Genomic DNA, 72,089 nt, shown 5'->3' on the forward strand with positions numbered 1-72,089 from the left:
ACTTGATATTGTGGCCCGCCATAGTCTATTTTGCCTTGTTCATTTATTGTGTTTGCATCCCAAAAGTGAGAGAAGCTTTGCCGACTTGTGCAATCTCTTTCTTAGAACCACTTAACATTCCCTAATTATTCAAGTGCAGGCTTTAATTAAGTCTTTTTTAACTTAAACCTGTCAAGCAACTTCTGCGGGGTTCATCAGAAAGTTCAGCACAAGTGGATCATGTAAAGCCAGGCACGAACTAAAGCTGCAATTTTCGCTGTGGTAGACTACACAATATCAGTGGTGCAAAGTTTTCCACCATACCATATGAATCGGGCTCCACTGTAACAACAGTTAAATGCTTCCTTTGGAAACAAACAGTAGTCTCAACAAGTGTGCATGTACCACTCATAACAAATGAGGCTAATGAGAGCGTCCTGCGTGGCTAAATTCCAAATGCTGTCGCAACTCTAACAGCCCTCTCTGTCACTGTCACAGCTCGCTTGCCCTCTGTTCCAACACTTGGACCACATCGCAGCCACATTGTTCACACATTCAGCCACAACGGTGCAGCAGCGGACCTCAAGAACCCATCGAAAAGGGACTGCTGGCAGCATTTCCGAAACGTCCTCTTCAGGCAGCAGTTTCGTGTTTTTTTCTTTCCCAAGACAGATCCTCGCGCATTTTGGCACCAAACCGACAGTCTTGCACCAGAGCCACCGGAGTCCAGGAAAGCCCCACTACCTCCTTCATATGCATGGCAGTTTGCGTGGAGGTTCGTTTCTTTCTCGCTTCCCATTCAAAATTATTGCATTTGGCAAACTTTGGCAACAGTGTGTCTTCCCAACATCGGCGTAAACCAACTGTGTGAAGCAGTCTTTGCATAGATAACTAACAGCAACATCAGGTTCGTAAAAAGTGCAGCTAGTAAAGCTATACTTCTAAGCTGCTTGTCAAAACATATTCTAACACAACTTTTTATTCTCCCTTTCTCTTGCGCTCTACGTAGTCAGAGTTGGTCGTACTTCAGAAAATACCAGTAGCATCCCGTCTCTTTTTATGGCTTTGTGGCGATTCTGTGAAATGCGGCACTAAGTGGCAGTAATACCAACTGCATAAAATTGTAGCGCTGGTCGGTTAAGAGCAATCGTTCAAGGTCTGCTTCCTTTGCAAGAATGCAGCATAGAGAAATTGTTATTGCAGGATTTTCAGAAAAAACAACTACAGCTTTGGCTTTGTCTCTGGGCTTTACAAAATTGCAGGTTTGTTTGCTAAGGCTCTGTGACATTCGCTTGGGCAAGAAAACGTCGTACAACTACGTTTTTTATTCTGTAGCATCTCACTAACGTTACATATAAAAAAAAAAAAAAGAAAACTGTCTCATAAAACGTGAGCCTCACACAATTTGTAATAGCCATTCAATCGAACCTGTACAGATCAATGGCATAAAATCTTTAAAAGTGACCATGAACATACGTAAGTAGGCGTGCCGCTATATGAGACAGATCACGTCATTTTCGCAGACAATGATGAAATGAGGTATCGCTAGACCTGTACAAATGAACGCGAAGTTGTGCAGCACAATCAATTAAACAAGAACAAATTACAGATGAGGGTGGTACCCAAGTTTATGAAAGTCGAAAGTCGCACTACTAGCATTCGTGCTAGCAAAAACTGCTAAATACTCTCTCCGAACAGCACTTGAGTGAGGTCAGGGGAAAATCCCCTGTGGCATAGAAGATTAGCAAAGCTAAAGCTACTCCGCAAGTGGCTAGCAAGTGTAAGTGCTAACACTAATCGCTAGCGAATCTGAGTTGCTTTTGTTTGTTGGGAGCTCAAAAGGCCTGGGAAGCTTAAACCTTTGCATGGAGTGACAGGTGTGTTTTGACGCAAGGAAGACGAAACACTCCCTCGTCAGACGCTTACTAAACATTGCCCGCGCCAAAACGACATCTTCCCCCTTTCTCCTTGGCTCTGGTGCAGACACTGTTCACTTAACAAGACACACACGACACCAGCGGGAATTCACCGTCACAGCGTGTCGACAAAGTCATTCCTTGCGCACCCCACACACACGCAAAGCCAAATACACTCGGGGTGGTTGGGTGGGAAGGTGGAAGAAACAAGCCCAGACAATGAACATACCAAAATTACAGTTACAAAAAAAAAAAGAACACAGGCTGCAAAAAGCAGCATCAGCAGCAGCAGCAGACTCTCCACAAAACTTGCATTTTTCACAGCAGCCTACTACAGAGCAGCTTTGGGCTTTTGTCTTTTTTTCTTTTAACAAGCGCGTCGTTTTTAAGTGAGCAGACGAACAGCACCGAGACACTGGGTGGGGATGAAAAAAAAAAAAAAAAAAACGGCCGGGCGGCAGGCAACCTGCGCCGCCTGTCGGGTCGCTTTGCATACGGCGTAAAACTCTCGTCATTGTCAAAGGCACATCTAGACCTAGCATTTCAACAGCAGAAGAGAGAGCGCAAGAGCACACGCGCGCCACCCCTCGCCTAAGGCTATGGCGAGAAACGAACTTGGCACACACACACATGCAGTCGCAGGGGAAGGGTTGGAGGGCCCTCTGGATGTTTTGTACTAGCGCCCTCGGCAAGTTGAGGGGGATGTGGGACAGGGGGCAACAAGCGAAATGATGGCACTGCGCGCGGCCACGTACGACGGCCGCCCCTCGCAAAAAGGCACTGAAAAACTAACCAACTTGGCTGAAAAATGAACAAAGCAGCTCGAGCACTTGATGCCCCGCCACCTACGCGGCGGAGCGCTCCTTCGTGTATATATTATGTCGCTCTCTGGCTGTACACGTGGCCTTATATACAGACACAAGTGCGCAAATGTGTGCAGCTGGAGACGGAAAACAAAGAGTCCTCGCGAGTTGGCAAAAAAGAAAACAAAACGGATGATGCACCGGGCTTTTGTGAGCGCCGCTGGCTCTATGTACAGTGACGATGCATTGCCGAGCTAAATTATTGCCTCGGGAGAGAGAGTCGTGGGCAATCAATCAACCGCCCGCGAAAAGAAGGGAGAGCGTGTTTTCCTTTTTCGCTGCCTCCCACTTTGTTGCATAGATTTGTATAGCGAAGTTTTTTGTTTGTAGGCAAAGTTGTGACTCTGAAAAGACTGCGGCAACCGCTAGACTGGCTACGCATGTTCGGTGTGTGTTTGCGTGTCCATGCATGTGTATACATAGTATATGTATATATATATATGTATGTGTATATATGCTATAACGTTGTATATATATATATTTATATATAACTGTCTCTAGCTTGTAAAAAAGGCCCTTCTCGTTCCTTTCTGTCGAGAAAAATGAGCTACGGAGCATGTGTGTCTAAAAAGGGCGCACTATGGTACAACGGTCTCGAGTCTCTGCCTATCACAAGAGAAGTGTGTCTTGGCATTCGGGCGGGGAGCAATGGGGGGGCGGGGGACACCTTGAGCAAACGGCTCAGGACGGCTTCGACGCCTCGTCGGCTTCTCCACTGGCCACCGAGAAGAAACGTTCTGTGAAAGGAGAAAAAGACGACACAAGGACATCACGACTCTGAGCAGAGAAAACTTGAAGGCAAAAACAACAACATGTTGGGCAAAAATGCCTTCAGTACTTCCCGTCCCCTCGGTCAGTCAAAGACATTCTATGCCATGTTACACCAAGAAACATACAGGTGCAACAGGACCCACTGTGACAATGTCGAGAAATGGTGCGACCATGGACAAACATCATGTTTGTAAAGACAGAATGTGCACCCACAAAGTTTGTGCAAAAGATTAGGCAAAAAACGCAAAGTTGTCGAGCCGTGATGCAAATAAAAAATGCCTGCAGTCGCTCTTTTTGAAGTGAAACTTTACTATTCTCACTGATGCGTTGTATGCCAATATGCCCTGCAGGAAAGCCAACTTTCTCTGACGATGATGATGATGAGTGATAGTGGGTGAAGTGAAAGGGAAAAAAAACGCTTCCCAGCCGGAATCGAACCTGTGTACCTCGCGTTATGAAGCCGGCATCTATCTGATTGCTCCATTTTGACACGGTCGAAGCGAATGCCAAGCAGCAGGTTCCGATTCGTGCCATACAGCCCAAACCCAAACGTTAGGCCTATGGAGTGCACACCTGAGAGTTGCTGTGGGTTTTCTAGAAAAGTGGTGCCTGCCTCCAGAGTATATAGCGCATACTCACAGTGTGGGATTGCCGGTTAAGGAATCCATCACGAGAAAGCTTCCCGCTCAACCATCGTCGTCATTAGACGGAGGGGTATTTCTCCAAGGTGCATAGTAACGTGATAAAAAAAAGCAGTTTAACTCTTCTGCTACGGCGCCATAGGCTATCGGACATGGAGTTCTGATGACTTCAAACCTCCTGCGAAAGCTCAAAATGGCATCTTGCAGAAAACTATCACCATCTGGCGTATTCAACTCCTTTTTCAGTTTCCGTTTCGTTTGTTTGCATATCACAAACAGAGGCCTTATTGCGAGCAATATTTGCACCCAAAGTAACCTAGCTGCGAGTTGGGCGGAAGTGGCGTCCACTTTACGCCGCAAAGGCTGTCTATTGTCGCTGGGACTTGGGCAGCTGCTGGCTGCTGATTTTTCTGACCCCAGCAGCGGTGATGACACCAGCAACGACGAGGGATCGTCGGATTTTAGTTCCGATGAAGCACACGTACGACGAAGTGTCACACGGACACGCCCCCTTTGCACCCCTGGATCCTGTACAACACCAGCCGAAAAGGATGAAGAAGAGAACGAATTGAAAGATCTGCTTTGAAAAACAAAGGCACAAAGCAGAACGAACGTCTTTCGCTCCATTTGCAGTGTTTAATTACCTTTGCCCTGTGTTTAATTACCTTCGTCCATTCCACCCTGACACAATGCAGCATAATGTGCATAACACATCCAATCGTTCCTTCCTAACTAAATGCAGTCACCTTCTAAATGGACGCATCACAATGAAAACATTACAGCTTTACATATCGGATGAATCCAAATTTTTGTGCTGCACAGCAGAAAAAGGGTGGTACAGGTACAAAGTAAGCACCAAGTATGACGGTACAATTGTATCGTGACTGCCTGTCGTGCATATGCTTATTTCTGCCTATGCACAACAGCATCTAGCCTAAGCAGAACGGCATTTGGCATAAGAGTACACACCAAAGTGGAACCAGATTAGGCAAATGGCAAGCGGAACAACATCTGGCCTAAGCTGAACAGCATCTGGCCTAGGTAGAACCTTCTTTGGCAAATGGCATGCGTGCAGACAACATCTCGTCTATGTTGAACTGCATTGGCAAATGATGAGCAGAACAGCATGTGGCCCAAACGGAACTAGATTTGAAAAATGGCGAGTGGAATGGCGTATGGCCTAAGCAGAACACGTGGAACAGCGTCTGGCTTAAGGCCGAACAGTGCAAGTCAGCACACCAGCCACACTCACCGTCATCGGGAGGCGGGCCCATGAGCGAGTTGTCGGGCGGGGGCGGGGCACCCGTTGGGGGAAGCAGGCCGGCCATCATCTGGTAGTCCATGTTCTCGTCCAGGGCGATGAAAGGTGGGTTCCAGCGCGGAGGGGGAAGTGCCGAGGTCGTCGTGGTCGTCCGTGCGGTGGCCACCGACCTCGGCGACGCCAGGAGACCTCCGCCGGCGGAGCTGAGCACCGCAGACGACAGCGTGGGTCCGCCTCCCGCCGCTCCGGGGTAGGAGAAGAGCTGCGGGAAAAAGACACATCCTTGCGGAATACCGTAGCGGAAATTCCGGGGCAACAGGTTTGGGCAGCAAATGTAGCCTGCGTTCTGGGATTTGTTTCCATGGCAATATGGATGACAGACTTTACTGCCAATGCTGATGAACTTGAGAGTTTTGAGTCACTGGTTTTGTCTCCATTTTGGGCACCCTTCGAAGATCTTTCGTGTAAAGTGTACGTTTCTTTGTGCACCAACTTGTCAACCACATCCGGCTATTTTCCCATCCCCTTTGAATTAGAGGCATCCATCTGAATACACTTAAGGACACCACAGCATTGAGAGGTTTGCATAGCACTAAAGAAGGTTTGAGGCATGTGTCAATGCATGTTCAAATGTGGCTCGTGAAAACAACTCGTAACGTTGTTGCACACGTTGCAGCTTCATTGACGTTCCTTGGTGGGCTCTAAATGTTTGTCCCTTTGCTAGGCTGCCACTTTCTGCTACAATTCTGCCACTTTCTTCACAGATGTTTGGCTAACCAATTGGAAAGAAGCAACCTGCTTGGACCACTCATGGTCCGCAGTATGTACTAAAATAAAAATAAAATAAAATAAAAACCTTGCTTGCGAATAGGTTCCACATATGGGGAACATGCATTCTTGAATGGCACTGTGTCTAAGAAGTTCACATCATCGATGGAGTAACATTTTTGCACCCCCTTATTTTCACTAGGTGGTGCCACGGGTACTGCATTTGCAAGCTACGATGTCAGCATGATAAAGACTCTCACACAGCTCGCCACAGTCGCAATTGTTGTATGGGCACCCCTCAAGATAAAACCTACGCTGCAGCGGTACAGAAAAGAAAACTAAATGTACATTTCATCCTTACAGTATAAGTGATGCATTTAACGAGCGGTCCACACAACTGAGCCCCCAGGTGAAAATGCGGCTCATTAGAAAAGCGCGGAAGTCCACAAAACCATTGCTTCAACGCAAAATACGCACAGTTGAACCCAGGAACAATGCGATTTTCCATTATTGGAATACATTCGTAGAAACTGTGCTGTTTGAAAAGCTGAAATCATGTTTTTCTCCTGTTTTTTCCCCCAGATCATCCTGCCTCTAAATGTTCTCGGTGAAATACACAGTCACAACAGGCAACACACTCCCTTGATGAGCAACTGGGACGACTGTTGTGGTGCAACTCCGGAATAAAGTGAGTGAACAGCGTGTTGTTTGGCTAGTTGGTGCATCATTTCCTGGGTGAAAAAACTGCGCCCCGGAAAAGTGAGTGAAGACGTGCTTTGGGATGACACCATCATCACTCTGCACGATTTTCCATGCTTCTCATAACCAAGCCACAAAGGCCCATTGGCTACGATGCATTCAACAGCAGTGTAACGAAATAAAACACACAAAAAAGAGGAGTGCGCACTGCTAGGCAACGCCAGGGCGTGCAGAAAGCCAAGTGGGACAGCAGAGAGCACCATGGCGGCAGCCGCAGCAGCCGTAACAGTTCACTGCCGACGAAGTACGAGTCCATCGCAATGCAGCTAAATATGCTGCGCTACTAGGACGGGACCATGTCATGTGACACTTGTAGCGGTGGCATGGCAGAGCCCTACCTTGAATGCAGTGAAACAACAATCATTTGCCATGCTGCAGCGCTGATCTCAGTGCCAATTAATGCTTTGGCATTTACACATGATAGGAATTGCTTAGACGCCTTCAAAAGTATTTGTTGCGTCCTAGGTAGTCTTCCAAAGCTTGTCTTTTCCACTGTATAGGTATGGTGATGTTAAATGTTGCTTGTTCCTTGAGGTCACGGTTTTAGAAAAAACTGAGCCATCTCCACCAATGTGAAACCTGGGGAGGAGCGGAGCATGCAGTGCATAAGTGCATTCTTGGCGCCTTGGCGTTTTTGCCTACGGAGATGAAATCGTGGGGGGGTAGAGGTATGCAACTTTGCTGTAAAAGTCTCGTCTTTGAAGCACGAAGTAGTGTGAGGCATTGGAAAACGAGTGTCTTCATGTTTTAGTGTTGTGATTACATGAAACGACAACAACGACAGGAGATGCTGACAGCCCGAGCCCCTAGGCGCCCCTGAAAAAACTTTGCCTTATATTTGAACAAATGCGGTACTTGGCTGGTGGCAGCAGCCAGTGGCAGCGTGGGGCATGGGAACATCATAAACAACGTTTCAGGCAGGAAACATAAGAGGAAGGTGCGATATTTCTCCTAGCGTATCCCTTTGTCCCGAAGATGCACCACAAGGCAGGTTAGCCGTGTTGGAAACCGAATCGTTTGGATCCTGAACATGCATCTAGCTGCCACCTAACACGTGCAATCCTAACAACTCTTCCACAAACAGCTACTGCTTTTAACTGGCGAAAAACCATTCTTATTATTTATTCCACATGCATGCATGCACGCACGCGCACACACACACACCTCATTCTAAGGCTTCCGTAAGCATGTCAGAGATATGAAACCATGAATGTTGACACACGGTCCCTTTCCTCCTTACGATGATTTGCCTGTATTTTTACACTAGTGTAATGGCACCTTGGGTAATCTAAATCCTGGAATCGAGGTAGACTTCTTGTTTAGGTCAGCCACTGTACATGCCCCCAACACTGGTCATACACTGGTTGTGGATCAACACTGGTTGTGGATGACACCACAACAGGTGCTCAAAAGATGTGCGAAATGCCTGTTGGAACATCTTTCCTCCTGCAAAAAGTCCCCGGAGGACTTGAGCAGTGCAATCGCCATCAAAACCATCAATACAAACACACTAACTCCAGGCTGACAAAAATGAAAATGTGCAAGAACCGAGGAAAGAGGCCTGGACATGACACAACTGCATGACTGCCAAACCCCCCTTACATTTTCAACACCAGTAAAGTCCTTTTTCGGTTCTACACGCATGACAACACTTTAAGGTGACACGAAGTATGGAGGCAACTCAGGGATTCTCCAAAGTACCCACACCAGCTGAACATCAGACACCACTTGACAGTGCACTGCAATGTTGCAGTTCGATTTCACATTTTCTTCCATCTTCCAAGGAGGGTCAAAGGCAGGCATAAGATTGCTGACCATCAGGAATAAGAACGGCAGAAGCACAAAGGAAGTACAAAAATGAAAACTGCAAGGTAAGAGCACACAGTCTGCAGGAGACAAGAAAATAAAAGCCCATGCGATTTCTCTGAATGCAAGCCTCACTCACCTGCCCTTGGATGTGACTGAAGCTGTGTTCAGCTGAAGACCGGGCCAAGAAGGGGCTCGATGATGACCGGACCGGGTCACCGCTGCAGCCACCTGAAAATGGGAGACGGGATTCCACTCCATGTAGTGATAACAACCAACACTGTGGTTCTGAACATGTGGTATTTTGGCGCAATATTCTGGTCTGCGTGATACATTGCAATCCACATCATTCTCGTGGACATTTTCGTTGTGAATGCTGTCGTCAGTGGTCCCCCCCAATGACATCAATCGGCCGCACCAACTGTCAGCTCACAAAAAGTTCTCGGATAAAAGTCTGAACGACTACAACTTTGCTTGAGTGCCAACAAGGCCATCGAAAGCAGCACTGAGGGTCAACAAACAAACCCTTTCAAAAGTTCCCTCCACAGTTCTGTCAGAAGCCCTTTCTGTCTACCAGCTGAAGTGGTGCCTTTTTTGCAGCAATTCTGAATGGTTACTTTATTTACGACAGCAGGGCTGGGCACAGATGCAAGTTTCAGAACGTACAACTTCTTTTACTTCAGCCTGCAACATTTCTCGTCTCTAGACAATGAGTTTGAGCTAAAATATACATTTAAGAACACCAATCATAAGACTACCCAGAATTTTACGTCGAGAGTTGCAACAGCCAGAAGCCCAGAACTGCCCAGAATTGCATTTGCATGCAACATACAGCAATCATTCCACAAGTGCCACCACCGACTGATCATTCAACAGTTGTTTGGTATAAATAAAAAAATTTGTTAATATTTTCAAAACTACTTTCTATACACAGAAACTAACTTTGCATTAGATTTATTATTGGTAGTTACAGTTGAACCTGATTATAGCAAAGTCACACTGGCAGGGAGAATGGATTCGTTATACAGTGTAGACCATTTATAATGTAACTGTTTAGAGTGTGCGGCCGGATACAACGCGAGTTTCTGTGACCACCAGTTTGCCTCTTACCGAACTCTATGCATGAGCGTACTGCCATGAAGACAAAATACAAGTTGGGTTTATTAGAAAGACTGCTTAGTCCCGATAACAATGATACCAATATCATCGCAATCTTCGAACAAATAACGGAGATATTAAAGAAAACGTGTGAAGCAGTCGCGACCCCCTAGCCAATTTCCTGCAACTTTTCTATGACGTCACGGAACCCTGTTTGTGCGATTGGCGGCCGCCTAACTGACCTGTCGCGACGGCACATGACTGGACGTCTGTAATGGGGCCTCTAGTTCCATTTGACCGCATCAATTGAATGCTAAAGTGCAGTTAACGCACTGAAAATTATATTCTATTGTTGGCCCGTATGACGTCATTCTTGCTCGTAACACGTCACTGTGGCGCAAAATTTTGAATGTTTTTAAATACTTCTTGCTTTTTTTTTCGATAAAAAACACCTTTTGTGGCTGTAATGGAGCTGAGTGAGATACTGAATCCTAGTTCTTCCAAATTAAACAAAGTTGCATTTTCTCTTCGTGGCTCCTTTAAAACGCGGTTGGCTGAAGCCCAATATCATTTGTAGCGCGGTTTTTTGGTGGGTTAACTGATCGACCGGCACAGCTCGGGCCATCGTTTTAGGGTCGTAAGACAAGGGAGAGAAAAAAAAAAAAAAAGGACTCAGTTATTTGACGCAGAGCGTGCTTCCTGCTCTTCTCTAACCTTGTCAAACAGAAGAAAAAAATAGGCACCTTTTAGTTTGCAAGTTCCGTTTTGCACTCGCGTGATAAACACAACTATGCCCTTGCTTTTGGCGCACTTCGGAAGATAGCGAGCCCCCTTCCCCCTGCTAAGTTGTTTCTAGAATGTTGTGCAGACAAACGACCACCCTTAATTTCCCTTTTCGAACATCTGGAGATAGCAAGGTACAACGTGGGAGGCTTCCACTACGTGTGCATTGTGCTGATAAGCAACTGCCTCTGACATCGCGGTGGGGTGAAAAAAGAAAAAAAAAAAAAAAAACTGAACAAATTTCGTTTGCGTTCTTATCACGTTTTCCTACGGCATCCATTCATAGACGCTCAGCAACCGGCCGTGCTCCCTCAAAACACGAACACAAAGGAAGTTAAAGCTGCACTGGCGGTTCGTCAGACCCTGCAGGTGGTGTATGAAAAAAAAAAAGACGAAATAAAGACCGCGCCTGTGTTTTGTTCCATGTTTTGTTTATAGTGCGGTAATGTTTGTGGTGGAGCCGCGACATAAGTTATGAGCGGTCTACACTGCGTACCCGGCATTCTTGGTAAGAGTAGGAACCTAGATTGCTGGACGTAGAACAGGAGATTAGCCTAGCATTCAGCAGACACTTACCAGACACAGTAAAATGAAAGTAATGAGCGCTATTCTAAGACCTGTGCTGCCCCATAAATATATACCGCATTTTGGTACATACAACCTGCACAGCCTTGTTGCGCCTACAGAAAGAAAAAAAAAGTCCTCTCGGGTTCACCACTGCGTTGACTGCGTAATGCAACCTATCGATCAGGGGATGAGTCTTGGGAGAGGCTTTGACTCTGCACACTAACCTGAATACTACTTTTAGCCACAATATGTGCATAATTCACTCGTTAAAACATTTCATTATAAGCAGCACAAAAACCATTAAAAGCATGGCCAACTGAATTTCACATTTAGTTTGTTATATAATCGATATTTTGCTATATCAGTGCGCATTGCAATGAAGTTGGCTGCTGCATATCACTTCAGAACACCGTAAAAACCCGTGTATAGCCCGGGGTTTCTTTCTAAATTTTAGGATGCGAAATTTCGGCCCCGTACTATATGCGGATCCCAAAAATTTTCGGCCCGAATTCACACTTTTGGTTTCAGTTTCGGTATTGGACGGTGCTATTATCAACATCAGGTGTCTGCGCGCTTCTGCGTTAGGTAGCGTTAGTGGCGTTGGTGGCGTTAATCCTAGAGACCGACAGGTACAGGCGTGCAACAGTGGCCATTGCAATCACTTGGCGCACATCACGACGGCCACGATTTTACTCCTGTGGTTTTGCGCCATGTCAGGACCGTGCAGGCAATACTCGGCTGCCTCTGAAAGAAAAGTTATTCCTTCTGCCGAAACCATTGGCAACTGCGCTGAGGAGCGGCAATTCGGCATGAACGAGAGGAGCATTCGCGGTTGGAGGAAGCAGAAGGAAGCCCTTTTTGCATGCAGCAGCCAGAGAAAAAGTTTCCGGGAACCAAAAAATGGAGCGTTTCCCGACATGGAACAAGAACTGACGGACTTTGTTCAGGAGCAACGAGCTGCACATCTCGGTGTGAACATCGAGCTGCTGCAAGCAAAGGCAAGGGAGATCGCTCGAGACAAAGGCATTCAGCGGGCGGACTTCAAGGGAAGCCAGCATTGGGTGTCTCGCTTCATGCACCGCGCTGGGTTCTCCCTACGTTGGCGTACGTCGGTCTTGCGGAAGCTGCCAGAAAGCTACGAAGAGCTGCTTGTGGCCTTCAGGCCTTTTTCTGGCCTCCATCTCCAACGCGCTTGATGGCGCGTAGGATGAGGTGCTGTAGGAGGACATTTCCGACAAGGGAGCTTTGGAAGAGAGTGCGTCAGACGAGGACGACGAATAATCAAGTGTGGAAATAAATGCATTTTTCTGTTTTTCCTCTAACTATATTCGCGTGAAAACGTGTTTTTCTCGCGTTTGCTATCCCCGAGTTACACCTCGGACTATATGCGGGTCTGAACTATATACGGGTTTTTACAGTAATTGCCATTACAAAACATAATTAATTTTAAGACTGCAATTCCGTGACGAATCTGACAGTACTAGAACCCTGCCAAAACAAAAAAGGACTTAAAAAAAAAATCACAGACCAAACACAATAAGCAAACAGCCGGTACTTCACTGTAAATGCTGCTTATAAATGGACAGTGGCTTTTTCGAAGAAGCAGACGTTTATCCTCTTCAGTCCCAAGAATACGCAAATACAAAAATCTTTTGTAACACCCTTTTATTCGATTCATTATCCATAGAAATAAACGCAAAAAAATTACAATAGCAAAAAAGCAAACTAAAGTAATAGAATTTGATGGTATCCATTTGGGTACTCTGTGTTTCAGTGCGTGTGGAATGCAAGGACCAATATTTTCGAAATTCTACAATGCTTCAAAAATGCTACACAAATGTTACAATGCACTTTTATTTGGTCATTATCTATAGAAATAGGTGCAAAAAATTACAATAGCAAAAAAGCAAACGAAAGTTATGAATTTTGATGGTATTCATTTGGGTACTCTGGGTCTTCTTACCCCGTGGACGCATTCGAGCGCTCGCGCCGGTGAAAGCCATTATTGCCGCCTTGCTCTTCAGAGATGCCTGGACACATCGCGCCACCTAGAGGGGCTTAGTGAAAGCAAGGCCTGCTTTTTGCGGGGAGACAGACGCGCTAATTTCGAATGGGGGAAAGCTATTGCCTTTATGGTTGTGGTACCCATTTGGGTACCCCGAAAGAGCCGCCTTCTCCGCAACTCACCCCCAGGGCTGGCTGAATCCTCCTTGGGGGTGCCATCGTCGGGCCGGGCCCCTCCTTCCACGGAAGGTGGGCTACTCTGCGGTTGCGGCTGGCTACTCGGTCCTGGGAAGGCAGCAAAGGAGGAGGGCACCACTGTCATCCTGATGGTGCCACTCGAGGCACCAAAAAAAACACAGCTGGAGCATGCTCTAAAAAAATGAACAAGGAGGCCACAAATGAAAAAAATTAAAGCTCAGTCTTCAGAGATGTGCGAATTCTGATGTGTGAAGTGACTACGAGGTGGACAATGATTTTGTTTATTAAATAGTTGCGAATCAAAATGGATATTTATAGCACCTTACAATTTTTTTCGACGTAGAGTAAAATATTATGTTGTTTGCCTCGACATTTGAAAGTTTCAACTATTCGCTCACCCTGTTGCAGATATGTTACAAGTGCATATCCACAAAACTGTCCCCTTTGCCCGATGTGCCAACACAAGGAGTAACAGTTGCAACACCATGCTATTAATGAAAAATCCAAGGGCCTTCATACTCTGACATCACACTGCTTACAAGGCACCTGAAAAAGTGTATTTCCAGTGGTAAATTTGTGTATAGTAGTGAAGTCGACCGTGTAGGCGTTTGGTGCATACTGCTTCAAACGGGTAAATTCGTGTATAGTAGTGAAGTCGACCGTATAGGCGTTTGGTGTATACTGCTTCAAACAGGTACACAAGATATTTTATGGCGAAATTTATTAACTCTTTCATTACCGCGCCTATTCAAAATCGTTCAATTTGATCGATACTTTGGGAGCACCTTGTCATAGCGTTCCAGGCGTTGCTCGAACAAGTGAAGCTGTTTAAAGTTAGATCAGAAAATGGCCTTCCAAAATCAGTTTTGTTTTCATTTTTGCAACGGAAACATAATTTTTGACACGCGTTTGAATCACCTAAGTGTGGAAAAGGGGTGTGGTCATCGCGCGCCATTGCTACCAACGAAGAATGCGTGCTACTCGTAATTACTGCGCAGCGTTTGTTTTTTGTTATCAGGGTAAGAATGATGACCCAGTAAACGATTTTCAATCATCAGGTTGGCACTCTGACAGTAATAATCCCTGAAATCGGCTTAAAATGTCAAGCAGTGACTGTTTGCAAAGCTACTTTATGATTTTAGGCAGTTTTATTGCCTTTGCACACGTTGTTCTAAGTTGTGTGGTAGTTCTACTTACCCCAGGACCATTCGCAAACAGTTTACAACAGTGTCGGTTTCATTTCTGCATCGCGAAATTCATATGTAGCGCTACTACGCAGTTACCCAACTTCAAGGCTACCTGCAATGGCGCCTTGAGCATCCGCGACTGATTCTTGAACAAAGCATGCTGCTCCTGATTTCACTGAACCCTAACCTGATTTCTGCGATAAGAACTTCAGATGCAAGTCACACCCACCCAGTTGCCAGATCACACCCAGTTGCCAGATATCTGCTCCGACGAGGACAACGCTTCAAACTGGCCTTACACTCTGCCAGCTGTTCGCCTTCCAGTTTCGTTTCTATACGAGGGTATCTCTGAGGGTCTAGTGTTGCGGCTTAGTTGAACTATCTATTCGGACAGAGTCTCCGATAAATCTTTTGTACTGCTTCATTTCAAAATGTTAGGTGGCGCTGCAATAGAAGAGCCTCATTGTGCCAATCTTTTTTATCGCGCAACAGCTACTCGGCCAAAGTTTGCAGGGCACGATTCTAGTGCATCGCACCTCATTCCTGCAAGCAAGGCTACAATAGCAAGTCAGAAGATGATATAAAGCTCAACTTTACGTTTTTAGAGCTAACTGACCGTGAACGTCAACAGGCATCAACCACGGAGTTCCGTTTTCAACTTCATGCCGGTTTTTCCGCATCGTGCGCTTGTCCTAAATATTATGCTGGCTGTAAATGCAAATTCAGTCATTGACAAGATGTTTTTACGTTACGTGGGGGCAAATTGGTGCCTCTGATAATGTGAAACCACCAGATCTCTTCCATGTAACCACCTGAAATTGCACGTTTTTAATTGGAGGTTGGGCTTCACCGCATGACACGAGCACCGCACGTGCTAACATTTTTTTATATATCTCAGAAACTGTTCTGCGCACGTCGACATATTTTATAGGGCGTTTTTGAAATGTTTCGCTACAAAATGTATATTCTAATTTTTTTCTGCTACCGGTGGTTTGTTATACACGAGTCCTTTTTTATCTTTTGTTTCGACATTTTTCGCAACTATGATATATGAAAACATTTAAAAAACTGGTGTTATATTGGAAAGGCCGTTAAATAATCTGCATTTTGTAGTCCTGTAATTAGTGCCTAACCATTTTATTTAGCAGAAAAATTGTTTTCTTGGACCCCTAAAAATCGGTCAATTTCCCCGCGGTAACGAAACAGTTAGAAGGTTCTATGGGCTTCATACTACTATGCTGCTTCAGACTATTCCCACTGCCCTTGAAAAACCATCTTCCATGCAATGCATTTGCGTACAGTAACGAAAAGAAACTTCAAGGGGATTCGGTGCCTAGCACAGCGGATTACATTTATCCCACAATTCCAACTTGGAAGTTTCCCCACTTTTTAAAGACGATGGCCCCTTTTCCAGGGTTTGACGGAAGCCCGTCAAAGTTTTGCGCAGGGCACGTGGGGTCAATGGGTGCTTTCAATATCGGTTACTACCGCTAACCTTATAATGGAGGCAATAGAAGAAAAAAGTCCTGGAATCTTTCACACACACCCCGAAAGTTTTCTACCGTTACGTGGACGATTGCTTTTGTGTTCTTTGCAAGGATGACGACCCACGATTTTGGCAGTGCTTGAATTCCGTAGGAACCCAGTGTCCGGTTCCCTGTTGAACAGGAAGAAAACGGCTGCCTGCCCTTTCTTGACGTCCTCGTGAGGCACACAGATAATGGACTAGCCTTTTCTGTGTACAGGAAGGCAACCCACGCTGGCCAGCACGTTAACTTCCGCCTCCTGCCACCTCGTCAGCCACAAGACATCTGTTATTTTCTTCCTGGTAACCCGGGCTAAGCGCATCTGCACCAGTGAGGAACAACTAGCAAGAGAACTAAAAGTGGTACAAGAATTATTCCAGAATGGGTGCCCGAGGAACTTCACCAAGATAATTGAGCAGCGAATTTTGTCTCCCGCTGACACTGCACCGAGCCAAGCATTCCCCGGGCGGCTATACCTTACGTCGCTGGCATCAGCAAAGTGCTTTCCAGGGCGGTTTAACCACATGCCCTGGGCAAAACTTCGCGGCAAGCTATTGAACGGGAAGGACAAGCTCCCAAAAGAAAGATACCCTGGTGTCATCTACAAAATCCCGTGCAGCGACTGCGACTGCGTGTACGTCGGTGGAGCTGGAAAGTTCCCGAGACACCTCAAGGAACCCTGGCATGATGTAAACAAAAAGAATGTCACCGCGAATGCACTCGCCGAACACGCGGAAGCTCATAATCGCAACATTGACAGGGACGATGCCACAATCATCACAAAAGAAAGAAACGTGACAACTGGGCTTCTCGTTGAATCGCTTGTTATACAAATGACACAAGATACCGTCAACAGGACAGAGGGCAACATGCCCGGTATCTACGCACAATCTTAACATCACATTTTGAAAGCATGAAAACCGCGACATATTGCCCCACCTCATTGTGACCAAGGATTCCATATGGGATCCGAACTGTCAACCTTTTTTCAAGACTTGGTCAGTGACCGCAACTTTGTTATGATGGCCTGTTTTGGACTAATTAAACACAAAATTTTTTGACTGTCCGTCCTTTGATTCAGCTGCCTGGCCAAGAGTTAAAATAGTTTTTGAACCAGACGTTTATACAGGCAGTACATTTCCAAACTACTAAATACGGCAGCAATGTTTATACTCACCATTATCCATAAAAGTAAAACAGGCATATTTAAAGCAAAACATAAATACATAACTGATGCTCCGATAAATACATCTCATAAATACATATCTGATAAATAAGTCTGATAAATACCGTATTTACACGATTGTAGGTCGACCCTTTTTTTCAAATTTGACCATCCAATGTTGGGGGGTCGACTTAGAATCGAAGTCGAACCATCTACCGCTAGTAACGGCAAGAAAAACGAGAAATCGGGGGTGCTACGAGGTGGGGACAGCTTTGCACCCTCGTTCCCATGGTTATAACCGCATAAGGCGTTTTATGCTCGCGAAAATGCGCCGCGCTGACGCTGCCGCGAATACCACCCGCATGCTGCGCGCTGCGCGCTACGCGATCGGCGGAGGCAACATGACGGGTAGTTCCAGCGGCCGCTTTAAACAGCTCTTTAAGATGTCACTGAAGGCACACACGAAGACGTTTGTGGAGGAAAGGAGGTGATAATGTGGTCGAAAACGACACTATGAAGCATTATCCGTGCCGCTAGGGAAAGCGCCAATCAAATATCCCCCACCGTGGTAAGCCTAAACATTTCCGGCGGCGCCAGCCGGCTAGTCCCGGGCGCTATCAAACTGATCAAAGAGCGCGCCTCCCCATTGCCGCGCTCGTCGCGCGTCATACGGAGGTAAGAACGGTAGAACTGGTTTAACTTAAAAGCAGTAGAAGCTGCCGCGCGCGCGGAATCGTCGACGCGGGCGTGAAAAAGTCGCCCGCGCAACACCGACGCGCACGAATCGCGTGCAAAAACGCGTCAAGAAGCTTTTTATTCGTCTCTAAAAATAAAATGAGTATTAGCGAATCCTTTGATTCAATGCGCGGCGCTCACGTAGCCCAGATCGTATCACGTTGTTCAGTACACTTCCGAACGCGATGGTGGGAGGCCATGGTGGGAGGTTAGTCGCTTTCCGTCAGCCGCCATTTTGTTTGTTTTGGTATCGCGCGCCAGTGGCTGCTGCCGGTTGCTTCGATGGTTGTCATCACGCAGCGATTGTGTTCTTCCCGCTCAACCCACAGCGCATGGTTATTCCATGTGCTTATACAAAAGCTTTTCATTTTTAACATCTACCGCGCACACCGCGAGCGCACGGCTCTTGTGGGAGCATCGATCATTGATGGTAGAGCCGCCGTGTGGGTTGACGGAAGAGCTTCTCTTTGTGATACGGTTTTATAGGCGGCGCTCGCATTTTTCTTTTTTTGAGAGATGCAATTTCTGGGGGTCGACCTACATTCGAGTCGACTTACAATCGTGTAAATACGGTACATATCAGCACTGTTCTTTTAATCAAAAAAAAAAAAAACGTGGTCTTAATTTTAAACACAAAAACAAGTTGAGAACTGGCATAATTTAATCTGGAAACGCAAAAAGGGCTCACGCTCAAGCCTGAAGCTCCTGGCTCAAGTGGCGTGCCAAACAGTAACAAAAGGTCCCAACAGATGGCGCGCCAGCAGGGAGGACGCAAGAAAATTGACTCGAGGAAACCTCCGCTGTGTTTATCGTGCGAGGACCAAGGCAGGAGGGGAGCAGCGCGAGAAGTGGGAGGGGGACAGAGAGAGAGGAGAGGCATTTACACGGCAGGGGCAGCAGAAGAGTCATCTTTTGACGACAATTGCAGCAAAGCGAGCACATTTGTTTTTTTACACCCCTCAGAGGCCCACTGCAACAGGTTACCCCCAGGGGGTGTTCGTTCCAAAATTCTTTGAAGCTGAGGGGCAGGCGAGTGTACAGGTGAGGCACATCGGGGAAAACTTTGCTAAACATTTACTAAACAAAAAAAATTTTTAAAACAAAGCTTGCTCTTCACATTAGAAAGCAATAAATTAGGTAATGTCTGCTTCTGTTTCCACGGCATTTTTTGTGACTTACGGCAACAGCCAAAAGCACTTGAGTGCTGCTTCAACTTTTTGCCAGCAGATGGCAGGCCAGCCAACTTGCCCCTGTTCGCCCCAGCGCAGGGGTGTCAGACGTGGACCGGCTTTTGATACATGGGGGTATGGGGAGTTGCGCAACGGGGAGTTACGGAGTAATTCTAGTTTGTTGTTGGGCGTACCGGTGGAGCGTATGATGGCCACAGGTCGGGCCATGGGTGCCGGCGGAGGGGGCGGCAGCATGGAGCTCGAGTAGAACTGTGGCAGCTTGGACGGGCTTCCCCGCACACTGGCAGCGTCGGGGCTGGCCTGCATCATTGCATCAGGGCAGAGCACCGCTCGTGAGCGACATAACCAACCGCACTGGATGCCCTTCACTTCCACGGGCAGTTACCACAGAATTGTGGTCAGTGTCTTCAAAGTTTGTTACGTCTTAAAAAATGGAATGAGTTACACAGTGTAGGAACACAAGAGGAGGTCCCAAGGTTATTGGAAATTGAAGTTGGGACCTCCCCCGGTTTCCTCTGATTAGGCATAAGAAAACACTGACCGCATTTCCGTTCAGTTTGCTTGGGTACCTATCGAGACATCTATGATATAAACTGGGCTATAATAGATCAGACCACCACTTAGGCCAACACCTTAACTTCAAGGGCAAAAAAAGCTGACAAGAACTGTAAACAAGCTCGCAAGAAATGTTTCATTTATATCCACTCCTTGTTTGTCATTGGCTCTCCTGTCTGCTCAAATGCTCATCAGAGCTATTGGGACTTTTCTCAAAGAGGTGAAAGTCTCGCAATTTTTTCAATGGTGCGTCCATACCTAGAACTTTTAAATTCCTTTCGCAGTACTTGACTGCGAGCTCAATCACTGTGCATAATTTGGCCTACAATGTGACCAATGGCGATCTCGCACCCAAATCGAGAATGAAGTCCACCACCTCATTTTCGCACCAAACTCGATAATGAAGTTTACCACCGTATTTTCTAACTCAAGGTGCACTTCACAACATCTGCGAAATGATTTCCTCATGAGTAGCATGATGACAACTTCAACATCTAGTTTTGCCAGCATTCAACGCTTGTCTCATACACATCAAACTGGTGTCCCCTGCTTCAGCTAACTCTCATCATATGCCGTAATTACTCGCGTAATGAACCCACTCTTTTTGAGGAAATTCGACACAAATTCAGGGGGAAGGCTCATTATGCATGGAAAAAGTTGCAACAGATTTTTAAAAAATGAGATTTCACACAAGAGAAGCGCTGTCAAAACCTTACCTTTCCTGTAAAAACCCGAGGCTAATTAAGTAATCACATTTCTTTTTCATTCACAATATGCTACTGGCCCCCTACTCGCCATCGTCCCCCTAGTCGCCTTGAAGCTGTCCTCCTCGCTGAAGCCTCTTGTGACTTCACATTTGTAGTCGGCCTACAGCGCATTGTCTTCCATGCCGTCAAGGCCCCCCAAAACTTCTTTTTCCACACCTGGAAACTTCCCTTGTTCGAGCACATAAAACATATGGCGATTCTGTCCATCACCAAACGTCTTGTTTTCGCCAGTGGCGTACACACACTGAATCAACACTAAAGTGTCACCCAGCCACAGGGATTTCATCTGCTTTAACGCATGCTCCACCAACTTCAGTTTAAAACCAGCTGTGCAGCTGGTTTTAACTGCAGCTGTACCTGGTTTCAACTGTAGTTGGTTTTAGCTGGTAGCTGTAACTGGCCTATTGTACACCGCGCACCAGGAGCACAAAAAAAGTCGGAACACAAAAAAAGCTCGGAACACACGAAATTTCTAAAAGTAATTTCGTGGTGTGACAAATGGCAGATGCCTGTTAATTTTGCTAAAACAGTCTTTATGAGAATTACCCTTAAAAAAGACCCTCTTTTGTTCCAGTACTCCACCAACAATACAATTCTGTCAGAAGTAACTCAATACAAGTACCTTGGTCTCTGGATTACAAAAAATCTATCCTGGTCAAAACACATAGATTTTGTAGTAGCTAAATCTCTCCGTAAACTTTTTTTCCTAAGGCGTTCTTTAAGATCAACCACACCAACTATTCGTCTCCTCGCTTACAATGCCATTATCCGTCCTATACTGGAGTATGCTGTGGTCATATGGGACCCGTTCACTCAGACTGATATCCAAAAACTTGAAAGGGTGCAAAAAAAGGTTGTTAGGTTCATTTATAACTCGTACGGTCCTACTTCGATTACAAACCTTCTCTTGAAAAGCAAATTGCCAAACATTCCGGACCAAAATCGAATATTGCGCTTAAAATTTCTCTTCCAGTTGATAAAAGGTCACTATGCAGTTGACACATCACATATCGTTCACTTTTCATCGGGTTACGCGACAAGACAGAGACACAATCTTACTATCTCTCCATTGATGCAACGAACCAATTGTTTCAAATATTCTTTTTTTCCTAGGACAATCGTGGATTGGAATAATCTACATAATGATGTTGTTACCCTAAGTACATTGTCTGCTTTTGAAGATTCACTGCAGAAATGATTGTTATCTATGTTTGTACCTTGCTTTTTGTTGATTCTCTTGTCTCGAAGAATCACTGCAGCTATCAGTTACATAAGTTTGTACTTCATTTGTTTTTGATTGTTTGTTTGCCTGTTACCACTGATGTTCATGTTTTGTACCACCCCTGCTATGATCTTGTAAAAGATCGCAGTATCAATAAATAAATAAAAATAAATAACAACAAAACCATGGAGCGTAATGGCGAAGTCACGGAACAGCACAGAGCAAGGAAGGAGTCGGGTGCTTTGTTCGCATACCGCAGCACTTTCATGGTGCTATATGGAAGGAGGTTTGCTTTGGGTTCAGCAGCAAGCACACAATTTTTAAATTGTCAGCCACGGCATTCGCGCTTACGTCTCTGGCTACTGTTGAGATTTTTTTTGTGTTAGAATGCTTTTTTAGCGTTTCTGCCCATACTGTGGCATGATATCAAGTTACTTCGTGCGTCGATGACATCACCAACTATGCCGAAATAAAAACATATTGCACAGTACCTGTTCTATTCCCGCTGCATTTTTAAGCAAGGTAACAAGAAAGCAAATTCTCAAGAAGAAATGTGGGGGGAGGGGGTTCTATAAGTGAGTGGGTTTATTACGAGAGTAAATACAGTACGCCTTGAACACAGCTGTAAACTGCCGCCAAGCTCTAGCCATCCCGGAGAGTGTTGAACACAGCACAAAACATGAAACAAGAATTAAACACTCAAGAACCAAAAAATATTGACAGGGAGCAAGAGAAATTGGTGTGCTCTGTCATGAAGATGCAGGCGATGACATCACTCTCATGGTTTCCAGACTAAAATGTACATTCTGGCAACGATCTCTATGCAAAACAAGAAGCGCGTTTTGTTCGCATTTCTCTCCCCCTTCTTTAGAACAGAAATTACTTATATTGCGGTTTTACCTTTCTAAGTACAAATTGCCTTAATTGTCACAACTTGTAGCCTCGTCTGTTTTAGAGGCGCAGGTCAATTAGGGAGCCATAGACAGGATAGCCACAAGCCATTTTTGTTTCTGTGAAACAACAGCACTATGGGCCTTAGGAATTTGGCTAGCCTGCCATCAGAGGCCTTCGGCAGGGTCTTTTTTGTATGAAAGCCTCAGGCAGACAGCGCCCCAGTCAACTACCGCACCCTCCTCAGCACAGTGGCTCCTTCTGCTGCTGAAACATTATTCTAAAAATGGAATTCTTCTTTTATTAGCTATTTCTGGCATTGTTTTTTTCTTTGCACACTTGTTCATTTCCAAACAAGATTGGTTAAAAAAAAGTTTTTAGAACTGTAAAAAGCACTGCGCACGCTTCGCTTCAGATCATCTACTACTCACCGCAGAGTGCAGACGACCGCAGCTGAAAGCGGTGTGCAAGCAGACAACGCCGATACCTCCCTCTTAATTTGTACAAAAGCAATATACAGGCAAGAAAAATCAAACAAATAGACAATTTTAGAATAAGAAGTTACTAAAACAGCAATTTAGTTCTTAAATTATCAAAAATGGGAAACACGATTAGTGTGCTGAGAGGGCACTGCGGTTGACCGGTGAGCTGTTTTTCACGCGTTTTCACCACAGATTCCCTGCAGCGACACATGGTTGCAATGCGAAAGTGACCCCCTGACGGCAGACTAGCCAAATTTCCAAGCACCACATCCCAACGCCATTCTAATTCTCACTGCTTTCAGCGTCTCATTAGACTGCTTTCTAAGCTGTCCACCATAAAATAGGTGTGAATGGGAACAGAGTGAAACTTGCATGCACTTGGGGCCCCGTGTTGTGCGCTTCTTGGCAGACCAGGTTGACAAAGTCCGAGAAGGTGTCCCCGTTCTCCTGGTACTTGCCCGCCGGGTGCAGGTAGTACGAGGGCCCACCCAGGCTGGGGCCGCCACCCAGGGGACTGCCGGCACCGCCCGCCACCCCTGCGACGACAGTACACCGCAACACCCGACGTGAATGCCGAAGAAATACACCGAGCCCCTTTAAAGCTGTCTTCACTTACATTCACAAGTGCATTGCTGGAAAAACATTTTCCCAGAGGCAATATAGGCAAGCTGATATCGAAGTATGAAAACTCGAGGGTCTTTCTTTAATTACCTCTCTTGAAGTCCCACCTACCTTTACGAAGTGTAAAAATGACTGCCCCACTGTTATCCACAAATGCAATGCTGGGAAGAGATTTATCCAGGGGCAGTATAAGCGTCCTGTTGTTAAAGTACAAAGCCCCAATAGCCTTTTAATGAATACCACATTACAACCCCGTGTATCCGTACGGAGAGTGCAATGCACCGAGCCCCCTTCTAAAGAGAGTTCACCCCACAGCACATGTGCAGTGCAGAAAAGACACTTATTAGGGGCAATTAAAACTGCCTCACATAAAAATGGACGAAGGCCCTGGAGCTGACAAGCTGGCATTCACGCGCGGGTTTTGGCATAGACAAGCTGCAGCAAAGAATCAGCGAATAAACAAGAGCATTGGCGTATGTCCATCAACCCTCGGTCCTCCGAACCACACAGTGAACAGCCAACAAGAAGAAACCAGATTGCGCACGTCTTGCAGACACCCTCAGGTGAGCGAATAAGAGACACAAAAAACATTGGCTCCAGATCTGCTTGCCTCAAGCTTTGCACGAAAAAAACCTTCACCATTCCTTCCTAAAGGAAGTTGAGAGAAGTGCGAAAGCTTTCTCGCGTCACAACTGCGTCAAAGGTGTGTCAAAACCTTCGCTAAAAGTGCGCCCATTATTCACTGATAGAAAGCCAAATCGATCATCAAAACCTTCACAAAGACCCAAACTGTAATCGAAGAACAAACCCAAGCAGCAATTTTCCTTGCACTACAAAAACACATGTACGAATGATCTAAATGCATACCGATGCGTGGCTTATGAGGTAACGGTATGCTAATATTGTCTTCCTTGTTCATGATAGATGTGTGTATTGTCTTATCTAGAAGCGTTCCTTTTTCACGATTTTCAAGTGACCGTTTTGATGCAGTGGAAGCCCGGTTTCAAGAAAGCACCATGTTATCACAGCTTTTCGGTTGACCGAGCGGTCTCAGTCCCACTAAGACAGATTGCGCTTGAAGTCTCCTCCCACCCCTGCCACGTAAAATTCTCTCCTTTCTCCCCCTCTAAACCCGCATCCCCGCCCTCCTCTCGCGTTCAGGCCATGATGTTTGCTCAATTCAATCCAACTTCAATCCAAGCCAAACAGTTGAATCAGGTGACAATTAACAGAACAATATCCTCGCATTCGTAATTTTAGGACTTTGGAACGGCCTCGCCTACATCTATATTTATAAGTGAACTCTTTTCCAGCAGTTTTTCAGCCCAGCAGTTGAACCGAGTGATGGACGCGCAAACAGACCAGAACATTCACACTTTCGCGTTGGGGTAAAACCACACACTCAGGCCACGATGCACGCAACGGGGTGGCACACTCACGCTGGTGGGCCGTCTTGGGGTCAGCTCGGCTCAGGGGGAAGGCCTCCATCTTTACTTTGGCATGCGTGGACGAGACCAGGGGCCCTGCAGGTCGGCCCGCACGCACATGCAGCCGGAAACAACACTCACCATGGTGGCCGCCACCGGCAGACGACGAGACCACGGCGGGAGCCAGGCACGCATGCAAGCACACACTTCGGCTACTGCTAGAGTTCAAATCAATTTCTTCTTCCAAGTACTATTTTTTACTCTCTCCTATGCAGACCTCAGAGGTTATCCGACTCTAACATTAAATTTTCATCTCCAATGAGGAAAGAAAGAGAGGAAAAATAAAGAAACATTACATGATGGGAAAAAATCTCAAAACTCCTGCCACCGGGAAACAAGAGTTACCGGGGAACAGCCACAGACAACCATGCACCGGAATTCTGTTCTGACACACTCCCACGTGAGGCAAGCATTGCTGTTTCTAAGCAGCTTCTTCCAACCAGCCCTTGACACTTGAGTTAAAGGGACCCTGCAGCACTCCCCATCGACTACTGGGAATGTATTTAAGGGTGAAGTCTATTGTCACAACCATTTCCTCCTGCAAGAATTATGAAAATCTATTCACTACCACTGAAAGTACGTGCAATAAGAAATAATAATTGTTCCCTCTCAACTAGACCGTGGACAATGCAACAGAAGCAGCGCCCTCTCTCCCGGAGAAGGGGGCAGCTTGCGGCATTCTCTTTGGTGGCTTTCAATATAACCCAGGCTGGGGAGTTTTCTCCTTTCCTCTGCAATGTGAAAGGGTCTATTTCTGGTCTGGCGCCAAAAAAAAAGAAGGGGAGGGGGGGCATGGCTGCCTGCTCGCAAGCGCAACTCATGCTGGTAGGGCGTTTTTGAAGCAATAAACGTTTGTTGTCGAGTGGTCTCGTTGAAAGGGGAGTATTGAGTTGGTCACCCAAACTCCACGTGCACTCAAAACATAAAAGAAACGCCAAAACTGAGTGTACAGGTTCAGCCATAAAAGAGAGTTGGTACACAGCGCCGACGACGGCAGATCATCACAGGAAATGCAAGAAATAAGCCGCAAAGTTAACCAGCGACAGCCAATAGGGCAGCCACAGCCGCAATGACGTCGTTTTGGCCATGCCAGGGGTGCATGATGAGGAGAACTGAAGAGAACGCGGTTGGTTTTTCCACATCTTTCACAGCGATTTGCATGCTCACCGCTTCACACGCACATTTAACATTTGGATTAGGTATTCCTGGCAGTGCAATCTAAACGTAGCGCAGGTTTACTTGCACTGCTCAAAGAGTGTTGCAGGGTCCCTTTAAGTCAATGCGTTATCACCGCATTGTTTGGGAACTAATGTTAGATGTACACTCGCCTTGCACTAATTCACCAGCGCTCCGAATTCACTTCTTGACTCAAGTTGTTAAGCCGCAATAAAATTTATGCGAGCCCACCAGTATGATACACTGCGGTTGATAACAGCCCGCACACTCTCTAACTCTAGCAGGCAGCTGAAACAGTCCTGACAAACTAAAAATGCACAAAAATGAGAGTCAGAACTGGAGAAAATAGTACGTGGTAGAAAATACAGAGTGTATGAGCCATTCCGCAGCCTACATTTTACAACTTAAATAAAATTACAACTGGGCGAAAAAAAATAATAATAAAACCAGAGGAAAGGGCAAAAACAGTGTAACCTGCACCAACCTCGACATTCAGGCGTTAGAAAGGTTTTAATTAGGTAACAACGCTTTCCGCTCTAGAAGTGCCTACTTGTCAAAGGGCAAAAACAGTATAACCTGTACCACGGTGTAAGATATATTATTAGGTGAGGACACAGCTTACAAAACGAACGTGTGCTCTTCGTCTTGATAAAGTCGCCAAACTGGCGCCGCTGAGACCGTTGATTGCAGCGCCCTCCAGCGGCAGAGAAAAGAAGCTGCCCGAGCGCCGCCCACACGGAGGTGTTCGTATCCCTTCGGCTCCTTGTCGGGCCTTCTCGGCAGCTTCCGTAACCGATCGTCTGCTCGATTTCTGCTTGCCGCAGCTTGGCTGGTTCCACCGGCCGGGGGTGCAGACGATAATTTGAAGAAAGCCGTGCGAAAGCCTTTGCGCTCGCCCCAGTGTTTCAACATGTTCTAGGCAGGTGTTTTGAGTCCCAAAGCCCAAGAAAAAATGGGGTGCAAATGTTTTATTGAGTACGTACTGCAACGGATGGCAAGAAAACGTGACAGTAATTAACGTTACCTGCGATCGTAAACGAATGAATGCGTTCTCTGCAGCCATCCCCAGCAGAAAATGATGCTACTTGCGGTCAGCATTTTTTTGAGAATGCGGTTGCGCGAAAGAGTTCTTTTTGGTGCTTTGAGGGGATGTACTACTGAATGTCGAAGAGGTGCGCGCTCGCAAACAATGCAGTGCCGTCGACTTTACCGTTGGCTACAGCCCCCCAAGCTACTCCGTACAAGCAGCGGCAAAAGAAAGCGTCCGCTGCCGGAACAACTCCCCGACATACAAGGAAAGTAGGCAGTTTGTGAAATGGATTAAACTGGCGGCGAGTACGCTGATGTTTCTTCGTCGTAAATGAGGTTGCACAACTGGGGTAAGTCCATGCACGAAGCAGCGGAGACGAATCGATGTTGTCAAACTCACTGCCGGTGTCCAATGTTCTGAAGAGCTGCACGCGCGTCTTAATGAACTTAGGACGCCCGAAATCTTGCAGCTGTTTAAACAATGCAATAAATTACGCGTTAAGATAACGTTGTGTGAGCTCACATGGTGAGCTCAAACAATTGTTTTACACGCACGCCGCTGGTGCCTGCGAACCACCTGGCTTCGGACAGTCGTTGTTCAAGTCACTTGAAGCCTCGGTAGCTTCGAAGCTTAGTTAAGAGTTCTGCCACCAGATGTCCTTTCAATCAAAGGTCCACGCGCGGCGCCACGGCGCCACCAACTCTATTTGACAGATTTTTGGGCTGCTGTGTCCACACCTAAAAGTATATCTTACACCGTGACCTGTACCAACCTCAACATTCAGGCGTTTGAAAGGTTTTAATTAGGTAACAACGCTTTCCGCTCTAGAAAGTGCCTACTTGTCGGCTAGTTGGAGTGTTAAAACAACTGACACTGGCTATCACATCCAAGGTAACCATGCCTTTTAACCACCTTTTACGGGATAATCACTGTGTAAAGCTTACCTGTGAAGTGACGCCATCCATCACCATGCAGGAGAACTTCAGGTGCATTACATTATGTGGACACATTTTATACTCTGGAATTACCTGCATCCTTCTAACATCTAACCACAGAATGCTGGTAATCCCTTGCTGCCCATGATCAGTGCTGTCACATGCAGCCATGCAAAAACATTAGTTACTCTCTACTGAGACCAACTTACAGCGCATAATGCGTGCACATTAAGTTCTGTGAATATTAAGTAATTTGATCAACTTTATCTTGAGCTTGTATTTGACGCTGGTAGAAAATCGCACTTACATTTATAACTTCTGAAGTGCACTACCAAATGGCATCCAAACTTGTTTGTTCTTAACAGAAAGGTTCCGTGTCCTGATCTGACCAACTGCCTGTTGGTCAGTTCAGAACTGACCAACTGCACTGAACTGCTCAGTACGCTCAGTACAGTCTCAGCAAGCTCCAGGCCCGGCTTTGAAACGAAAAACACCAGCAAACGGGGGTGCACGCACCATGATCGACGTCCGGCCAAGAGCTGGTGGCGTAGAAGTGCGCCCCTCCGCCAGCAGTTGCGTCTTCTTCGGCCGACGGCAGCCTGCGCAGCCGCTTGCAGCGCGGGGGAGCTCCCCCTTCGCCGGGGCTGGCCGCGCGCAGCAGCCCTGCCCCCACTGAGCTGGGCTGCAGGGCCGCGTCCGGTGGAGAGGCGTAGCCGTAGTACGGCGGCTCCAACTTCACGGCCTGGCCCCCATTGGATGCCTGCAGGACGGACCCTGCACACAGGCGCACACATGGAATGGTGGGTCCACTGCTGGAGGAGGTCAGGCGCGAAATAGACAAGTGCAGCCACCAAATAAAGCCACTATTAAACAACCTTTGTTTTCCACCTCCCTGCTTCATCACCAGGGGGCGAGGCAGGTTCGGGTGGCTGGAGGTGATAGCCTATTCATTTAGGTGAACTCTTGTATTCTACTTCTCCACCTTGCCACTAGGGAGCAGAACGTGTTCAAGTGGCTGTAAGTGACATTTTTTATCTAAATTTTGTTTTCTGGTTTTTCACTTCGCCACCAGGGCGGCGAGACATGTTCAAGTGGGTGGAGCTGACTCCTAGTTTTTTTGTCACCACAAAACTTTTTAACGAGGATTGAAAGGAGTAAAAAGAAAATTTTGAAAGGATATAAAAGACGTTACATACAAATGTGCAATCATGCAAACTACCAACTAAGGCTTATTTGCGCCTTTTTGAATTTGCGCCCAAGGAAAAGTATAACAAGTTGCATATACAAAAAGATACACACCCATGAAACAAATGGACACCTATGACACTTTTCTGACTGTATAAAAATTGAGTGAACCGGACCAAACCTACAAAACTTTTATGGTCAGACACAACAAATTAAAAGCATTTTTTTTTTCCTTTTTTGTCATTTTAAGAACAATACGTATGATCTGACCAGACTGCAAGCATGTTCACACTGCCTAATCTGGCAGTTTTTCAAAATGTGTAAAATACCACCAGTAGGATATATGGAAACACGGCTACAGATGTCATTGTCAGGCCCATAAAGTGCAAAAGCTCACACGGCTAAAAGGATATTAAACTTCAAGGTTAAGAGATAGTGATACTGCTTCTGATGAATTTTCCTACGTAGCCGGTCAGACAGAACCTTGGAGACAAAACGCCATGCACACACCAAGGGTGGAAGCCAGTTGACCTCCTTAACCACATCGGTAGTGTGATGAAAAAGGCTGGGACCATTGTTTAAAGTCGGTCTTTCAATGCACTCGGAAACTACTGAAAGATGAGAGACCCGACGCATGTGCACATTCGAACACCACCCGCGACCGCTCCTTGCCAGACTTGCAACACCACAAGAACCATTCCCAGCACCATGCATGCCGAACTTGAATGCAGGACATTGCCACCACGGAAAGGAAACAAAACGAAAAAGAAGAAGACAACCGTGCTCTCGTAAAAAACCTTTCACCGGAAACAGGAAAAGAAATGAAGGTGATCACTCGAGTGAAATGATGTGGCAGTCCCAGTGCAACAACCACCACACCACTGACAGGGAAGGAGGAGGGGTAAGGGTGGCAGACGACCGGCAAGACCGCAAGGTACAAACTGAGAAGTCTGTGTGTGCGCGCGACCCTGAGGCAAATTACGAAGACAGGTGCGATCTACGTGCCCATGCGTAAAAACCATCGTGGGGTGAAAGAGGGGAGGGGGGTGAGACATGATACGCAGGGGGTTATGTGTCCAATGGGCCCTTACCACTGCTTCTGGAGCCATCAAAGACAAAGGCCATAGTTTGCCGCTCCAGGAAATCTTCCTTCATTTCAGAGAGACACCTCGCTGCAAAGAACACAATGAGGGGGGCCATTCATCATTGCCCCGGGGTCCTGCTCTGTCCAACAGAGTCCACGCCACCGGCCGTGCTTGGAGAGAGATAAACACTTCCGACGGAATGCCCCAACAAAACAAGCAATGATAAGGGGGGCGGAGCACAGCACTAAAGCAGGGTCGACATAGCTTTAACAGTTACCGTGTAAATGTCCTCCCGACGGTCTTGCAGGCACAGGGTGATCAGAAACTGTGCATGTCCCAAGACAACAAAAATCTAAATTTTTTTTAATTGGTCCGGTACACTTTTATGATATTTTCATCCTACTCCTGTAGCCAGACTTTGTGTCTGCCAAGAAGTTGGGGAGAAACGGTACCTACTCATAGCCAAAATGCCCGCAGTTTTCTGCCATGTTACGGGTCGCTACCAATACCATCGCAAGAATGACTACATAGTTACAATCACTCATATTTCGACTGCAATCACTAACAACACCGATAATGGCATACTGTGTGACGACACATTGTAAAGTAATGAGATCTCCGCATGGGTTTCTCCCTAGCTTTTTATGAGGACTTGATGGTTTAATACAAGAGGAGTGATTAGTGTACAAACACTTACATACAAGCTGTCTAATTAGCCAAAATGGACAGGGCTATTAGTAAACATGTTTTAAAACAAATTAATAATACTAGCACACATACTCGTACTGAAAGGCATGCAAGGTTCATGCACGCAACCTTCCTTCAGGCATTTTTGTGTAGATCAGAATGAGCTGTTGTTTTGCGAGAATATAGAGATGATACTTCTATCAATATTAATTTTATTTCTGTAGCCTTTTTGTATACTCTTAGATCAATTTCAAGGCACGACAAAATGAAATAAGAATGCAAATGTGCATTTCAATTGCGCTTATCATTATTTGGTATCCTACAAGTTGGAACAGTCATAAATTTTCGGCTGGAAATATGAGAAACATCAAGTTCATAATTTTTTTTTGCTACCAATGTATAGAGGTGGCCTCAATAAAACAAGCTGCCATGTTTGCAAATCTATATAAAAGATTTGCAAACATAGGTCCTGTGTTATTGTTGACAAAGCTAAAGCACCCACTACAACGAAGTCCACTTCAGCGAAATTTCTGCTTCAACAAAATATTTCCAATTCCCCATCAGCTAGCCATAGAAGTTAATGCCACAAAGTCCTCGGCACAACGAACCATTTGTCTGGCTTGCTTTCGCTTCAACAAAATTTTCAATGATTTGGGCTGGGTTTGAACAATTATTTTACAATAAAATAAGCATAGCGCCAGCTATCTGTAACTTCTTATACATTCAGGACGCTTAGTTTCACCGAAAACATGCGCGGTGCACCCACACTGCTACCCAAAACAAAAAAACAAACTCGTAGGTGGACGCCATTTTTTGATGGTGATAACGATGCGGCGGGCCATCCTATTTGAGGCGCAGGCCAGGTTCGCCAAGCCGGAGCTATAGCCAATCCATATCCAGTTGAAATCGCGCGAATTTCCTCTGTTGCTGGCGCAGTGCCGTCATGTATTTGTTGTGAGCAGCTGTCCTTACAGTTTTCCTTCTACAATTCTTCAAAGTCAAAAGCATAAATAATGCTTTTGTGTTTATTCTTGAACCCATGTCATCCTATCTTAGTCACGAGCGCGCGGTCGCGATAAATGCAAGCGCCCGCGGCTCGCCTGCCAAGGGCAGTTGCCTACCGTGCCTTGTCAGAGGATAAGATAACGGCGCAGTTCCTGCCACAAGCAAGAGGGGGGCTTCCAACCGCCTAGCAGCTATCTGCAAGTAATCAGCTCGGTGGAAACACCTTGTTGTACAGCAATACGCTTTGCGATTGCATTTCTTCATTTCTTCACCTCTCCCCTTCTCCTCAGTATCGCGCTCTTTGCGTGCTGGTAAAAAAACAGATAACCATTGGTATGTCTGTTATCTGAATAAACACGACGTTACTGCGTGTCACTCCTTTTTCTAAACATCGTATTATGCTGCCAATGATGCGGAAATATCCGGGGCTATTTTTCTCGCCCTTTCGTGCTGTGTTCGGGCAGATTTTGCCTCAATGAATTTTCGCCTGAACGAAATTTTTTGCCCATCCCGTCAATTTTGTTGTAGCGGGATTCGACTGTAGTGCAAAACACAAATTAACGGCAGGAAGTGATATTTCCCTCAAACCTATGCTTATTTGAAGTTTTAACGAAAAATAAGTATGATTATAAAGTTTTCAGTTCATGACGTGTCCATTACAACAGAGTTGCACTGAACCTGGTCTTTGTACCAAACACCCCGCATTTTTCACCCTCGAATTTCGAAGGGCCAACAAGTACTTTTCTAAGAGAGAGATAAAATATGTTCACAGTAAAAAGTAATCCAGTCAAGTACAAGTCTGGTACAAGCGACACTTAGATTAATAATAATTGTAAAAATAGCTTTCCCCAGTCGACAAAGCTGCCATCACCGACCCACTCCATGCCCCACCGAATGGGAACTGTTCCATTTACACTTCCTAACATCACCAGTGACGCAAAGGTACTCTTCTTCAGTCGAGAAACAATTTCAATTTCGTGCTGCATGAAACAGCCACCAGATGGTGCCACCTTCCTAAGGAGTCTGAAATTTGGCAAGGTGTGGCACTCTCTCCATTGCACTGTTGGCATTCAGATATGAACCAACATTTCGATATGAAGCAACGTTTCATTTAACCTTTGCTGTCTGGTAATAACTTTTGCACGTGTTTTGAAAGCACCAATTTTCAATCGTCCAGTCTCTTGTCCCCCTGAGAGAAACTTGGTCTGCCGTTGGTTGCAAAGCCCACTTCCTTCCTAGCAACCATTTTTTTTAGGGCAATGTAGCAGCACACAGAAAATATTACGACCAAAGCAGAGAGACAGACGAGGGAGTATTCTCAGATAGTATTGCATAAAGCAGCTTGTGGAGAGAAATAAAAAATCTCGCAGTTAGAAAGTCCCAGACTTTCTAACTGCGCAGGGTCTACAGGGCCTCTTATCGACGTCCTCAGCAGGGAATAAGTACAGTTTGGTCTTTTACGCTGAGGCTTTCCTGCTCCCAGACCAAAAAGCCGAAATGGTCGCTCAAGAGTTCGTAGAAAAAAATCACAGGGATCACAGGGAACCCTAGCAGCTGTTAACAAACCAGGGCACGAATTTTCTGTCATGCGTCATGCAGGAAGTGTACAACCTCTTAGGCATTATACGGTACAAACCACTGCTTATCAGGGCCACAAAGAGGCTGAACCAAACTCTGGTAACAATGCTATCTGACTACGTTGACTACGATCAGAGGGACTCGGATAAATGGCTGGCTTTTGCAGTGTTTGCTTACAATACCAGGGAACTAACGAGACTCCCTTCTTCCGCCTTTACGGTCGCGATGGATCAGTGCCGGATTTCATAGGCGCACCTCCTGCGACGCATTACGGCACTCTCGAATGTTACCACGCAGAGCTAGTTCGACGCCTCTCAGTTAGCCATCAGCTCACGGCTGAGGCACTTAATAAAGTGGCGGTAAGACGAAAGGAGTGTTTTGGCAAGAACAGCCAAGACGGGCCGTACAATATGGGAGACGGGGTGTACACATGAGTAGAACACCAGACCCCTGGCCTCGCGAGGAAACTAGCGCCAAAATGGAAGGGTCCTTTATGTGTCATCGAGAGGCTGTCAGATGCAACATGTAGAGTGAAAGGGAAACGACGTGCGGATGAAAAAATTGCCTCGTTGGTAAACTGAAAAGGATGACATCCCCGCATGATCCAGCTACGCAACACTCATAAAAGGTTAGGAATGAACGCTGCAACAACAGCCCGCCTCATGAGAGCGATAGCCCAGCGGCGAGCACAGTCGCAAATGCGCTTCCCGGAGCCCTCGTGGAGGAAATCATACACAATTCTTCCCCGCGGCCCAGGAGACAGTAGGCGGCTCCGTCTAGCCGACTCATGGCTACGCGCTCTATAGCAGGGGCACGCCGCCTACCCATCAGTTCCGAGCATCTGTCCACGAGCACGGTTGGGAATCCGATCTAACTGTGCCCAAGCCTGCCTAGAGATAATGGCTGCTATGAAGGGGTGAAGTGACCACGTTCGCTTGCGCCATGCACACGCGAGTTCACAGAGTATTTATTATGCCTAAACTTCACTGGTGCCAACGCGTCTCGCCGAGTGATACAACTGTATTTGGGGTGGTGTCGTGGTGTTGTGGTGCGGTGTTTCTCCTCATGCGTGGGATCCAGCTATGAACCCCAGGTCCACATTTGTGAACGAGACTTTCGCAGGGACAAAAGTCTTGGCGGGTGGATAGGCAGGTGTGACGTGTTTGGATATTGACACCGGCTGCTGACTGCATGCTACTGATTCATGGAAAAGCCGAAATCACTGATCTCCAGCAGAGTTGCTGGATGGCGCTTCGAGCTCTCCGGCACACGGCCGCCGGAAGTTCGAGCGCTCGTCCCGGAAGTCGGGCCGTTCCAGCATAGCGCATGCTACGCATGGGCTGGTTTCGCACGCATTTCGCCAAAAATGCCTGCTTGTTGCGCCGTAAACTGCACAAGCAGACCAGAGAAGTCGTCTGGGAAGACGTTCTACTTGGAAGTATTACAATATTCTGAACGATGTGCGTGATACGCTGCGAAACGCAAATGTCATATCAGTGTCGTTTTTAAGCTGGGGCTCTTGTTACGCAGATTCCCTCGCTCTAAGCCGGATTTATACCGGCGTTGGGTGGCAAACTTATACCCTAGTTACACGGTGAAAGTAACCGCAGTTGTTTAACCGTGGTTACTAAACTTTAACCGCAGTTATCGCCAACTGCGGTTTTGGATGTTGCACGCGAAATTGCAAGTTTGGTAACCGCACTTGATTATGAGCGCAACAAAAATAAATTACCACACTTCTAACTTCACGATAAAAAAAGAGAAGCAGTGTAGACAAAAAGAAATATCGTTAAAGCATTCGCTTCTGACACAAACGCAACGCACTCGTGCGCGGCGAGAAGAGGGGCTTCCCCAACAGCTCGCAACCGGCTTGGTTTGCTTAGGTCTGTTCGGTGTTGGGAACTTTCATCTTAGCATCGCGGTAGATATTTGACCACCGCTATCTCTACAACTGCGAATTACAATCCATAGCACAATTTTTCACCGCACTAACATTAATTTTCTCGAATGCGGAAGTTCTTTTCCGCGATCAGATTGATTTCGAAGAGCGGCGATGCGATAAGCTGTTGCTGCCGTGGTCTGGGATGGTTCGGGCCGCAAGCAGTGCCATGCGGGCAGGCGCGCCGGCGTGTTTACAGGCACGGCCGACGCGCGCGCCGATCGTTTCCGTGTGCTGAAAACGCTTCAAGATTGCCTGCTATATCCATTTCTGGCGGACGACGCGCGCGTTTGTCGTAGTTGATCGGGCGGATCGGGAAACGAGCCGCTGCTGACGGGCAGTCGCGCTGATTGCGAGAGCGATGCAAAGAACGTAAGCGCGTCTTGGGGACAGCTTTTGGGCGCCTGCTATTTGAGAACCTTTGTCTCTTCCGAACGCCAGGTGATTTTTTTTTTTTCGCCTCCGCTGATGCGCCGCCACTTGCGTCCGAACTGAATTGTGCGATTTTGAGCACTGCGGCTGCAGAAAGTGCGGTTAGCGTGACCGAACTGAGGTGCCAAGCTCAGTTTGCGCTAACCATGGTTAGCGACGTAACCGCAGTTTCGTCTGTCGTGTAACGCAGCAAACTGCGGGTTTTGTCTAACCGCGGTTTGCTTAACCGTGGTTAACTGTGCCCATGTGCTCTCCATCCCCAGGCAGCAGGCTCTGCAGTTACCACTTTACTGACAACTGTTATGACAGAACGGGCGCACGAACTCGGCTACAGCCTGTCGCCGTGCTCACGTTGTTTTCTTTCTAGCATAAATCCCTAGCATAAATTTCTAGCATAAATCCCGTTACAGCTGCGTCGTCTCTCAAACCAAGACCCAAGTGACATTTTCGTTCTCCTTTGCAATTAAATTCTGCTTCATATTAACGTCGCATATTTCGGTATAGCATATGTTGCGATCTGAACGCAATGTGTATAGCCAAAATGCAATAAAGTGAGAACAAAATGCCAAAATCCGCCAATCGGGACGCTTATCAGCGGTTGAAAAGCATAGCAGACGCCCGACTTCCGGGACGAGCCGTTGAACTTCCGGTGGCCGTGCGCGCGCCCGGCCGCGACAGCGGCGAAGCGCCATCCAGCAACTAAGTGGAGATCAGTGGCCGAAATGCATACCACCCCACAGGAGATGTCCCTATGCTGACCACAGCAACGACCAGCGTGCAACGACCAGCCAGCCGCAAGTTCCCAGAACCAGCACCCAGCTCTGCCTTCTCTCCACACACCGGCGGAGGTGATAAAAAGGCCCGCACGCCCCTCAATCACTCTCTCGCCACCCGCCGTTGTCAGAGACACCATAGGGGGCATCCAAAAGTGCTCCCAAATCCCGGCCGAGACTGAGACGACGATCGTCCCTCTCGTACCCATCTACGCAGACCAGCGAACCCGCAGCAGCACTCCGTGTTCGCCCCCCAGTGCCCTGCAACGCCCGTGGACATCACAGCGCCCCGGAACGAGAGTCCCGACCTTCCCGGGACAACAGAGCAAGCGCACCCCGGCCACAGAGCGAGAGGTCCAGTGCCAGCCGCCTTCCTGACCCACTCCTACGAGTGACATCATCTCACTGGGTGAGCGCGTCGGCACCGGCCCAACTTCGTTGCTAATTAAATTGTTTCTATAGCTAAACCTGTGCTGCCTCTTTTCCCCTCGACTCTGTGCGGACCCACCTAGTGGGTAGCGTGACGCTAACCCCCTATCGGGGATGTCACATTGAGCTGTGTGTGAAAAATGAGCACTATCAGCGGGATAAGAGCAGCTTAGTCGCTACTGCTGCTGTAGGGGACTCATGGCACAACGTGCATTGCCATGAAGCCACACCAAAGGAAATACCTCGCATATAATCTGCACCTCTACTTTACCGCTGAAATTTTTACAGTTTTGGTGCGGGACACGTGCGAAAATACGGTAGTGTATGTTGCGAGTAGAGGGTGACGTGAGCGTTGCTAAAATGATAATAAATGAAGCTCTTGAATGCAAAAATGGCTTGTCTTCTACAGAGAACTTTTCCACATTTTCTTTCTCTCAGTTGCAAAAATCAGGTGCGCATTAGAGTTGAGGGCATGTTCGATTCCAGTAAATGCAGTAGCATCCATTACACCATGCTTTGTGACACAGCTTCAAGAGTAATCAATTCCCGACTGCAAACAAACCATTCATCAAGTATGTGAAGAATGCGGTATCAGCCTGTTCAAAGGATTCCCAACCAACTGTGGAGGTTTGCAGCAGAAGTGGATGGCTAGGCAAAGAGATCATCTGCGCTCTTCTAAGAACAGAAGACCTTCAAACAGAACGTAGTGACCAAACTAACTGGACAAAACACACCACTTAGGATGGCCAAAGAGCTTCACGCCGGCCTTTGGAAACACCTGAAACCCCCAAAGCGGACTGTAAGCACAACACAGAGAGGCCAAGTCATGCTGTGAAGCAAACAAAAAGGAAGTGATGTTTTACAATCTGAAAACACCATTCACTACAGCTGTTCACAAAGCTCAAGTCGAAAATATATCCAGTCTCTCCCAAACATAGACCCCCAAACATAGACGTCGGGCTATGCCTATCACGAATGAAAACAACGGTATTGGAGGCTCACAACAAAACTACATATTTGGGGCATGCAAGCAGCAGATCTCTAAGTCAGGTGACAATGTCAGTATACAACGACACACTCAGCTGCCTTGCCACCTGAAAAAGTGTTGCGGACTGAAATGGGGACTGTGGAACTCTCAAGCACCAAGCTCGCTACAGAGGCCTCAAGCTAGCAAGCTTCCCAGTGCTCACGTCAAGACATGAGGCGACCCCAATAGCAGGCACAGCTATTCTAGGCCTGTACAATTAGCCCTGGTATATGCAGTAGCACTGGAAAGAGAATCTAGGCCAAACCAGCTTTGATCATTGAACCGAAACGGCAAAACTGTCCAAAGCCGGGAAATTTCTTTTGTACGCTAACACAGTGGTATTTTTTGAGGTGACCAAAACAGGATGGCAATTAAAGTCGAGAGTTGTGCTAGGAAATATGCGTGTGATGGGAATTTCAAAGAAGACAGATCATGACATCTTTCCAAATTCCTTTCCCCCCCCCCATCTCCTCCGAAGGATGTGGACATACGGCATTACCGTTTTCAGGACAGCATTCCACAACACAATTCCACTATAAAAAATTCATTCACTCCGAGATTTCTTTCCGTTATAGCCCTGATTTTAAACTTTTTCCCGATTTTGGGGGTTTAATGCACCGAAGCTATGCACCGCACCGTAGTGGAGGGCTGCGGATTAATTTTTAACTCCCGGGGATCTTTAACGTGCGCCAAAATGTCAACACATGGGCGGTCTTGCTTTTTGCCTCAATCTGAATAGCAGCCCCTCGAGCCGGATATCGAAGCCGCATCCTTAAGCTAAGCAGCAGCACCAACACCCTATCTAGTGAGCCACAATGGTGAGTTTTGGTTTTAAATCAAAGGTATATATAGTTTCTTCTTGATATTTTTCCACTTTCTTTTTGCTCCCAGATGTTCACCCAAGCCTCCCTTTTCAAAAATATTTGTGTTTCACTGCAAGATGGTAATGAATACATTATGATTATACATCAACAAGCCTCTTGTGTGGCACTTTGCATGGAAAAATTCAAACTATATTTCACACACACAGAGTGCTTTACTTACAGCTAAGACAAAGTTTCAAGGTTTTACTTGTTCAACTTGGCACCGTTATTAAGACAGCCTGAGCCAGAATTCTGCTGAATTTCAGGATGGTGGCCGGGCGCCTCAACAATCCAATATCTCCGACCTCCCCCTTGTACCACCAATAACATCGTTGCATGAAAGTGTGCTGAACAAAACTAGAAACAAAAACATAAAAAAAAACATAAGAAGCTTGCAGAAACTCTTAAGCGAGAATCATAGAATAGATGCGTAAACTGCTCTGCTATACGCCAAGCCCCTTTGAAGTCCGCCTCACCACTACACATGCATGCATTTCTGGGAAGGTATCTCTCCAGGTCCTATCTATGCACTCTGATATTAGAGTAGAAAGGCTCTAGGGTTTTTTATTCAGTACCTTAACCTACATGTTTACCTACAAAATGTATATTCTCAAGTTTTTCCACTACTGGTGGTTTATTATACACAACTCTCTATTTTTTATTTTCTATGACACCTGGACAAAAATTTTGAATTTGATCATTTTTTCGCAATCATTATTTATGAAAATATTATTAAAACTGGTGTCATTGGAAAGCGCGTGGAATGATCTGCATTTTATGCCACTGCAGTGTGTGCCTAACCAATATGCATAGCACAGAAAAAATGCTTTCTTAGACCCCTCCAAATTGGTCAATTTCCCGTGGTAACAAAAGAGTTAAAGGTTAAAATGCTTTAGCACCTTCCAATAATAGCATTTCCGTACGCAGCAGAAATGCGACTCGTCAAGCACTATCAACAAACAGATGCATGTTCTGGTTTAGTTCAGATAGAAATGCTTAATTAGCTAGTTAAATATATGGAGTCTGCATGCCTAAACCGGTGTAATATGAGCAGCAATGAACCAGGAAGGATGTTTGTGATTTGTGTGGTGCCCCTTTAGAGCCACCAAAACACTCATGACACTCTCAGCAATTTTGCTGCACTAACAATTTCCTGCACTAAGCAAAGGAGTCAGTAATGCAAGCCGGTCCCAAATGACCTTCAACAAGCGCCAACAAAGTGGATCAAGTGCTATCAAACTCTGCAAATGAGAAATACAAGAGTTTGGGCGTCCAGTTCAGCAGGCATTTTTTCACTTTCAGGGTTGGTTTAAGCCATCAGATTGTTGAAAGCCAATATTTGAAAAAAAAAAAGAAAAAAAAAAGTGTGATACACATTAAATACAGCTTTGGTGATGGCTAAATCAGCCAGAAACAACAACTGTATGAACATTGCTAGAAGCATAAATGCCCCCTTTTTTATTTTATTGTGTATCAATTCGGACTTTGTTGAAATTTCTGTCACTGCGGCAATCTCAATAGAAAATGTGTGGCTTATACAACGATGCAACTTGTCTACACAATTTTCCCCAAGAACAGCATTTAATAAACAAATGTGGCTTGTACAGTAGTGTGAGTTATAAACTGGATGATACGGTAGTGCGGTACCTCGCAACACTTCTAAAGTCTTACCACCTACATGGCTGGGTGTGCCTCACCCGGAAGCTTAGCTTATTCAGTGGGCTCCAGTAGCCTCTATAAGCAAAAACAGAGACGGAGGAGACTCACCTTTCGAGAGCCGGTAGAGTTCGGCCGACGTGAACACGCCCGTCGCTAAAATGCTGCTTGCATCTCCTGCACACCCAACAACACCCGCACCACCCATCAGCCTGGCGTGTCAGGCGTGGCTTCATTTTGCAACTGTAATTAGCCATCAATGAAATCAAACATTTCCCACTGCACCTATCGAGCGTGAACAGCCCCATACCAACAGAGTAAAATGCTCATTGTAGGGCTACAAGCGCTCATTTAAGCAAGGCCTGCCATTTTGGTATGCGGCTTTAAGACCACAGTATCATTTTCAATGTGGCCTTTGGTGGGTTTTTCTCGCGATACAGTAAAACCTCATAACAAGAGACACTTGGTTACAAGAGACATTTGAATGAAAACAGCTCGGTTGGTTTTCCTATGTTTGCTGTGTTAGCAACATTGCATACAAGAGACCTTGGTTGCAAGAAACATATTTCCTAGGTCCCTTGAGTGTCTCTTGTAATAAGGTTTTGCTGTATCAATTCAAAGTAGTGAACACGTAGAGATGTGGTTAAAAATAGCTCTGCATATCCTCACCACTCCCAGCAAACGTTTTGATAGTGCCAGCAGCAACGAGTAAGATTATGTCAACGCCAAAGTTCACTTCCAAAATGCACGATGCAAGCCTGAATCAAGTTACGCATTTCCCCTTGGCTCACACAAACACTGCGACCACTCCAAACAAGCTGCAGACATCACCTAAAGGAGGTGGAAGCCAGCATTTATTCAATTTCGCAATGCGTTGGAAACTGCTCTTGGCAACCTTGCTGTAAAACCAGCAAAGAACACAATTTTTGTGTGAAATCCTCAACGCGGGCGAGGAGAGAGCAGTTTGGAATGAAAAAAATTTTAAACAGCGAGTAATGAAGTCGCAACGTTCTGCAATCCTCTCCTAAGCACTGCCAAATATAACAACATTGCAACAGCTTTCATTAACCCCATATTTTTGTACAAGTGTAGTTCACCCTGCTGTCAGCAGTATATATAGGTTTCAGCCTAAGCACTGAGCACTTTTCACAGTCCTATCCTTGACTCTGCTGGTTAATACAGCCTTACACTGTACCTCATAGCAGCCATAGTGGTTTACTTAAAAGAAACGGGCTACTCTCCGACTGTGCTATGTGAACACACATGCGAGAGAATTTGGTGAATTTGCCGCCTTGGCTTCATGTGATTAATTGTAATGCAAGACATTTAGTAACGTGTGTCCAACTCACCCACAGCTATCTTACCCGGAAACTACGACACAGTTTTGCTTTTCACGGCGCGATTGAAAATTTCCGCCTCACTGAAAAGCTAGAACTATACAAAAATCAAAAGTGTACATCTCCTGCAACACGGCAGATGACACCAGAGGCTATAAAATGCCCACGGCAGTTCTAAAATCGTCATTTGAATGTATCGGTAGCTGGCTGCCGATGTTCAATGGGAGTCGAGAAACCAGTTCAGTAATCACCAAACTGTTTGATTCAATATTCCCTGTAGAACCATTTTGTGCTGATGCTTTTCAACTTTCCAAAAGAGTCGAGAATTGGGCTAGCTGCCGCAGATACATAGCAGTGCAACAATTTTTCCCCTACTTTCTAAAATCTCGTAACTGTTCATCATAGTTATCAGCTTTGCTTAGTGCCTGCCGCAGCTACAACATGACATTGATCACAAAGCCTCATTCTGCGACCCTGCACAAATTTATTTGGCTGCCTTACCAGCCCTTTTGTGAGCATATCCTATAAGTTCATGGATTCCCAGTGACAAAAATAAAAACCAGCCAGTTGCATTCTCTGGCATTCGTAGCACATGCAACAATGTTCACATTTCCAGCAGACGTTAGGGAAGACCTAAAATCTGAGAAGGGCAACACATTTAACGAAGTTAAGTACATGTCAACTAGACAAGAGCTGACTGCACACAGCACAGAAGGTACCAAGCAAGTACTGCTTAAAATGCTTCGTAACGGGCATTCGATTCCGGCGAGCAAAGTAAAAGAAATTCTAAAAAGCATAATATTCCTAGTATTATTGGTAAAAGCTTTTGCTCAAATGTCAGTAGTGCCTAGGTGCATTAAACTTCTTTTCCCATCAATTGTGTCACAATGCCAATACGCACACTTAAAGAAAGAAACCAGCTCAAAAGTGCCCAAACCTAGCCTGCCCTCGGAATGGCCTGGCCTTGTTTATGCAATGATGTTTTCAAATACACAAAAAAACAAGCGGCAGGACTACGATCCAAGGTTAGAGACGTTAACGTTGCAATGTTAATGAAAAACATGAACCAATGGTAGAAGCGATATTGGCGACTGCTACGTGTCAATGCTTATGTGGTACTTAGATGCACGTTCCTACAAAGTTGCACTAATTTAGAGCGGGAAAATGAAGAAACCCACCGGGATCGTCCTCCTTCTCGCTGTCACAGACGCTGTCGCGAAGGCCACTCAGGGCGTCTGCACAAGAGACCAAGGGGAAAAAAGCGTATCGGACCTATCCTCGATCACTTATAACAGAGCGCTGATTTTCCTCTTTAAGGGATTTTATGTGTCGTAGCTACCCCTGGGCTATGGAGGCACGCCATAATCGAGGGCTCCGAATTAATTTTCACCCCTTGGGGATTTTTTGCCGTGTGTCAAAATCTCGACACACAGGGGCGTTTTCACTCTTCACCTCCATCTAAACAGCAGCCACCATGGCTGGGATCAAGCTCACGTTTTAGGGCTTTGCAGCACCACTCCTTGGCCACTGAGCCACCACAGTGGGTATATAGCAGAGTGCTAGAAAACATGCTTCGTTACGCTACAACACACTCCGTGCTGCCAGAAGTTCAAGCGTTTAATGGTCATGGCACCAATCAGCATCTACTCAGAGGTTTGCCATACTTGCTGAGACACGCATTATTTTTTACAATCCTTTCACAGTCAACAAAATATGCTCCCCTTCACAACACTGCCCACTGGAACTTCAAATGAAAAAAAAAATAATCATAAAGACAGGCAGTTGCAAATTTACTTTAGAAATTCCCTTTGTTTACAGGTTTTTTCATACATATGTGAAAGTCTGTCCTAAATTCTGCGGTGAATAAGTGTATTTCAACGTGCAATCAGTGTACGACATATCGCTACCAGTCACACTGAAAGTCATCCACTGCAAAGCAATTAGCCTTATGTGTCAAAGACTGTGGAGGTAATTTAAAGGCTCTAGGTCTTGGGTGTGCAGCTCTATGAAGCACAAGGGTTTTGCCCTTAAACTAAAGTTCCGCAGCTGAGTGACTTGAACAGACAAAGGTGTCAATGACAGATGTGGACTGCACATAAGTAACATGACAATTGTGTTGTGCTTTTTCGTGTAGTTTTTTTTTTTCTCAGCTTTTTCACTTTAAAACGGTCAACCTATATCGAAGATCGACCTGCAGTTCAGTGTATACGGTAAATGCAAAGAAAAAAATTTTTTTTTGCTTGAGTAAGGCTAGAACAGCTCAAGTGCAAGAGGAGCACTAGGCTTCTAACAGCTACAGAACTCCAAGTAAGGCTAGAACAGCTCAAGTGCAAGAGGAGCACTAGGCTTCTAACAGCTACAGAACTCCAAGTAAGGCTAGAACAGCTCAAGTGCAAGAGGAGCACTAGGCTTCTAACAGCTACAGAACTCCAAGCGGGGAATTAACGGCAACGTGACACCCGCATAAAAAGAGAAACATTTGCTCGTGTAAGCCCAATCTCCGAAAACAAGAAACTATTGGAAGTTTTTTTTTTTTTTTTTTTAAGATTAGCAACTTTTGGATTGAAGCCAAGGAAACAAGGCGACCTCGGCTATTTTTGGATATCTTCAAGACCTTCAACATTTTTGCCCGAAATGCGCACTCCCGCACGTCAACAAAAAAATATATGAAATCAGCTTTGTCTATGCACCCCTGTAATATGTCAAGCAGCACGATTTTCACACATTTTGACAGCATATGTGCTAAACATTGCATCACGTTATACTCTAGAAGCACTAAGGAATGCCACTACCCTACAGTGCTAATTTTAGCTTTGTCAATGTAAAAATTACAACAACATCCAAAATGACATTCAAAGGGATATACCTTGTTCAGATCAACTATGCAATACTTTACACTGATTGTAGAAACAACTGACAGAGCTACGCAGTTCCACTGCCCCAGCCAATTAGAATAAGGTTTCGAATGCAGCACAAATTCGGTGTCTGTTGTTAGTGTAGCCAGAAATATTGTAGGCCACTGCTGACCACAAAGTTCTGAGGGAAAAAGAATGATTTTGCAAAGAACACAAGCAGAAGTGGCTGCCTATAGGAATTTACAGGACGAACGCTCAGCAAGCATCGAAGACAAACTCAAGTGCAAATATGCAAATATGCAATATTTTGCTCAAGTGCACTCAAGTGCAAATATGCAATATATTTTGCAAATATGCTCTTTACACCTCCAGATTGTAAATAAATATATTAGTAAGCAAAGTCGAGGTAAATTTGCATTCTGAAGACCAATATATTTAAATATAGATGATTTAGGTTCGAATGTTTAGGGGGAAAAGCGCAGCGATGGAGCCACAGTCAGTACCAGTTGCAGGATTTTCGTGACTGGTTTTCCCGAGAGATCTAGTATACCACATGATGAGCTTAAAGGAGCCATGAAGACAAAATACAAGTTGGGTTTATTAGAAAGACTGCTTAGTCCCGATAACAATGATACCAATATCATCGCAATCTTCTAACAAATAATGGAGATATGAAAGAAATTGGGTGAGGCAGTCGCGACCCCCTAGCCAATTTCCCGCAACTTTTCTATGATGTCACGGAACCTTGTTTCTGCGATTGGCGACCGCCTACCTGGCCTGTCGCGACGACGCATGACTGGACGTCTGTAATGGGGCCTCTAGTTCCATTTGACCACATCACCTGAATGCTAACGTGTAGTTAGCGCAGTGAAAATTACATTTTATTGTTGACCCGTATGACGTCACTCTTGCTCATAACACGTCACTGTGGCGCAAAATTTGAAAGTTTTTAAATACTTCTTGCTTTTCTTTTTCGTTAAAAAAACATCTTTTGTGGCTCTAATGGAGCTGAGTGAGATACCGAATCCTAGTTCTTTCAAATTACACGAAGTTGTATTTTCTCTTCATGGCTCCTTTAAAGAGCCGTTACCACATGGTGAACTTAAAGAGCCGTATCAACGGAACGAAGATCTCGGCTGCTCCGAGAAGAGTTGGCACTGACGGGGGATGGACTCACCGTGGCTGAGGATGAAGTTGGCGAGGTACAGGTCGAGCTCTCGGACGGAGACGTTGATGTGGAAGGGGTTGACGCAGAGCGCCGGGTGGTGGCAGTCGGGCGCCTTCTCCAGGCGCTCCCCGTCCGTGCTCTCCAGGGGAACCGCCTTGAACAGGATCACCATCACCAGGTCCAGCCGCCACACCTGGGCATCACCGGCACCAGAGCCTATCTAACTCCACCGTGGAACAATGGCGAGCGCTTTTGAAGCGAAAGCTTTCTTACTGGTGGGACCTTGAGCGCCCCGTCAAAAAACTATTGATGCATTTCCCATAGACGGGCTGGTCGACTGAAAAGCTTGGTAGGATCTCTGGACACACGGCGTGTGCGTGAAACTAAGCTTCCCCGACTGTGACAAAACGGTTACTTGAAAATGGCAAAAAAGGAACGCTTCTAGTTAAGACAATACGCGCATCGATCATGAAGGAGTACAATACTGGTATAGTACCTTTACCTCATAAACGACGTATCGGTATACATTTAGATCATCCATAGATGCACTTACTTACTGCGCAAAAAATCGTGTCGCATGGGTTCGTTCTTCGTTCGCGATTTGGGTTTCTGAAGGTTTGACGATAGATCGGACGAACTTTCAGCAAAGGTTGAAAGCATTTTTAACTTTCGCACTTCTCTCAAAATTTATTTAGGAAGAGATGGTAAATTCTTTTATGTCTATTGCACTGGCCACTACCTTAATACGCAGACAACCACAAACTGTAGTGTGCTGAAAGCCTGTCAATCATTATTGAACAGAAATTTCCAGCAAGGCGTGACACGAAATGCAGTGACAAGGCTCGTAATTGCTGCTAAACAAAACTTGTTGTAGCAGCTAATGTTGTTGTAACTACTGTTGTTGCAGCTCTGCAGGAATTTTCATTATTGTAAATTCTTCAAGAGGTGGATGCAGAAGTTTACATTATTTACTTGTGCAAAAGCCCATCATTTCGCGCAGGAATTTTCATTATTGTAAATTCCTCAAGACTGGATGCAAAAGTTTACATTATTTACTTGTGCAGAAGCCCGTCATTTCACACAGCAACACAAGTGCAGCAGTTGAAGGTTCTTTTGTTAAAAAAATTACTTGGCAAATATATTCCAGACTTACTTCCAGCTTTACCAAATGTGCTAAACTAAGCTATACAGGGTGGTGTGACGATAATTGGAACACTTTAAAAAATTTTCTTGAGCGAACCGCCGTTCTGTTCGCGCTCAAACTTCACACGAAGGTTGAAATTTGTGGTCTATTTTGTGTGACACTGGGAACAACGACAGTACTTGCCTGTGTATAGTTATAGTACCGTGACCCAGTTAACCGAATTTGTGCACGACATTGCTAGTAAACATGGACATTGGGAATCAAGTTGACGCACTATTCATTGACTTTTCGAAAGCATTCGACACTGTACTTCACTCTAAACTACTATGTCAATTAAACACCATATTGAACAACCCACAACTAGTTACTTGGATTTCTAATTTTCTTTCTGACCGCTCCCAATACGTTTCATATAACTCAGCTGACTCCAATGTTAGTGTTTGTTCGGGCGTTCCGCAAGGTTTCGTACTCAGACCGCTACTGTTTCTTCTATATATTAACGATTTGCCTAGTAACGTCAGTTTTAAAGTTCGCCTGTATGCTGATGAATGTGTCTAGTACGAACCCATTGACTCTCCTGAATCTCATCATCGTCTAATTATTCATTTAAAAAATTTTCTGAATGGTGTGTAACCTGGCAAATGAGTATTAACTTCAATAAATCTGTGCTTATGTCTTTCACTGATAGCGAGTCCCCTTTCTGCTTCACGTATTCCTTTAAAGGATCCACCCTAAAAAAAGTAACAGAATACAAATATCTTGGCGTTATCCTTTCTAGCAACCTATCTTGGTCTCCACACATTAACTTTATCTGCATGCAATCTTTAAAAAAATTAGGTTATTTAAGACGAACGCTGTCCCAATCCCCAAAAAGCACTAAATTACTAATGTATAAACTATTGATTCAGCCCGAGCTTGACTACGCATGCCCCGTACGGAACCCTCACAAGCAGGGCAATATCGATAAAATTGAGGCCATTAAAAAAAAAAAGCCATCAGATTCATTTGTAATCGTTATCACCGTTACTTCAAGCCTTCCCTTGCCCTTTCATCCCTAGAACATACCCCACTACGCACGCGCAGTCTCAATAATTCTATGAAACTGCTTCAATGTTTTATCCACTCAGCTTATCGCATGTCTGACGTTACCTACATTTCATTTGCCTCGCCGTCCACTACTAGAAGCAATCACCATCTTAAAGGAGCCATGAAGAGAAAACAAAAGTTTGTTTTATTCGAAAGATTAGGTGTTTCATAGTACCCCAAGCGCTTTCCCGGAAGAAAATGGTGCTTTATTCACTGAGAAATAAGGCAATTTAAGTTAAAATTTTAAATCTCGCACTAAAATTGCACATTTCATCACGTGAACAATGGCGTCATACGACCCGGTCCATGAAACAGATACTTAGTATGTCGACTCCATATAGCACCCACACGCGGGAGTCGACCGAGACGGCGGCTATTTTAAAAATACTAGTAAAACCTAGTGCACCCGCAGCCCTGGTCATGGAATCGCCTGATCTGGAGAACAAAACTCTCGCCGAGGAGCTCGGGCTTACATTTAACAACCTCACACCACTTGAACGCTCAATGCTTCTAAGTGCACGAGCGGCAAGAGTTGTGGGATACGCGGTGGACGGGAAAGCGACCATTCCGCGATAGCCACAACAGACAAACGCCCAGCCGTCGGCACCGCTGCCTCGTCAGCCCCGTCGCGACGGACGAATACAGACTGGTACGTATGTGCCGTATTTTCAATTTCAGTAGCAGTATCGCTTATGTCAGTTGGCCGGTGTCGTGTATGGAAAGCCGTTCGCTCGAGCTCTCTGCTCCAACGGGAAAGATTCGAGCGTCAATGCGCGGTGTGTATGGCAATTTTTTTCCCCAAGGTCAGAGCGCTTTGAAAGGCGATTTGACGAAGTCGGCGACGAGCGCCAGCATGTCCGGGTCCCTGCCGTAACCACTTCCTCGGAAATGAAGCGAGCACACTCGTACTTCCTTTAGCTCTCTTTCTCCTCCGTTTGCAAAGTTCACAAAACGTAGCCATTTGCTTCGCCGAGGTTCGTCGTTTTGCAGCACATGAAAGGAGATCTCACCGGCGGGGATGTCGCACTCCCTCGACGATTTGCCCGTACTACATGGGCATTTCAAAACACAGCAACGAAATTTCATTGTAAAGTACTCGAGCAAACTGAAGTTTTCAGTGGTTGTAAACTGTAAACGAGCTCGTAACGACAGCAGCAAGCCAACACGACCTCCATACCGAAACCTGTGCGACGTGGCACTATCTCGTTGCTGCTCTGTGTTCCTTACTCCCCTTGTTTCTATTTTTACCTTTGCTGGTTGGCGATATGACGGCCAACCTCCTGTGAAGGGATTACGATACCAAGCAAGGTCGCGGCTGTGCGTGCTGGGACGGTTCGTTGGCCCCGAAGAGCCTTGAACCCGAAAATTCGTCTGCGCGACGGTGGCGACGGCGAGATGTCGAGTTCGGCTTGGTGGTAGTTTCGTACGCATTGGCATACACGCTTGCGTGTTCGTTCGGAACTTCAACCGTTTACTCCACCGTTCTTTGTCATAAAAAGAATGTGCAGTATGTTTCACGGGCATTTAGCTCGCTACGCAAACTGTAAGCCCTGCCTAACATGCGTTTGCTTTTGCCGGCCTCCGCCAATCGCAGAGCATTCCCAAGTGACATCATAGGTTCTGTTGCGGAAAATGAGCTGGTGGGTCGCATGGTCATTTCCTTTTTTCCTAATTATGTAGCTTATTTGAGCGAAGTTTGCGTTATAAGTGGTGTCGTTATGGTTCTAACGAGGCAATCTTTCGAATGAGCCAAACTTGTGTTTTCTCTTCATGGCTCCTTTAACATCACACCTTACCACTGCAGAACTAACACATTGAAATTTAGTTTTTTCCCCTTTAACCGCCGAATACTGGAACCGATTGTCTGGTGACACCCGTTCCCTTCCGGTCGAGAAATTTATTGTTGCCACTTCTGACTCGTCGTGATTGTGCTTTTGTTATATTGTTCTGCCGCTCTGTTTAATTGCTGTTCGAACTTATTTTTTTTTTGTATGCTCACTCCTGCCATAGCCCCAAGTGGGGGTGCAGTATTTGCAAATAAATAAATAAATTCTATATCCTGTTACAATGCCTTCTATCGCAACATTGGACCCTATACTGGCCTTTGGCTACGGATACAAGGAGTTTCTTTTTAACTATCATGTTGGAACTGGAAATAAAGTGAAAATGAAAGTTGCCGACAGAAAAAAAAAAAAGAAAAAAGTGTTGCTGCACGCTGCTCACAAAGTTATCAGACACGTCTTCACCAAAACTGAAAACATTATGACAACCTGAGACATCGCAGCATAGTCACTAGGCTTGGCTTATTAAATAAGATTGCTCATCCTTTTCTTCCCCTGCGCGAGAATCCTTAAATATGAGCCAATAAAAGGCTTCCAAATATATTTTCATAGGCTCACATATGTGCATTGTTCCAACATGCGTATCATGATTATGTACTATGCGCACTTACGGTGCTGATGATTTTATCAGGTTCCCAACATTTTTATAGCCAGCTCAGTTCAGGCTACTTTCTCGGCACGCTATCCTTATATTCTAATGACTCGGAAAGGAGGCACCACAGCCTACATAAAGGGAAAAAAGGCTCCGCTCCCCACCTCGCGTTTCTTCACTTCCTCCATGGGATCCAGTTCAACTATGCCCCTCTTAGCCCATTTATCGCAGTCAGCTTACAAATGTACCCTCTGAGTTCACATTAAGTACAAATGTATGCTCCTGTTCAATGCATAGGGTTTCACACCAGTATAATACCAGATGAAAATCTGTAGCTGCAACAGTGTGCCATCATGGACGCTACCGTAGCTGCGAGCGACTTCCTCAGCCACTTGACTTGGATGACCACACAGCTTCTTTTTGCTCTTCCAGCCAAAATCAACAAATAATGGCAAGATTTTTTTTGTTATTGTTCATCTTGCATAAAACTGTTAAATACCCCTGACAAATAAATCTTTCGGGGCTCTGCTTTTCTATCAATAAAACGAATGATCACTTTCACTAATATTGTTGCTTTTAAACTGAAGCCAGAGGCACCTTTTCAGCCAGTCCACAAGCCGTGCCGAGGACAAGTGGAAGGTTCCCACCCGTTACAAGACGGCCAGCAACGTGAAGCACGACTCCTAGCCTACGCACTGGCGCCAGATCTCCCTCTATACTCGGTGACAGCTTAAGAACAGCACCGGAAGTTGCCGCTGTGCCTTATTACCGTAGCCGGATGTTTCTCCACGCGGCGCAAGTAGGGCGTTACTGGGAATATTTTGAACATGGTGTGAGCCGTTCCCGTGATTTTTTGGACTTAATATGCTTATAAACGAATCCAGTGATGACAAACAAACTGCGCGAGACAAGGCAGACGATATCACGCATTCATAGCACACCCCTTTCAAAACGCGCGCGCACTGATGTCACGGGTCCGGCGTTTTGGCGGAGTGATACACTACATGAGGTGGTGCCGTTCTTTAGTTGTAACCGAGCATAGTACCGAAAGTGTTGGTGGGGGGGCTTGCCTTGTCGGCCTGCCGGAGGCAGTCGATGCGGCGCATCTTGCCCTTCTGGTCGGGGTTGGAGAGCACGCAGGCGGCGCGCCGCTTGCCCGTGATGCCCAGCACAAAGTCCTCGCGGCACTCCTGCGTGATGTCCTTGCGCAGCTTGCCGAGCAGCCGCGAGGCCCATTTCTGCTTCACCTCTGGCCGCTCGCCCTGACACCACGAGGGAGGAACGCAGTCAGAAGACAGAGCCTGAGAGTATCCCGCCTCTGACAGACACGCAGTCCTGCCACAGTAGTCTGTTACATCGAGAACATCTGCCGCGTAGTCAGGATCGTCTGATAGGCATGCAGTCTGCCACAGGGAGCCAACATCGTCTGCTACATAGTTTGCTAGGCGTGCAGTCGTCTGCAGTGTAGTCAGAATCGTCTGATAGGCATGAAGTCGTCTGCTGCACAGCAAGGATCATCTAATATAGGCATGCAGTCTGCCACAGGGAGCCAACATCGTCTGCTACATAGTTTGCTAGGCGTGCAGTCGTCTGCAGCGTAGTCAGAATCGTCCGATAGGCATGAAGTCGTCTGCTGCACAGCAAGGATCATCTAATATAGGCATGCAGTCTGCCACAGGGAGCCAACATCGTCTGCTACATAGTTTGCTAGGCGTGCAGTCGTCTGCACCGTAGCCAAAATCGTCTGATAGGCATGAAGTCGTCTGCTGCACAGCAAGGATCATCTGATAGACATGCAGTCGTCTGCCCCGAGGCTGACATCGTCTGTTACGCACCGAGTCGTCTAATACATAGCTGGAGATAAAAAAAATCACAGCCGTCCTTGGGGGAGGCAATGCAGCTAAAAAATTCGATACAATTATTCCAGCAGTTATATGAAGCTGGGGTCGGAGTTTTAAACACAGTAACAGAAAAGGAAAAGACTGCCACATGCACATCCCCAGTTAGCAGCATATATAAATTACATCGCAAAAAAATCCTCGACGTCGTTACTGGTCACCTATTTCATGCAGCTGCGGCTGCCCTAGAGGAGTCAGCTCAGCTGGAAGCACAAAACAAAACAAAGCTGCCATGCGGTTGAAAAGACACTCCTTACCTATTGGCCTCTACATTTAATTCGTTTTTTTGCAAGTTAAATGGTGGGGAAGAATTAAATAACCATGCTGCAAATATTAAAAAATAATTTGTCGGAAAATCGCAATCTTCTAATGCCCTTTGGAAATTAAAATAATGAAAAGCAATGTGAAATTTGATTTTTGTCAATTTTAAATAAAGAAACCGATCACAAAAAAGACACCCCATATCTTAACATAGCCACCGAGAATGTCAGATGTTGCACATGCAATTCAAGGTCACCACAGCGGTAGCGTTTTCTATAATGTGAAAGAAAGATGCTTGTTAGTGACTTTCCCAAATGGTCCAAAATAATTTGTAACCATTTCCTGGGGCACACAGAGTCGTTTTGACAAATTGAACACAGCACTGAAATGTTGATGTGAGATGCGGAACAGAGCCCATGATGAAGAAAAAATGTTCCATTTCTTAGTTCCGCCGCTACAAAATCAATGCAGCACAGAGAACCCTGTTCACCCATGTCTGGCTCAAAGGGTGAAAATTTTTACCGAAATTGTTAGGATGATGTCTAATTTAAAACTAAACTAGTTTCGACTAACTAGTTCCAAAGCACAGATCTTCTTTACTAAGGACAACAACGTGGGTGAGTGAACTTTAGTGACGTGAATGCACAACAAGGGCTGCGGCAATCACATTACATAACTATGACGGCTTTGTGTTATCATCCGCACTGTTGTAGCACTGCTTATGCCAAAAACCTTATTCTGTGATACGGTCGCAAACTTTCTGGCTATCAGACGTTACTGCTAGGGATACATGATCATGCCGTTTAATTTTATACTTGCTCACCATTTATCTGAGCTTTTGACACATGCAATTGCATTAAATCTCGCTAAACTCTGATACTTCTGCATTCTAGACAGAAAACACCGGCCATCGACAATGCTGTTAGGAACTTGTATTTGTCACTGTATTGAAAAACAGTGTCGGATCACTGTCTGGAGCTGCAGCAAACAATTCGCGAAAACAGAAAAAAGTGAAAAAAAATGAACATATTCTATACGTACATCTCGGGCTTGATTTGCACCCGCATATATTTCCTTCAGTATCACCGCTTGTTGCAAAAAGAAAAGAACCTACTGAAAACGAACCAAAGGTTTCCACCTCCCAGCAGCAAATCTCAGAATTAGATTAATAAAGGTTGTTGACGTGCTCCCAATTAACAATCAGGTTATCAATTATCAATTGGAAATGTTAACTGTTATTTTTTAATGCTGATTTTTAATTGATGCGCATGACAGCTCCCTCCGCCAAGGTTGCCTACGGTCTCCTGCCCCTGCTTATAAAAGCAGCGAGCGTTCGCGGCGCCCCGAGCTACGGCCTTATGAGAGTACACAACACCGACGGCCGGCCGGCACTCACAGGGCGTGCGCGCGCGCGCGCCTATTTCTGGCGGGAATCCTCCCCCACTTTCCTCTTGGCAAGCTTTGGCTGTGTGCAAACATGCAAGTGGCCGTCGACAAGGCCCACTTGGCCGCACACCAGCGGCGTCGGGGACAGTGACCGACCAGGGTTCAAAACTCGCGCGCGCCCGCCCTCGTGCGCGCCAAGCGTCGGCTCAAGGCGAAGGTGCGGCGACTTCACGGCCGGAGCGCGCATTTTTGCCATTTGGCAGAACATGACCCGCGCCGAGGCTAACGCGCGGCCGCCTTGGCCTTCGCTGGAGCTCTTCCGGTGGCACAGTTTGGCCACGGCGGCTAGCGGGCTACGGGACCGCGCTCCAAGTGGCCGCGGATAACGAGCTCGGTTTGCAAATACGGCAAGGCGGGCACGAAATGCGGCAGCACGTTGGTGGCGACTGAGATTGCGCGCGCGCGCGCGTGTGAGGAGGGGGTCCTTGGCGGCGGCTGCCCGGCGGCTGTGTGTCAAGGCCTCCCCCCGAGTCCGCACCTGAAGCTCTTCCTTGCAGCGGCGCTCTTCGTCGAGGCTCATGCGTTTCTCGTGCTTCTTGAAGTACTTGCGCTTGGCCGCCTGGAGGTTGAACCAGGTGTAGGAAAAGGCTTTCACATGAGGCAGGAGGGCCTCAATGAATGGATGGAATTCATCCTGCGAGGAGAAGACGCGGAAGAAAAACACGTTAGGCGCCGCGGCCAAGGTAAGCGGCCCTGACGTAACGGCGGCGTCACGGGCGGCCAACCTTGGGCCGCAGAGCACCGGAAGCGAGCGCGCGCTTCTGCTGCCGCAGCCGCAGGCCTTGGGCGCCAGTACCCACCAGAGGCATGCAGTCCCGTGAGAGCTGGGAAAGGCTACAGCTGGCCGGTATTCCGCACGCCACCATCGGCTGCAGGCCGCTGGGCAGGCAGTACCACGACGAGGCAGCGGCTCCGCTGCGACGCCTGCGACCACAACACCGGCGAAGATTACGGCCGCCGCCAAGGCCGACACGATAACGCGCCCCAAGGACCCCCCCGGCGCTGGCCGGCCGCGGGTCGCTCCCCGGGGTCCCAGCGGTGGGTGTCCGGCCGAATGTCAAGGGCGGCGGGGGGCCAGCCGCGGGTTCGCACCACCGGCGCGCGTCGTTTCAAGGTTGCTCTCGCGGCGGCGCACCGGACCCGCGCGACGCGCGCGCGCCTATTTCGAGGGGGCCGGGAAGCGCCGCTAATTCGGGCCGGACTGGAAATAAACCCCGCGCGCTTACCTCATGGCTTGGAGTCCCCGAGGCGGTCCGCATGGGAGCTCCTCCGCAGCGGAAGCGGCGGCGGCAGCAGCGCGCGAGGGCCTCGGCGAAACTGCGCCTCCAAGGATGCCACATTACACAAGGACAGTGCGGCAAACTGGCCGGCCTTGATCGAGCCCGTTCCCTTTTGGGAGCGCGCCCTCGGGACACGGTCGCCCATGACGAGGCTCGCCTTGGCGCTTCCAAGGCGTGCAAGGTCGGCCCCGTTCAAGGCTCGGCTGACATAACTGCCGCCGCCGCCGAACACATGCACGCGCACGCGGCACGCAGCAGACGAAAAAGCCCGCGCCGCCGACGTCGCTGCGGTCGCGGGGCAAACCCCCGGCGCTTTTCGAAACTCGACACTGCTCGGACCCGACGGCCCCCGGCGCCGCACATCGCGCGCGCCGCGTGCTCAGCTTTCACGGAGGCCCATAACGGGCCATCCGAAACCGGCGCCGCGAGGAGGCCCAAGGGCACGCGGCTTAAGCCTCGCGATCGCGGCGCCCGAGTCCCTAGGCTTAGCTCCCCGTCGCCGCCGGTCACGCCCGCGGCTGGCGAGCAGCGGGAGAACGCGAGCCAGCGCGGCGCCGCTGACCTGGCTTGGGCCCAGCGCGTGGGGTCAGCCTTCCAGGGGGACCGCGGGGCACTGCGCGGTAGGCGCGCGGCGGCCGCGGCCGCAGGAGCAGCAACACCACTCACCATGCTCTAGCAGAATCCTACGGGCGACACCACGCGCGGCGGCGGCGGCATCCTTTCCGGGCACAACACTCGGCGGGCGGCTCCAGTGGTCGGGAGTGTTATCACAGAAAATACGCACGCTCCTTCCGGGTTTTCCTCGACGCCACGGCGATAGACACACGGCAGAGAACCGCCGGAAGAGCGGGCCGCGGCGGGAGGCGAGAGCCGCAACCTCTATTGATTCCGCGGATCCCGGGACGACCAGATGATGGCGGAGGATGAAGAGCAACTCGCCGGGCCAAGCAAACAAAAACCTGCGCCAAAATCAATGCGGATTTCGACTGTGGCGTAGTAGGGCCAAATAATCGCCGCTGCTGCAGTGGGTCGCTGGGCGTGCGACGCGGGGAGGAGCGATAACCGGCCCGAGCCGTCACTCGCGGCTGCGCGCAGCCAATGGAGGCGCGCCGGGGGCATGACGTCACGGCGCGTCACTCCGAGGCGGGGCTGCGTTCCACGTGAGGCCGCATCACCGCGGCGGCTCGCGCGTCGGACGAGGTCGCCGGGCGTCCAAAGAGCGAATAAAGAAAGCGAGCCCATTCTTCGCCCGGATAACGCAAACCGATCGTCCCTGGGGCGATAACTATTGCGAACAACAGCGAGGTCCTTTGCTGCAGCAAAGTTCGCCCGGAGAGGCTTGTATTGGGCCCCTCTAGCAGACGGCCCGCGAGAGAGCGCTCGGCGCGCGCGGACGTCCTGCGAGCGGCGGAGGAGCGTTTTTGCTTTGCTTTTTTCTCCGTTTCTGGAGCCCGGTCGTTCGCCTGACGCTGGAACTCTGAAAATAGCGCCGTGACTTGGATCCCCGGCGTTCACTCGACGACGCGAACGGCGCGGTGTCGCTAGGCGGCCGTTTTTTTGCGAAGCCGCGGCCCGCGGTCATCTCGGGGGATCTTATATAACCGACTTCCGATTAGCCAGGGTCATTCCGCCGCCGCGCTGCGACGCTCCGCGCGTGCTGTACACTCCTCTGCTGCTGCGCGGCCCGTAAAAGCGGCGGCGGCCGCGCGCCCTGCGGCTTTCCCAAGCCATTCATCATGTTATCCGAGACAGGTGAATGGAAAAACGGCTCGTTACGATCTCCGGCCGAGACGACGGCAGCCGATTGTCCTCGGCGATCGCGCGTCCTCCTGCAGACTACACGACCCCCAACAGACAGCCGCGGCTGGGCGAAGATGCATCCTGTTCGGTTACCGGCCGCCAGCCGTACCGCGCAGCGCTCAGAAACGCGCGGCACTAACATTGCACGCTAATAACATCGGCGAACGGCTTGACGCGACTCATTTGAGAGCTGCTAGCGGCTCGCAAATTCTTCAGCGTAAACCAGACTACTACCGTCCGAATGGGAATACTTGCGGGGTTCACAGATTTCTGCTCTAGTATACGCAACAGTGTACGCGACTTTTTCACTGCGTATCGCACGTCTTTGCAACTTGACGTGACGCTGGCATTCTTTATGAAGAACAAACGCAATTTTTGCAGTGTTTCCTGGGAGGCGCGGGACGCAAACAGAGTCGCGAATGAGCGAGTCACCCATGCAATGTCCACCGCTTTCGAGGGAACAAATTGGACGAATATGTGCATATGATTTACTTGACTCAAAAAGAGTTCGCTCTCACACGTTGAATACAAAACACATTTCTTTCGTGGAAACATATCACAACGCAGGCTGGTCCTCTGTGTTGGACCGCTTCTCCCAGGACCTGGTGGGACCTGCGGTGAAGCCGACCTACCGAATAGAAGAGCAGCGTAGAAACCACTTGTCACGACGAAATCCAGTGACCAATATCGCTACTACCGAGGGGGCAATTGAGCAGCGAGGTTGGACGGGGAAAATGTTATTCGCGCGCACGCAACGCCAAAACATATCGCACTGCGCATGGCGTAGCGTGTTGCTACCTTTATTCTTGCTCAATCGTGTACGGAGGCTCGGCTCATTGGCCCACTTCGCTTATTTTAATCGAAGCGATTGGCGCATCCAGCTGTGTTGCGGGGAGGCAGGCAGGCTGATGTTTTGAAAGAGCGCAAAGCAAGGCGGCCCTAGCAGCGCACGACAGAACGGTTGCGTGTTATTGGGAGGGCTGGGCTTCGATTAAAAATTTCAATGCGATTAATCGGAAGGTGCTAATCGATTAATTGATCGATCAGTCAACCGGTTGCGTGGGTTTGTGAAGGAAAATGAAAGAGATATTTGAATGAAATTAATAATAATATTAGAATAAAGTATGCTTCTAGGCTTGCATGTTCACGAACAATCTGGGTGAGGTAAGCAGATCGTCGTTTTGGCGCCGATGTGGCCGGGACGCTTATGACCACGTTCGTCATTAGCCATATTTATTGAATCAGGATCGCCAGTGCTCGCTGTAAATGAACTTACGCTAGAGTCACTCTGTGCAACGGTAATGCGGTGTGAGTGCCCGTTAGCAGTATTTTTCTTTAAATTTTGTGTCATGCGTATTTGTATTAGGAAAAGACATATTTCCGTCTGTCTTAGGGCTATCACCTTGCGGTTTTTATCACTGTAATTTCTGAGCATACTTGTATCGTTTCTGCTGTAATGTAAGGTAGGTTATTTGAACACGAGTGTGAGAGTCGAGTTGCGCAGAATTTCAACATGGCACTCCTGGTTCATGCCGCAAACACTTAATCGATTAACCGGTTTAAAAAATTAATCGCGACTAAAAGCATTAATTGATTAATCGGAAAGTTAATTGAAATTAAAAAAAATATAAAAAAATACAAATTTTGGTGGTTCAACGGGCCGAAGCAACGCCCGGGCAACGAGGCGCGCCGTAGTGGAGAGGGAGCTCCGGATTGAGTTCCACCACCTGGGATCTTTAACGCGCGCCCAAATCACGCCTCGTAGGCGTTTTCGTTTATCGCCTCCATTTGAAAAGCACCTACTCGCGGACGGAATCGAAGCCCCGTCCTTGGGCCCAGCAACACACCGTGTAAGCAACTCGATTGATCGATTGATTGATTGATTGATCGATTGATTGATTGATCGATTGATTGATTGATTTATTGATTGATTTATTGATTGATTTATTGATTGATTGATTGATTGATTGATTGATTGATTGATTGATTGATTGATTGATTGATTGATTGATTGATTGATTGATTGATTGATTGATTGATTGATTGATTGATTGATTGATTGTAAGGTTTGCTTGGGCTCAGCAGCACAATGCCTTAGCCATCGTGGCGGATGCCTTAGCAACTCAACAATTGTAAACTGTTGCACCCGCAAGCCTACACTCAGGCGCTACTGACACGCCTGGCCATTGCGGACGGTTCACGCGCCAGCACACCGGACAGCAGCGCTCACGCAATATTGTAATCCCGAGGCGCAATTCTCAGTTTTGTCCATTTAACGTCTGTTCCAAGGCGTCCATTCCGAGCGATGCCTCCTGATTGGCTGAAAGCACACCACCCAAATGTGACTCAGCATATAAGCAAGGCGGGGCGGGGCTTCGGTTTATGATTTTAATTGACGCGAAATGGGCATTGCTAAAACGGACACAGCTCGGAATTACTTCAGCCCCTGTTTTCCTCTGTGCCCGCGCTTCACAGAAGAATTGAAGACATTTTTCTAACTCATTTTGTGTGTGTGCGTGGGCTTTTTGTCTTTTAAAGTTAAAAATTCCCCGCATTTCCCCGAGGGGAAGAATGTGAAAGTGCGAATGCACGAGTTGAATTTGCGCGGTTCGGTAATGTTCGCGAAAGAGAGATCACACACGCACACACAACTACAAAGAAAGAAAGATGCGCATTTATTCCCAGACACCTATTTGTGTTGTCGTTGTACTTGATTGCTAGAGCGGATCTCAGCTTTGAAATTTCGTGTCAGTACTCCTTTAAGCAGGTGCATTAGCCCTTCTCACGCCCGATTCCTGGCCAATCCCCCACGTGGGTATGTGCCATGTCAGCGGCCAGGCAGCGCGCGCCCATCTCCCCCCGTTGCCAAGGAAGACGAGGAGATTCCTGGCCAATCCCCCACGTGGGTATGTGCCATGTCAGCGGCCAGGCTGCGCGCGCCCATCTCCACGTGCGCGGACATCGCCGGTGGACGCAGGTTCAGGGTCGCTTAAGAAGTGCATTGCACTTAATAAAGTTCTCCCATCGTCATAAAGTTCTCACGGCAATATATGTTTGTTTATCTATTTTATTTATTTAGTACATGCTGCAGGCCCAGTTTGGGCCCAGGCAGTTTACCCTTCCCATTGAAAGCGTGGCACACGCATGAGTCTTCCGCCTAATGCAAGAACGTATTTTTTTAAGCTGCATACATCAACACTCACAGGGAAAACATGGTTGCGTGAAAAAGGAATGCGTATTCCTTGGTATGTAATCATCCTGAAACGAATAATCATTGCTCTGTTTTGTGCCGATATGCGGTGTTTTTCTGGGGTGTTTTGCAAAGAACTGTTAAAAAGGACATGGACATTACCCCTTAATTCAGTTTTTGCCTTTTCGAGGTGCTGCCCTCGGATATATTTATTGTGAAGGTATTGTATAGCTTGTGGAAGTGCCGCATGACTAACAGGCATGCCGGACCTCCTCACCCAACGACGTCCATTTTTCGGGAGCAGGCTGCGTTGGTGCGGGGCATTTATGCGGCGCAAAGTGACCCACCAGAATGGCTGCGTCTGTTGGACGCGTGTATCTGCTTGCCGGAGTTTTGACGGACCACTTACTTTAACCGCAGTGATGTGTATCTTCTTGGATAGCCGATAACTTTTGTAGTTCGTAATTAATTTCAGTTTGCCATGCAGTAAAGAAAAGAAATGGCTGCGGCTCAACTCAGCTAACCTTGGATATGCAAAGCAAAAGCTTGGCTTAGTCTGGTTGAGTCTTGGCTTCGCTTGGTTAACCTTTGATGTATTGCCGACGACGGCTCAAAGTCGTTCGGTCCCGTGCAACGCTCAAAGACGACCCAGCGGCGCATGCGTGGGAGGCTGCGAGTTTGGTCCGCTGCTGAGCGGCCGCCCCCGTTGCGGCCGCCGCCGCTAGCTGAGCAGAACGACTGAAAACGGGGCCTGGTGCGCAGCGCCGACAGTGGGCCCGGCGAATACGCGATGCGCTTCAAGGGGTGTGTCGCAGGGGTGTGTCTGCAATAAAAAGGTGAACTTGCGCATCCTCGGCAACACAGCTGGACGAAAGTAGCAAAGCTTTGCGTTAAAATTGTCGAAGTATGGCAATCGGATAGTCGCCGGATTCATAACGCTGGACCCAGGTTCGATTCCTGCCGCGGGAAGCGTTTTTTTTTTTTTTTTTTCATTTCATCCACGATCATTCATCCTCATCGGCAGAGGAAGTTGGCTTTCCTGCAGGACTTTTCGAGTTACAGACACCATGAGTTAGAACACTGAAGCTTCGCTTTGAAGCACTGGCCGAAACGTCCCATCAGTAGGAGCGCTTCAAGAATGAAGCACAAAACACTAGTTCTTGAGTGGGAGAAATTTCCGTTCTACGCCGACGTGATTGATTGATTTTAGCGTTTAACGCGCCGACGCAACGCAGGCGATGCGGCGCGCCGTAGTGGATGGCTCCGGATTAATTTTGACCGCCTGGGGATCTTTAACGTGCGCCGAAATCTCGTACACACGAGCGTTTTTGTTTTTCGCCTCCCTCAGAAAAGCTGCCGCTGCGGCCGGGAATCGAACCCGTGACCTTGTGCTCAGCAGCGCAACGCCTTACCCACTGAGTCACCGCGGCAGGTACCTACGCCGACCTATCCACGCACATGTGAAAATCGACGCATATGCAGTTCAGATGTAAAAAAAAAACCAGAATGAAGAGAAGCGGGGTAAAAATGCTTACTCGTTAGTAGCCAACTGTGCACTTAAAAAAATGGTCTAAGGCAGGCTCCAAGGCGACTTTTGCAAAATAAATTGCGATATGCTTGCCCGAGAATGCAAACCGCTACCAACATTTAAAGCACTAGACAACTTATTGAGTATGCTAAATTCTAACTTGAGGGTATCATGGACAAAAGATCGAGTTTTGAAGCGCAAAAAAACTACTCCGGATTACTATGTTATTACTATAAGGTATTATTACTGTATATGGTATGCTATTACTGTATGGTATTACTCATAAGGCCACCTACTACTGAAGCTTGTCTCATGGGGTCCGGCAAAACTGTCAACCGTCCTACAAATTTGCAAATACAAGTCGCACAGAATGGCGGATTGACTTGAAGGAAAAAAGAGGTAAAATAAATGCTACCATTAGTTTCGGCAAGAACCAAAAGATCGAATCGCAACACGAATTTATAGAAAAAATCTGACTCCAATCCGCGCTGTGAAGGTGGTTGGAAAGCAAAGAAAGCAAAGAAGGCGGTTGAAAGCAAAGAAAACGACACCAAAAAAAAAAAATGCCCATGAGACGTCAGGTGATTTCACACACGTGGCTCTACAAATAGTGAAACGAGAGATTCTACCAGCCGTTACCTGAAATTCACAGGGCGGCATCCCGAACGCAGCAGCAGCGTCGGCCACGGCCGGGCTAGAGCGACGGACGCCGCCGCTGTAGCCCTGCCGTGAGTCAGGGGAAAGAAAACGGAGAGGAGCGTCTTTCGAAGGGTGAGACAGCGGAACCTATAGTCATCCTGATGTGCTAGCTTGGGGCTGCACCACCGCGCGACACAAGCGCAGACACCGAAACAATTCGGCAGGTGAGCTTTGTGATTCCCATTTATACCGATTTAAACAAAGTTTGAGAATTGCGAGAAAGCTGAGGGATCTTTTACAATCGCTATCTATCAGAACCAGTTGCGCCTTTCGCCTTTTGTAATACTTGTTAGAGCACAACCGAATTGGTATTCACCAATTTAGAAAACGGAGTCCCATTCGTGGCTAGCAGTGCGTTTCTCTAGCGGCCAGATGTCTGCATGTGGTCTCTATATTTTGTTTTCCCTCCCTGGAAACCAATCCTTAACGTATCTTTGCCGTGAGACCATATAATTCCGTCGGGTCCGGGTTACCCAGGAGCTGCTGTCGAACAAGTTAATCAAGCCATGTGAAGTAATCATGCAATGGACGCAAAGCTGCGCCAAAATAGGACCAAAACAACCGTCGCTAAAGCAGACGACGAAGCCGACGGAATGGTTCCGCCGACGTGACCGCCGAGTTCGGCAGTTGAGCCACGGCCGCTGGATGAAAGGCGTAGCGTGTTTAATGGCATTGTCGTGCCTGCGAAAATGAAACAACCCAAATCTCTATGCGCGGCAAGACATGATCGAGCCAGTATAAGAGTACCAAAAAACACGCATAGCAAAAATGTCTAGTCTTTTCAAATCCTTTTTCAACCCTCCTATCGCGTGTCCTCGTTTTATGAGGTGCGCATTCCGCCCGGCCAACATTTTTTTTCCGAAGAAGTGTCTTTAAGGCAATCTTTAATCCATCGCCGGCAAATATTCGTCGCTCTCCCGTGTGTCAACACCGCGTTTCTCGAGAAAAGGTGACATTTTTGAAATTCCGGACGAATATATTCCCACCATATACCTGCCGCTTGATCTGTAACTAATCAACTTGCGGCTTTAAACTGTACAACGCGGTTTACGTGCTGTGTGTGAGACGTTTTCAGACAAAGCTAACCCGTTGTTAATATCTTTTTGTTGAACATTATCTTTTTTTAACAATGTTGTTGAATATGGGGCATCTTTTAAAATTTGTTAGATTGAAAATGTATTGCCTATATCTCATTCAAGAATTATTTTAACTTCTGGCTGCTTCAGTCACGGCCGGGCGGTTGGATCGAGTGACAGACTGGCAGACATACATACGGACAGAGAGTTTTCGCGGTTGAGTAGCCCAGGAATGACAACAACATCTTTTAAAACCCGTGCACTGGCTGTCTCTCAGTCGGCGCAAGCGCCTACGGGGACCACCCCGCTCCGTCCCGAAACCAGTCCCCGAACGCTAGTGCCACAAGGGAGTCAAGCGGCGGCAAACGTAAACACCGCCACTCACGCCCTCGCCCGTTGAAATCCGGGCGACGCGGCAGGCCGCACCTTGCGTGCGCTCTCATCCAGCGGCCGTGGTTGAGCCAGCTCCGGCGCGCGGGGAACGCTGGGTAAATTCGCCGCGCTATCTACAGTGTGCTCCGTGAGTGAAACCCTCCGCCTTACCCCCCTTCCCGCCGTCGCCTCCGCCGCGTTGGGAGTTCGTTGTCCCGCACGCCACGAAAGAACCGTTGGCTGGTAGAGCTACAAAGCTTTGCTTTAGAATTGCACAGTTTTACAATCCATTAAATATTCGTTTGTGCCAAAATGCAGTTTGGACACGACCGTTTTCGCGTGCTTTGCACTAGTTTGAATGCGATCACCATTCAGTAAAGACAGAGTGAAAACGCTGTTTTTCCGTGTGGATTTATCCGCAGTAAAAGGCAACACGCTTCCACTTCGTTTAATTCAGTAATATAGGCAGGCGCTTACCAGTCTCCGTCATAAAACGAATGTTGAGAAGCGACGGCCATGCCTCCGCAGCCGTTTGGGCAGTCGGGTGTGGTTCGGGAAAACGTCTGGAAAACGAGACGTCATTTCCGGCGCTCTACTAAAACTATTGCCGGATTGGTGGTGGTGGCAGAATATATGGCTCATACCCACTCAGGGGGATTGGCCAGGAAAGGGGCGCTCACCGAGAGAAAGTATATATAGTCAGTAATTTAAAAAAAAAACACGTTTAAGGAATGGAATTAAAATAGGCGTTTAGGGGGAAATATAAACAGGGAAAAAATGCCCAAACATGAGACGTAGCACCAGGAAGTGCTGAAACCGAAATAAAATCAAAACTTAAAAAAATTAAAGAAAAAAACATGAAAAGTATGTAGAGAAATAAAACAAGAAGGGAAGTTGGTGAAAGAGAGGCAGTGGGCGGGGAGGCACTGATAGCAGTGATCATACACGCTGGGATCTTTTTGAGGGAAGCTCACCGTGCTCAACCGATAGAACAGTCTACCATTCACTGTAGAGACTATCTTAGGTCAGTGGTTCTCAAGTGGGGGTCCGCGGACTCCAGGGGGTCCGCGAGAACATTTGAGGGGTCCGCCAAGCCTCGCTCAAAGCTACCCGCCCCCCCCCCTCCCGCCATATTTTTCTCGATTTTGCTAACTAGCCCTTTCTTGCAGTGCAAAAAGGTGGCTTCGCCACATCACGTGTACGCTTAGTTTCTCCGCGTAGCACGTATTTTAACATCTGCTTTTTGCACAGCACGCGAGCTATGAGAAGAAAAGAAACAGACACAGAAAAGGCAGACTTACAGATTCAAGAGCAAATTGTTCAGCATTCTGACGCGCATCGTCATTAACGTCAAGCAGAAAAGGCGGGAATCGGATAAGTGTGTGGGCGACGTAAGCTGCAAGTACAAATTGTTTGACATTACGACACCGATCAACATATGCTCCATCGTGGGGTCCCCCGTCACGTTCGCAAGCCCCAGAGGGGTCCCCGGGGCAGTAATGGTTGAGAACCACTGTCTTAGGTCATCAATGTGTGCACCATCGACCTCGCAGAAGTCGACAAAAGGCCTTCTACGTTCCCTGATAGATACGAATTTACACGAACGACTGGAGTGCCTGAAACGGCACTAGAGTGCGCGCCTTTCCTTTCCTATTCCTTCCTCTTCCTTTGCGCTCTTCTTCATTCCCCTGAACCACACTCCCCCAGTGCAGTGTAGCAAACCGGGCTCTACAGCTAATTGCCATATTTATTCTATTATAAGGCAGTCACGATTATAAGGCGAGCGTGCAGTTTGGAGAGTAAAAAATATCTCCATGTATATATATATGTATATATGCGGAGCTTCGAATAAGGCGGAGTATGACTTTGAGACTACAAATTTTGGGGAAAAAACCTCGCCTTATATTCTAATAAACACGGTAACCTCCCGGCCTTTCCATCCCCTTTTCTCCTCCTTCTCCTCCACCTCCACCTCCTGGAAGAAAACTACAAACCTAGTTAGACCAAACAACCACCTCACAAAGGCTGAATCACGATTTGAAAACAGCCACGACTGAGCGCCCCGCAGCACCTCCCTGCGTTGTGCACTAGCTAGTCACACGATATATATATATATATATATATATATATATATATATATATATATATAGAGAGAGAGAGAGAGAGAGAGAGAGTTTTATTTTAAAAGTAAAGCGAAGAGGGACGACGCTGTCGGAGAGCTTCATGACGGCATCCCTCTGGCGGCTAACGGTATACCTGCCAGAGAGACTCCACGAATGAGATGCGCGGACTTTCTACTCTCCGCCGCTTCGAAACCGGAGATGATCACTACCGGCCCGATAATCGGTTGTTGATTCGCTACATAGAAGCGACTGTTGCGGCACGCACGACACGGCTATACTGATGCTGCTTTATCCGGGGCGAAAAACGAGTGGTGTCATGTCTCCTTTATTCGCCTGTGTAGAGCAGTCCTGAGTAGTTCCTGGGCAGTTCAAAACTGCTATGTCTATAGGAATATTATGAACAGAAAAAATACAGGAGCTGCACTGGAGCAGTTCCGGGAAGTCAAAATAGAACACGCCTGAGATTTTCTAAGTGTGGGAGGTCACCAACTCTGCTTCTATACCGAGAGTGGTACCAAATTCACATTTTCGGAAGGGGAGCAATAGGCGCAGTTAAACAACTCCATGTTGTGAGTTGTTGGACTCGCTCATTTTGTGTCCCCACACTATAGTGTTTGTCGGGATTGCCAAGCTTGTTTGTTGTTTCATACTTGTCGATAAAATGGACGCTTTTATTTGGCCGCACTATTAACAACGTCCAGACTTTGTTTCGGGTGGCACTATTTGTGAATCACTGTCCTTACCTTTCTCCCCTTCTTTTTTTGTTTTCTTTTTTTTTAGATGCGAAGCATCTCTTGCTCGGGGGGATGTCCCGCGACCGTGCCCCGTCCGCAGCGCCTCTGATGATGATTGCGGCAGGAACCAAAGAATTCATCACGAGTTAGCTTCGCGTTCAACCACCGTCGTCATCTTCCCGTAGGGGAACCGCTGAAGAAGAATAAGGAGAAGAGAAAGCTGCGAAGACGAGAGCGTGCACGATGCTCTCAGCCGGTGCACCAATGTCAACAACTTTTACCTCACCAACGCTGACGGAGACTACCGATTCTACTACAGAGACGACAACATCGACAAGAACATGATGAACGAGTTTCGGCGCCTCGAGAACCACCGCCTACTCACCGTAACACAACAGCACTTGCGTGCCTTTGCCACCGGTGTGGACCCGGACGCGGAATTCCCTCTGGCGCTACTAAACACCAGACCCCTCAACATAACGGCAACACAATGGAACCACGCGGAACCGCCACGATGCTTCGCATCCTCATCAGGATTCCCCATGGGACGATGGTGTAATTTTTTTCCCATCCCTCCCCCTTTCCCACGTGCATAGCAAACAATCATAGCCGTGTTAAGATTTATGCCTTTCCTTTGCCTTTTTTTCTTTCCTTCTTGAATATCGCAAGATAATTGGGAACAAAAATAAGACGGTTCTTCCTTTGCCCGCATAGCTAAAATTTCAGTCTCGGAAGACCGCCTTTCCTCAAAGATACAAAAATTCTGAGAATTGTGGGCTAATGCGTAAGCACACTTGCGCCACTTTTTCGCTTCACCCACTTTAGGTTTGCTCGGTGGCATTGAAGGTAAACGTTAACCCAGACAGAATATTTTTCATTTTTGCTTTGTTTAGTTAATCAAGCGGACCAGCGCCGACTGGTGGAACGGGCCCGGACGGCCAGCCAGCTCCAAGGCATCTTGGAATAAGGATGCCTCTCACTGGGTGGAGGCCCTAAGAACATCCTCCTGCTCACCAGTATAATAAATGTTTGTCTCTCTCTCTCTCTCTCTTCAGTTTTTATCTTTGTTTGTTTTTAGCACTTGCGCAATATAGCCATTATATAGGCCTTTGCGATTTCGGGATTTACATTTCAAGTTTGTTTTTGTACTTTTTAAACTTTGTGAGTTATTCGCGTGGCAGTGCTGGATTACGTATATTGGGGTGATTTTGCTACTTCATTTCGTGTATTTTTCTATTTCTTACACCCATATTTGTCTATCAATAGTCAAATGAGGCGTTGTTTCGTTTTGCAGAGAAGCTGTTAGCATTCTGATCGGAAAATTTTGTGTCATGAACAAAAAAACAAAAGCCGAAGAGGACCCAGCAGTTCTCGCCCAAGACGCGTGCAGCATAACGTGCAGCATAACGTGCAGCATAACGTGCAGCATAACGGTCAGTATTCGTGTAAAGAAAAAAAAAAACACAAAACAAGCATCGAAACCGCATGATGGATGATTATGGCGCCGGTGAACAATGGAACCCCCCCCCCCCCCTCCATGTGTTCTGGGGCGGTATTCTCGAGTTTTGTCCCTTTTGCGTCCCTTTCAAAAGTGTCCCTTTTGGCGAGCCCTGATTGGCTAAAAGCAAACAACCGGATGTGACGTAACGCAAGCGCAACAAACCTACTGCCAACGCCAACTGCCTAACCGGAAGTACGTCACGATGAAAGGGACTCAAAAGGGACGTTTTCAAAAGGGACAGTTACGAGAATACCGCCCCTGGTAAGGATTAGGTTTTCAGCTGCTTTTGAAGGGGGAGGGAAGCTGACGTCGTTAGAACGCTAGCGCATGCGTCAGGCTAGACAGAACCCAGCAGTTATCGCCCAAGACGCCGAGCGCATGCATCAGGACTTATCATTTGCCGCCATAGAAGCCGAGTGCAAGCGGCAAGCCCGCCGAGACAACGAGGAACACGTCATACCCGCCCCCATCAGCATGTGTAACGGCTTACAACAGTAGAGTGTACTAGAAGTATCTTCTAGTTGATTGTAGGGCTTAACGCGCCGACTCAACGCAGGCGATGAGGCGCGCCCTAGTGGAGGGCTCCGGACTAATTTTGACCACCTGGGGATCTTTAACGCGCGCCGAAATCTCGAACACACTAGCGTATTTGCTTTTCGCCTCCATCAGAAAAACGGCCGCCGCGGCCGGGTGTCGAACCCGCGACCTCGCGCTCAGTAGCACAACGCCTTAGCCACTGAGCCACCGCGGCGGGGGAGTATCTTCTAGTATACACTCTAACAGCAGCTTCGCTGGACATCCACTTTCGCGGGGCTGGATGGCGTCCATTTTTTTATATATTTTGTAATTTTTTTTCTTACGATAATATCTATTTAGACTATTCTAAAGATTAAATGTCATTACATTCGCCAACTGCACATTCCAATACACATACAAGACATTGAATGTGTGCCTCGGCAAAGATTGCTTGCGCAACAAGAAATATTTCTTTAGAGTGTAGTCTTACGTTTGTAGTCTGCATTAAGGGGGGAGAGCGGCAAATTTAGAAAAAAAATCTGTGCCTTTCCACTCTGTGAAGATTAAGGATGACCAGGAAAGCTGTGGTGCTGAGCCTCAACGTGAGCGAAAATATGTTTTGACCGGGTCGTAGCCCAAGGGGCGCACGAAGCAAAGCACGTTTGTTTGTAATTTGCGACTTAGCGTACCTCATATTTAGTTAGCTTAATGAAACTTGAACAGACTATACTCGGTGACAACTTAAGAACGGCACCGGAAGTTGCCGCTGTGCCTTATCACCGTAACCGGATGTTTCTCCGCGCGCCCCAAGTAGGGCGTTACTGGAAATATTGTGAACATTGCGTGAGCCGTTCCCGTGATTTTTTGGACTGAATACGCTTATAAACGACTCCAGTGACGACAAACAAACTGCGTGAGACAAGGCAGACGATATCACGCATTCATAGCAAACCCCTTTCAAAACGCGCGCGCACTGACGTCACGGGTCGGGCGCTTTGGCGGAGTGATACACTACATGAGGTGGTCCCGTTCTTGAGTTGCAACCGAGTATAGAGTTTTATTCCAGTGGACAAGCATGGGGCTGTCCGTTTCCCTTCCGTAGGAGCCCATGTACAGTATTGACAGCAGACGAGAATTACACAATGTTTACAACTTACAACTGTGTAATTTTATTACAACTGTGTAATTTCGAAAAGTAAATAAAACTCGGCGTAATGTTAGATTCGTCTTAGCGCCTTATTGTAATTTAATATCTATGATGATAGCTTCGATCAGATAAGAGTTGGAGCAGCCATTTTCTGTGATGACGCTCCCTCCGAAGATGGACGTGCTTCACTGCGCAACAGCTCAATGTGGGAAAGCCATCTTACAAAGCGCAAGCTTAGAACGATCCCCTTATAGTCGGCGTCACCTCTAAACACAAATTCCCGGCTGGTCAGGCGTACTTACAGAGAAGATATAAGCCGTCATATTAAATACGAAGGCTCTAAAACTTGTATTTTTTTGTTTTTCCACACGATTTTGTTTTCGGGGCGCACTGTTTTAAGATCTCGGGGATTTGAGTGGGCACCGCCTCGTGGCGCTTCGCTCGCGTGAGATTCTTGTCTACATCGCTCTGTTGCCGAAGACGATCTGCTGAATCCTATCCATAGCCAGTTTTGCTGTAAAAACAAGCAAGCAGACGAGCGGTCATCGTACGACCGCAGGACGAGAGAACTTCGACAAGGAGTCGGTGAGTGCAAGTACGCGTAATTTCCCACCTCTCAGGTTTACGTGAACTTACGCGCACAGAAATTCGAAAGTGCATTCTGCTGAGCCCAGCAATTCCGCTAATACAAGGTCAGTTTTTAAAGGAGCCATGAAGAGAAAATATAACTTCGTTTAATTCGAAAGAACTACGATTCCATTAGAGCCACAAAAGATGTTTTTTTAATGAAAAAAAAAAAGAAGTATTTAAAAAATTTCAAATTTCGCGCCACAGTGACGTGTTATAAGCAAGAATGTCGTCATACGGGCCAACAATAAAACATAATTTTCAGTGCGTTAACTGCACGTTAGCATTCAAGTGATGCGGTCATATGGAACTAGAGGCCCCATTACAGACGTCCAGTCATGTGTCGTCGCGACAGGTCAGTTAGGCGGCCGTCAATCGCACAAACAAGGTTCCGTGACGTCATAGAAAAGTTGCGGGAAATTGGCTAGGGGGTCGCGACTGCTTCACACGTTTTCTTTCGTATCTTCGGTATTTGTTCGAAGATTGCGGTGATATTGGTATCATTGGTATCGGGACTATGCAGTCTTTCTAATAAACCCAACTTGTATTTTGTCTTCATGGCTCCTTTAAAAACGCGTGTATAGACTTTCTGCTAACTGACTCAAAAGCCCAGGCCAAACTGGGCATGAACATCATCCCGTGATGTACGATCACATTAATGCGAGATTTTTCGAAATTGCTCCATTCGTGCGTGAAAAGAGGAAAAATGCGATTTCAAAACTTCCTCAATATATCTTACGCTCACTTTTATAATCGAATCGGTTTTAGCTTAGAAATGTGTGTTACACACTCGCCTTGAATACTAACTGAACATTTTGTTTCCAAC

General features: G+C 47.1%; 1 protein-coding gene across 7 annotated transcripts; it reads right to left on the reverse strand.

Annotated features, from left to right (window-relative positions):
- Nucleotides 1-984: 984 nt before the first annotated feature.
- Nucleotides 985-57,043, reverse strand: Nfi (Nuclear factor I). Of its 7 annotated transcripts, none has more exons than XM_077693268.1 (16): nucleotides 56,617-57,043; nucleotides 55,471-55,594; nucleotides 55,149-55,304; nucleotides 52,136-52,327; nucleotides 46,412-46,595; nucleotides 43,558-43,614; nucleotides 41,154-41,219; nucleotides 30,660-30,740; nucleotides 28,900-29,157; nucleotides 25,195-25,278; nucleotides 23,507-23,670; nucleotides 19,391-19,517; nucleotides 13,400-13,501; nucleotides 8,904-8,995; nucleotides 5,423-5,693; nucleotides 985-3,495 (listed from the first exon to the last, which is right to left on the reverse strand). In XM_077693268.1, the coding sequence occupies exons 2-16, from the start codon at nucleotides 55,534-55,536 to the stop codon at nucleotides 3,440-3,442; spliced, it is 1,956 nt and encodes a 651-aa protein (XP_077549394.1). In that variant the 5' UTR covers nucleotides 55,537-55,594; nucleotides 56,617-57,043; the 3' UTR covers nucleotides 985-3,439. The 7 variants fall into 7 exon arrangements, with proteins under 7 accessions (XP_077549394.1, XP_077549391.1, XP_077549392.1 ...); XM_077693265.1 differs by lacking the exon at nucleotides 56,617-57,043 and adding an exon at nucleotides 55,897-56,536; XM_077693266.1 differs by lacking the exon at nucleotides 56,617-57,043 and adding an exon at nucleotides 55,897-56,530 and having other exon boundaries at nucleotides 23,513-23,670.
- Between the last annotated feature and the right edge of the window lie 15,046 nt (nucleotides 57,044-72,089).

The sequence above is a fragment of the Haemaphysalis longicornis genome, unplaced genomic scaffold (assembly GCF_048455015.1).
Source record: "Haemaphysalis longicornis isolate Haplotype H1 unplaced genomic scaffold, Haemaphysalis longicornis Haplotype H1 scaffold_12, whole genome shotgun sequence".
Lineage (NCBI taxonomy): Eukaryota > Metazoa > Arthropoda > Arachnida > Ixodida > Ixodidae > Haemaphysalis > Haemaphysalis longicornis.

Coding starts and splice junctions, on each gene's coding strand:
- Nfi (XM_077693265.1), bottom strand. Junction 41,220..43,557: donor CGAGAAGGAGGACGATCCCG/GTGGGTTTCTTC, acceptor TTGGGTGTGCAG/GAGATGCAAGCAGCATTTTA. Junction 5,694..8,903: donor TCAGTCACATCCAAGGGCAG/GTGAGTGAGGCT, acceptor TTTTTCCCGCAG/CTCTTCTCCTACCCCGGAGC.